Source organism: Miniopterus natalensis, chromosome 14 (assembly GCF_054644295.1).
Source record: "Miniopterus natalensis isolate mMinNat1 chromosome 14, mMinNat1.hap1, whole genome shotgun sequence".
Taxonomy (NCBI): Eukaryota; Metazoa; Chordata; class Mammalia; order Chiroptera; family Miniopteridae; genus Miniopterus; species Miniopterus natalensis.
The window spans coordinates 22,672,411-22,743,790 of record NC_142094.1 but is presented as its reverse complement, the minus strand read 5'-3'; the positions used below and the strand labels follow the sequence as shown (position 1 = coordinate 22,743,790).

The 71,380-nt window shown below is 51.1% G+C and overlaps 1 pseudogene; it reads right to left on the bottom strand.

Moving 5' to 3' along the window:
* Positions 1-52,202: 52,202 nt before the first annotated feature.
* Positions 52,203-52,798, bottom strand: LOC107526056 (large ribosomal subunit protein eL15 pseudogene; annotated as a pseudogene).
* Between the last annotated feature and the right edge of the window lie 18,582 nt (positions 52,799-71,380).

Genomic DNA, 71,380 nt, shown 5'->3' with positions numbered 1-71,380 from the left:
AGAAGAACTGCAGGTCAAAGACCCAGGTGGGGTGGTTGGCTTTGAACAGAAAGACACCTCATCTTCTGAGGCTGCAGCGAGGGAAGCAAGGTGAATGGCTGGCATGAGACCCGAGGGTGAGGGTGCGTGGGAATTGCGAACTCATACCCGATGGCCTCAGTTTTCTCAGAGAGAGTAGGAGGCAAGGCCACAGCGAGTGGCGAGCGAATGGACAGTGATGTCAATTACCGGGTGGCCGCTTGCACGCGGGTTGGGCAAAAGGAGGTTTACAGTTGTGAGTACGTGAAGCAGAGTTTATTCTTGTATTATTCGTTATTTATTAATTATTGTATTGTTTGTGCCTGTATGAAGGAAGGTTTGGAAACAGTCTGTTCTCTTGGGCAGGGCAAGCCCTTCCCTTGTGATATCATTTCACTTTCTATCTCTCAGCAAACTCATTTTCCATGGTTGGTGATGGCTTCAGACACACCTGTCTGAGCGACCACAAGGTGTGGATTAGTGGGATTGAGATGAAGGAGGGTGGGAGTCACCAGAACTCAGTGGGTGTGAACAGTCATGACACTCAGCTGGGGGGAACCCCTGAGGTCTCCTGGGACACTCCTTCCTCGGGCCTGTCTCAGCACCCAGGCTTCTTTCATCCTCTGCTCCACCCTCCTGCCCTCGGGAATTCACTCTCTCTAAGGAGAGCCTGTCCTTGTTTAGACAGAGCCTCAGGTCTTTCCTTCAGCAGGGCTGAAGTCTGAGTCCTTGTTTCCCCAGGTCTGCCTGGGGTCCTGCCTGACACCCCTTCAGGTTGTTTCTACTCTAGAAGAATTCCCCACGGTTTCACCCTCCTGAGGGCAAGGGAATCAGGGAGGCTCAGAGTGGGCAGGAGAGAAGCTCAGGCTCAGAGGTGGGGCGCTGGGGCGGAGGGAAGGGGGTGCGTGCGGGAGGGGCCAGGCCTCTTTTTATCTTCTGGCTTCTGCTTCTCCTGCAGCCACTTCCCGACCCAGGGTCATTTCTCCCAGGAGCAGTGGAGGCCATGGGCACCTGGAATGTTTTCGTGGAAGTGAGGGCCCCCCTCCTTCCCCCAGCACAGATGGCACTGCCCATCCCCTCCTACAGGGCCTTCCAGCCTGACCGACCAGTCTGGCCTCGCCCTGCTCTCATCCCCTGCAGTCTGCACAGTGCTCCTGGGGCCCAAGGGGGCAAGAAAGCACATGACATCTGCTCCTGTGAGCCCACTAGAGGCCCCTGGCCAGTGCTCTTTTTCATTTCCTGCCCTGGCTCCCCCTCCTCTACTTATGGGGGGGGCACAATGACTTCAGTGCCATATCCAGCTCCCTTCTCCTTTCCCTCTGCCTGGCAGAGAGACAACTCGGGACCTCTGTGCAGAGGCAAAGCCAGCCAGAGGGATGCCTGTGGCCCTTTCCGTTCATACCTCACACAACTTGTGATCTGCCATTTGTACACAGAGCCACTCGCTCAAGTAGTCCCTTTGGGGGTCTGAAAAAGAGGCCTCTCTGGACTGAGCAGCCTCATGACCCCGTGACTTGTTAAGTGGAGCAGGGTTGACTCAGGCTTTGCTTGCCCCTTGGGCCAGGCTCACGCATTCAGTGAACAACCTGCCTAACTGCATGTCGCAGCTGTGACTACAGACATGATCTTACTTGCATCTCACAGGCAACCTTGTGAGGCAGGTGGGCTGATATTATTGTCTCTGTTTTGATGAGAAGAAAACTGAGGCCCAGAGATGTGTCAAAGTCACATAGCCGGTAAATGGGAACACAGTGCTCACCAAGACCTTTGTATGTCCCACCTCATCTCTGTCAGTAGGAAAGACCCCATGGGACCAGTCCCCAAATTGCTGCTCTTTGGCTCCTAGCCAACCCTGTTCCCACCTGTAATGGGAAATGCTTTTTTTTCACATGTCTGAGCCCATTTTTCTGCCTTAATAAGCAAACTGTCATGAATTGGTTTTGACACTGGGGATTCATCATGGGGCCCTCAATCAGCCCTGTGGGTATAGCCATCCACTCAATGCGTCTGACCCCCGGAGTCTCAGGCCATCTGGGGTGTGAGCTAATTTTACCATACATTCATGACAACTCTGTTATTGTTTTATTTTTCTCTTCCTCCTAAAGAGAACTTGGAATAAAATGAGCTAATTGAAAGATACATTAGGGGGCATAAATGAGGTCTTTCTGTAGTTCAATGATGACCAGAGGCCTGCAGCACCCATCTGGTTTCAGTTCTCCCCGCTTCCCTCTCCTGGGGCACGTCAGCAGTCTGACTTTTCAGGCTCGTGCATGGAGGGTGAGCTCTTCTGCCCTACACGCACCGCGTGAATATAATCCCCTATCCTTTGCTCCCCACCCAACTCCAGATGCCTCCTGGCTCTTCAAGCTCCGTCATTAACTGAACTGTACGTGCAAAACAACACCCGAGGAGCCTTAGCCACACCCGGACTTGCTATAGATGATAAGATCCTGGACTTCGAGCTGATGTTGTAATGGAATAGACTTTTGGGGGCCTTGGGAAGGAATGAGTGTATTTTTGCATGTGGGAGGGTCTTGCATGACTGGGGTCCAGAGGGAGCACTGTGGTAGTTACTTAGCCTCTTGCCTCCTGATAGTTATGCCTTTGGTAGTGCCCTCCTACACGGAATCAGGACTGTGACAAAGGGAACATGGTAGAAGTGATAGTATGTGACTTCCAGGGGCAGCGCATATGAGGCATTGCAGCCTCCACCTTGGTCTGTTGAATCTCTTGTATTGGGGGAAGCCAGCAGCCATGTCAAGCAGATCCTCAAGCAGCCTTGTGGAGACACTCGCATGGAGAGAAACTGAGACCTGGCACCCAAAGCCATTGAGCCACTTTGGAAGTGGATCCTCAAGGCCTCAGATGAGCACAGCCCAATCAACATCTGACCCTCCCACATGCAAAAATACAGGAGACTCCAAGCTAGACCTGACTACCCAAGCTAATCCTAAATTCCTGAACCACAGAAACTGTGGGAGATAATAGATGGTTATTTTTGTGTTAAGCCACCAAGTTTTGCATGAGCTGTCATGCAGTATTTGATCACTAATCCATCATCACCCACTGTCAGAGGCTCCAATTTTTTCCTCTCTTAAATGAAGCACAGAGCAGTTGACTGGTGGTCCCAAGCCACACAGCAGAGCTACTAAGTTTTAAATAAATGTTCAATGTCTGTGCTCCCAGACAGCTCCTACATCTGCTCCACCCCTCTTACCTAGCTTTTGCCTTTCTGGACCATATCTTCATTTAGCAGATCCCCACCCATTCATCACCTCTTTTGGAAACAGACTCATTCCTCCCCTCTTTGTGCTCAAAAACCAAACCCCTACAATGTGGAAATGGTAACAACCACCGGCTCATGATCAAAAGTGGCCAATTTGTGGCAGATAAGTGTGTAGCTATAATATTTGCCTGTGGGTTCCCGTGTATTAGGCTGGTTTAGAACTATCATGATGCTACAAGACATACAATTCTTGGCATTGTTTTAAGCTTGTCGGATTGGCTAAACGAAAGGAGAGTCCTGGCCAAAAAAGCAAGAACTTAATTAAGGATAAAGGCCATAACATGAGTGTGAAGTCTCAGTTTCGACAGTTAACCCCTTGAGTGTGGTTTTCATAAGCCTCCTTTGAGCTTTAGATGCAGAAACACAGCCTAAGAAGATGGGAGGAAATATGAACATGAGGCCTTGTATCATTCTATGTCTCTGCTCCACTGTTCCCTTGGCCCAGAAAGTCTTCCCTCTCTCCCTGGAGTGAGGGTCCCCCACCACTGAAGGGGAAGTGCCAAGGCAGGCCTCGTGACACCCACCATGCCTGCTTCCCTGCACCCTCCTCCCCCACGTCCTCCAAACACAGGCCTGTGTAACAGCTTGTCTTTTTCACATCCTACCTCCCCCACCTCTGAGCTCGTTGAGAAGCAGGGGTTGCACCTAATTCACACCAGTGCTCACGAGGGTCTCACCGAACCTGGGCTTGGCGGGACAAGATGCTCAGAGACACCGGAGAAATTGGACACAATCCAAAGCTACACAGTGGGACAGTTGACATATGGTCCCAAGAGTTATGAGATTTCATTAACTTGAATTCCACAAGAAGAATGTCTCTATTGGGTTAAACTTGGCTGGCTGGGCCAGGAGGGCAGAGCAAATAGTATGCGGAATGAAAAATACGTAGCAAAGCTCTTCGGATTATTTAGCCATTTGAGGAAGGGCTTGGGTGGGAATTTGCAGCAAAGCCATGCGCGTTCTCTTGGGAAACATTCCCAGCAGCCAGAGTTAATTTCCCCAGGGATGACCCACTGCTCCCCCTGCGGTGCCTCTGTACGGGCTGGACCTTGCCTGCCTTTCTCTTATGCTCCCTTTGGAGCACCTCTTTCTCCATTTCACAGTAATGATCAAAGTGATGATGGCCTGACAGTGTGACTTTGAACCATTATAGACGACTGTTTTTTCTCAACAGGCCCGTGTTTTGACACTCCCAAGCAGAATCATTTGGCAGGGAAACAGTTTCTTCATTGAAAGCCTGGGCTCTGCACACGATGAATCAGAAGCTTTTAGTGCAGGGTGGGTGAGGGTGGGGGTAACTCAAACACAAGCTCTAACAGTAAGTACCCTTTGGGGTACCAGTGACAGGACACCCAACTCATCGGGCTTGAACAAAAAGAATTCTTAGAACATAGTCCTGAAAAATCCAAGATAGCTCTAGCTTCAGATGCCACTTGATTCAGGGTTTCAAATTGTCACTAGGAAGCACTCTTGGTCCATTTCTCAGTCCTCTCTTCTGGTTGTCTTCATTTTTAGGCTCCAGGTTGTGGTAAGATGGCTGTCAGCAGCTCCAAGCTACACCTTCCCACATTCACACTCAACAGAAAAAGGGGTGTTGCCTCCCCCAGTTATGGGAAACAAACCCCTGGCCCTGGCTGTCACTGGCCCAGATTGGCTCATGTGTATATCCCCAGACCAATCACTGCAGCCAAGAGAGTGGGACTGCGCTGGTTGGCTAATCCTAGGTCCCATGGTCCTATTCAAATCACATGGACAGTGAGTGGGGAGAACAGGCTGTTCCCCAAAGGAAATTTGGGGTTCTGGTCCCATGAGGAGGGTATAGAGTCCATGAGCTGTAATAAAAAACAAGCATCCACCAAACAACTACAGAGAGCACCAGGTTACCAGCAGCCCATAATCCATGCCACAAGGGTGAACAGAGTCCTGGAGGACTCACATCTTTATAGCACTTGTGAGGAATTACAATTTTTTTTATTCTATTAAAGTATTCAGGCTTGTTTTTACTGCTAAAGAGGTTGAGGGGTCCCATCACCATGGACCGTGAGGGCATTTGTTGGTTGCCACCCTGGCCCCAGGTGTTCCTCCTGGTAGCCTTGTTTTCTGCTTGGGGACAACAACTCAGGAAGGTGAACTCCAACTTCACTCTAACTGGGGTGAAGCCAGTTGGCACATTCCTTCCTTTGCCCGCCAGGATTGGTCCAGAGGTGAGCATGTGACCTGAGCCAGCCCAATCAGAATGAATCCCAGGACTTTTGCTGGTAATGCTAAGAGACTCTTTCTCTTTGGCAGGGTATGAATGAAGAAGCATGTGGCCTGGGAGCTGTGGGCGCCACCTTGGGACCACAGGGGAACTGAAGCTGACTTACCGCATTATGGAGGACAAAGAGTGGGCTGGATAGAGCTGGTGGCTTCTTCCAAATTCAGAGGTTTTTCTCACCACATTCCAGACCAACAGATTGATGTCAGAGCTTCTGGAGCATGTGCTTTGATGGGGCACAGTGGCAGGCGTGGAAGAAAGTTCCTAGGTCAAGAAACTGAACCCTTCCTCTGGTCCTGGTTGTGCCATTTACTTGCTGAGTCAACTTGGACAGGTATTTTCATCTATGAGGGCCTCAGTGTGTGGTGCCCAACAGGTCCTAGACTATAGGTAAATGACCAGCATGTTAGTGAGTGCAGTGGGGCTGCCTGCCTGCAAGGGTCACCACTAAAAAGAAAAAGCTAAAAGGAGGGGAGTGGGGCCCCCACTCCAAGGACCACATTCCCACTGCAGAGTCCTGTAGGCCTCCCAGGGGAACCCAGGGAGGGGGCTCCTGAGGCTGCAGGAGCCTCCAACAAAGCCAGAACCCTGTCAGGGTGGAGCCGAGAGCTGGAACCTCCTGCGCCTGTGTAAAAAGCTTCATTTATCTTTCTTGGTTCTCTTTGGCCAAGGGAGACGACAGGAGAATGCTTTACTTACTTACTTACTTTTTTTTTTTTTAAGAAAATTTTCCATTGTGGAAATGGCATGTGTTTACTTCTTAAAATCCAGCCACAAGGATCTATAACTTCTGGGGGAGAAGACTGCACAGGGGTCAGCACTGGCCCTCCTGTGTTTCTCTAGCCACTTGATTCTTGCCTCCTAGAGAGCAAGACTCTCCTTTTGGCGAGCAGAGTCCTGCTGGCCATTGGCTCTGGCCCAGACGCTGGGCTAAGCATGAACCTGGAGGCTGCAGGGTGCCTAGTAGGGAAGAGGCCTGGCTCTGCCAATAGTATGCTGTGTCCCCTTGGACCACATTTGACCTCGGGTGAGTTACAAGACCTTACTCTAGCCCTGGCCAGATGGCTCGGTTGGTTGGCGTGTCATCCTGTACACCAAAAGGTTGGGGTTCGATTCCCGGTCAGGGCACATACCTAGGTTGTGGGTTTGATGCCCCCTCCAGGCACATGCAGGAGGCAACTGGTTGATGTTTCTCTCTCACATCAATGTTTCTCTCTCCCCCCTCTTCCTCTCTCTCTAAAATCAATAAAAACATGTCCTCAGGTGAGGATTTAAAAAACAAAAAACACAGCCCTGACTGGTATGTCTCAGTGGTTAGAGTGTTGGCCTTCGGGTGAATAGTCGCGGGTTCGATTCCTGTCAAGAACACATACCTGGGTTTCAGGTTCCATCCCCAGCCTGGCCGGGGTGAGTGCGGGAGGTGACCAATCGACGTGTCTTTCTCACATCCATATCTCTCTCTCTCTCCCCACCCTCTCCCTCCCTTCCATTCTGTCTAAAAAAATTAATGAAAAAAATATCCTCAACTGAGGATTAAAAAAACATACAGAAAACACTTCGCTCTACCTCAGTTTCCTTATTTGTTAAATGGAGATTAGAAATACCTAGAGTTGTGAAGATTTCATTATGCGAGACAAACAGCCCCTGCACGTAGTAAGTACATTATTACACAGATGTGCTGCCTTATCCTCCAGAAGTAACTCATTTTCACCAACTGGACCATGATGTACACAGACATACACGAAGGAGAAATGATCAGACATGGGATGCAGCGCACTTTATGTTTGCTGCCCCACCCCTGGTGTTTGAATTCCTGGAGCCACCTGGGATTCTCCAAAGGATCCGGTGGGGTTGAGGTCCCTGGGTCTTTCTGTTTCAGAAAGTTCCAATGCTGTTATGAAGTTCTCTGGGGTACCATTTGTGACTCTCTTCTTCATGTCCAGATTTAGCTAGAATTTATCCAATTAAGAAAAAGAACAGCACCTGACATTCTTGAAAAATTTGTTTGTTCCCGCCCCGTTTGTTGTTGTTTTTTTATGGTCTTTTCCTGGGTGTTTTGCGCTTGTTTCCAAGATAAATACCCAGATGAGGCTGGTAAAGTCAGTATCTTCGTCGTAGTCAATTATGTGATCATCACCACCATCATCACCAAAATCATTCCCATCAATGTCACCATTTAATCTAAACCATGATCACCACCACCTCTATCCTTGGCAGCACCATTGCATCATCGCAACCATGTCTTTGGCACGCTCATTTTCATCTCTACTGTCATCATTGTTAGACTCCCGCTCACATAATCATCCTTACACCTCCATGATCACCTTCTGCTCAGGTCAGTCAGAACCCTTGGTAGAAAGAGACAGAAACCCAAGTAAACTAGCTTAAGGGGTTTATGGTTCACATACACAAATTGAAAAGACCAAGACCATCCTGGATCCCACTACTATGCCCAAAGGACTCAAACACCCAAACACCAAGGGGATGCTTTCTTTCTCTTCATCTCTTATCTCTGCTGTTCATTTCATTCTCTCCTTCTGTAGATAGATCCCAGTCCATGTGAGCTTCAGAGATTTACAGGCTGACTACATAGTGACCCAAAAGCAAAAGAATTCCATCTCCTAAATTCAGATTTAAAAATGCAAGGAAGGTCCCTGATTGGTTCCACTTGATCACCTTTGGGCCAATCACAATGGCTAAAAATGTGTGTTCTTGTGAGTGGCTCAGCTTGGTCAAGTGCCAACACAGACATGTGTTTGGGAGAAACTTGGTGAGCATGTGGGTACCCTAGTTTGTATCCACTGTCACCCACCTCATCCGCTACTAACACCACCACCACCACTATTTCTACCACCATCTCCACCACCACCACCACCATCACCACCACTATCTCCACCACCATCGCCACTACCATCACTCTTTTTCTGAGAATTTTAATGTGCCCAACCATGAGCTTCACATTTGGAACCTCAACAACTTTGAGTCTGATGAAGTCTCCAGCCCTTCAGGAATTTTCCATCTCTGGGAAACAAGAAAGTTGACCTGTTCAAGGAACTGGACTCCTAGTCCTTGGCCATGGGGTGGAGCAAAGAGGGAGGCCACAGGGACAGAATCCAGCATATTAAAGCACTGGCCCTACTCCCTGGGCAGGCCCAGTGCGACAGTTGCCTGTGCCCAGCCCAGAGGGGGAGCAGCCATTCCTTCAAAAATGCAAAGCTCCCACACTAGCTTACGGCCTGCAGTTTGCCCAAGCAGTCAGCACATCTCCCCCCTCCCACAGGGGGCTGTGGCTTGTTTTTGGCCCTATGCCTCTTGCTCCTGCTCCATCTTCGAGCTAACATCTGTTTCCAGATGTTGTCCCAGAGCCTTATAAAGCCAAGGGAAGATTCAAGTTAATATATCTACAACAGACCCGACTGTCGGTGGAGAGCTAATGTCAGGAACCAATCAATCAAGGAAAGCAAAACCCCTCATTTCCTGATGGGGGGGTGTATAGGAAAGACAAACAGGGCACTCCCTGCCCCGACTTTAGAAGTGACCTTGACAAAACAACAGGCTTTAGGAGAAAAAGAAATAAAAAAGCCTTGTAACGAGGTTCACAGGGATGTTCCAGGCAGCTCTGCTTTAGAAAGAACTAGAGGGAGCAAAGCTCTGTTGGGAGCACTAAGCCTCCCCTGGGTTTACTGGCCATTGGCTACAGTCTAGACGTTGTGCTAAGCTTGAACTTGGGGGCTGTAGGGTACCTGGTAGGGAAGATACCTGGCCCAGACCTGGCTCTGCCACTAGTATGCTGTGTGATTTTGGACCACATTCTGACCTCTCTGTGCTCAGTTTCTGCAAATGAATGTAACAGTGGAGATTTGGAGATTTATAAAGGTTCTTCTGGGCAAGGGGTAGGGATTTTCTCTATTTCAAACCAGTAGAGCTACTCTTAAGATGGGGCTCGAAGACTGAGCTCCGTGATCAAGACAAAGAGCTCCACAGTGGTGGGGGTGGGCGGAGGGCTGCAGATAGGTGAGCACACAGAGACACCACACCATAACTTGTAGTGCCCACATGCTCATAAACAGGGATCAGCTTTAGTAAGCTAATTGTGCTCTTCATTACCCGTCTTTCATCAACCAAAACCATCTGTCTTACCCCGGTTGCCGGCCTTTCTGACAGCTCTTCCTGCCTGTCAGGAGAGCTCAAGCCCTGGGCTGCTTCTCCAAGCACATTCTTGGGGCGCCCTTCCACCCTCCCTGTGCTGAGCCCAGATTCCGAGCCCTGTTTCCACAGGCTGACAACTCGGAGGGTCTGCGTCTCACTCTCACTCCTGAGCTGATTGTTCTTCCTCCAAAAAGCCGCAAATGGGGCCCTAATGGATGCGTTTGCTCGAGCTTTCTGACGTCTGGCTGCATCAGGACCATCACCATCATCTCTTCTGGATTTTGTACTTTATTAGAGCCTCGCACACATGATCTCATTCAAACCTCTCAGCATTCCCCTTAGTAGGAATTAATATCCCCCTACCCCAGGCAGGAGGCTGAGATCCAGAGAGGTTAAGACACCTACTGAAAGGCACACAGTTTGCACATGGAGAGGCCAGAACTCAGAGTTTTGGTTTCAAAGATGATGCTTTATTTTAACTCAGCCTGAGTCAGCACAATGGTTTCATCCCAAGTATTAACCTCAATAGATTGATAATAGCCTCCTGCAAGAAGCCTAAGAAGTGTGGGGGGGGGGGGGGGGCGCGGGGTGTTCTGTAATTGATTAACGATGTCTGCCAATGATGTGGAAATGGGAATGTTAGTATGTATGCTAAACATGACCAAGCCATGCCATCTGAAAATAGAGGAATGAAAGGGACAGATGGTTGAGGCTGTTGGGGTTAAGGCTGTCACATGATGCATCCTTAACAAGGATAGACCACACAATTCATAACTTCTGCTCTATTCTCCCAGTCCTCTCCTCTGTCTGGATCTTGCCATGGTCCAGGCCTGGCTCAGGACTCACCTCTTCCAGAAAACCTCCCTGCATTTCACCACAACTCCAAGTTTCTGCCCACCTCTCCTCCTCCAAGTGCTAAGTTGCTACTCATCTGCCTGTGTGTTTGGCCCTCAGCTCATGCTGCCTGGCACCGCTCTTCTCTTTACTATGAATGTAAGTCCCTACAGAGACGCCATGGGACTGCAAGCTCTGTGAGGCCCTGACTCTGGGTTTTGCTCCTGCCAGGAATGCAATAATAGGTGTGGACTGATGGATGGATCAATGTCCTACACCGTTCCTCCTCTCAGCGGCAGGAACACAGGGCTTGAGAGGGGGCATGGACTGTTTGGTCTTTGTTATATGTCCCCAGTCTCTGCAGTTATTATAATGGCAATGGCAGCCTCATATTAAGCACTGACATGACACTAAGCATGCACCATCATATCCAGTCCTCACAGTGGTCCTAGGGCATAGGGATTGTTCTCCTCGTACTTCATATTTTAAAAACAGGTTCAGCCCAGCCGGGCGTGGCTCAGTGGTTGAGCATCGACCTAGGATCCAGGCGATCGGGGTTCGATTCCCAGTCAGGGCACATGCCCGTGTTGTGGGCTGCAGCCGATCAATGACTCTCTCATCATTGATGTTTCTATCTCTCTCTCTCCCTCTCCCTTCCTCTCTCTGAAATCAATAAAATATATATTTTTAATAAATAAATAAATAAATAAATAAATAAATAAATAAAAATAAAAACAGGTTCAGAGATGCTACGTAATTTTTCCAAGATCACACAGCCAGTAAACAGTGGTGGCACCCATGAAACCACTCAGAAGAACCTCTAAGGGAGCAAAAACTGGGTCCCAGAGCTTTCCAGTGCTTGACCTTAGAATAAGGCTAAGATTGAGACTTCTGCTGAATTATTCCTGAACCACCCGAGACCAGAGTGCTATGGGCAATTTGGGGCCTCCAGCTGCTCCTGCAGAGGTCATCAAGAGAGAGCTGGTCTGGGAAGGATCTGAACACTGGGCATGGGCTTTGCTAACCATAACATTCCCAAAATGTTACTTTTCAGTGTCAAGTGATTCTGTACACAGGTCCACTAGCCCACCCTACCAGGCATTCTTCCCAGTCTGGGGTAGACAGTTACATCTGTGGCTTCCAGTGGGGCACACATCCTGAAATCAAGTTCTTGGATAGTTTTCTGCCCTTGAATCTGATCTTGGCCATGTGATTTGTTTTGGTCAATGGGACATTAATAAGTGTCACAGAAGCAAACATGTCATAAGCATTTGCCCAATGAGACTTGTCCTCTTGGAACTCTCCCTTTGAAAGCCAGTCATTATGCAGTAAAAAAAGCTCAGAATAGGCTATGGGGTGATGAAAGGCTGCCTAGAGTGGCCCCTGAATGATGAGAGGCTAGGCTATTTGAATGTCCCAAACTCAGTCAAGCTCTCATAATGCAGCCACATGAATGACCTCAGCCATACTACTCGGAACAGAAGAACCATTCTGCTGAACCCTGTCAACTCACAGAATTGTGAGAAGTAATAAGTCATTCTCTTTAAGTCACTAAGTTTTGGAGCAGCTATAAATGACTGAAATACTGTCCCTAGTTATTGCCACTATCACTCATAGACATGATTGGGGTTCTCACCACTCAGAAGCATGTACATGTTGTTGTATACACATTTAGACCAAAGTAGATGACATACATTGAGGTCAGCACACACCCCTTTCTGGGCACATGAATGGGTACACACACACACACACACACACACACTCACTGAGTGGCTTGGAGCCAGCCCTGCTGTGGAGCAGTCCTGGTCGACCACAGCATTTGCCTTCCCCTGCATGTGCCTACTTGTATGTGTGTGCAGAAATGTGCATGATCTCATGTGTACCAAAACACAAGACCAGATAAAGGCAAGTACACACAGTGAGACACTACCTAGATGGCAGCTGGTATCACACCCACACACACATGCACACAATCACTCATGGCCCGAAACCATAGCACCCAAATTCCTCCAAATCCTCGGCCTGCTGAAGAAGGTCCCCAGCATTTTCATCAGCGCAGCCTCCACACTTGGCTCTGCTCTCTACTTAATGAGAGAGTTTGTTTTGGCCCCAGTTAATAAGGCTCCCAGGGCCTCCTGGGCAGGCTGTCCCTCCCACGCACATCTGCAGCCCCTGCCCCTCGACCCCCGTCTCCTGCTCTGCAGAGTCACAGCCAGTGGACTGATTGGCATGGCTGAGTGGGAAGGAAGTGGAGACTCAGGGAAAAGCATTTCCAAATGTCTGATCTGCTGCTCCCAGCAGGAGCTTCGGGCTGGCCCCCAACACCCTAAAGAACTCTCCCCAGAGACACTGCATGCTACTGTCCTCGACCTGGGGCAAATGAATTGAATTTTAGAGCCTGAACCAAGGCAAGATTGAGAGCTTGAGCCCAAGAGAATACCTGCCTTGCTCATTTTATCTCTCCTCCAAGCCTGGCCTCAGCTCATACTCTCTGGGATCTCCATCTGGTGCAGGTCAATAGCTTCCAATACCTAGCATAGGAGCACAGCCCCTCAAATGGCTCCCCTTTGCCTTCAGGACAAAATCCAAACCCCAAATCCTGCCTGGCCCCTGCCCACCACCTCAGCATAAGCCCCATCCCTTTTCCTTTGCAATCCATATTTCAGCCATGGTGAACCACTCACAGTTTCCCCAAAGCTCATGCCCTTCTTCACCTCCAGGCTTTTGCCTAAGCAGGTTTCTCTGCTTGACATGCCCTCCCTGTACCCCCTCCTCTAACTAACTCTGCTCATCCTTCAGGTCTCACCCTCAAGCTTATAGGGGCTCCTCTTCTGTACTCCCCAAGCACCCTCTATGAGCTGCATTGCAGCACTTAACCCCCGTCGGCCCTGCCACTGGCCTGCCTTGTTCACCGATGTGTCTCCAAAACCAGCGCAGGGCCTGGCACTAGAAAGTGCTCCATAAAGATTTGCTGAATGGATGCATTTTTGTGCTGGAAAGGCCGTTACACATTCCAGTTCTCCTTTCCCTTCCTTGCCCATCAATCTCGAAATCTTACATAAGTGGAAGTAGATGCACATGAGTTGTTATAAAAATCATAAAATAACAGATCTTTCAAACAGATGTTTGATTTTAAAACAGCAAACATTGCAGTCTTTCTAGAGCTGTCGATGGTTTGAAGGACCAATCCCATCTCTTCCCTTGGGCTCTCACACTGCTTGGTAATGAGCGCTGTTGGTCATGTACTAGCAGTGCAATGGGAAGTGCACCAGCTCATGAAAAAGAATTTTTTGAAAACAGATACATTTTGCAATTTATTCATGGTGCCAGGTGTTCCTTAGCTGTGCACTTTGGGGCTTAAGTGCCTGCAAGTTTTCCTTTTTCGTGGGAAACTATAAAATGGGAGATCTGCTGCTGTGCCATGCTTGGTGAAGGCAGTTCCTCCTTCAGTGTCTGCAGGCATGTTTGATTTCAAGTTCAGATGTGATCTCCCAGAGACCTTTTCTTGCCTTGATAGTTCAGTGTGGGTCTTGGTAGTACGGGCTGTCCATGGAGCAGGTGCAAATTGTAGTCTGATTTCCAAGCTAAGTAATATGTTTGGGAAACAGCCAGAACTAGACTCCATCCAACCATTCATTCATTCATTCACTCATTCATTCAAACCACTGTTTCTTGGGCATCTACACTGTGCTGAGCACCAAGGATACAGAGATGAAGACAGTCATCCTGTTCTCTAGAAACTCACAGCTTAGGGGAGGGGACAGACACAGGTCATAGTTAGGGCATGGTTTAGGCTGCACAAGACAGACCAGAATAGCAGTGGATCAGATGAGATAGGTCATTTCTCATTTACATGAGAATCTAGGCTGGCCTGGCAACTCAGCTTCACCAAGCCACCAGCAGCGCAGGCCTCTTCCATCTTGTGCACTATATGCAGGAGTGAGGAGCAGAGCTGAGAGGCAGGGCTGTCATGCCAGTGATCATAAAGCCCAGGGGAGAGAAAAAAGCAGGGAGTCTGCAGTGAACTGGGGGGCATCCTGGCAGGTCCTGGGGCCAGGCTTCCTCAGGTTAGGTTTCCTGCTTGTGGCTACCATGTGGGAGATCTGGGCCTGTTTAAAGGCCATGCATGAGGCTGGCAGCAGGAGGCAGCAGGGAAAACCAAAAGGAGGGACAGACCTGAGAGAACTGAGGAGGTGGAATCCACAGGACTTGGTCCCAACTGAATGAAGGAGTTAAGGGTCAGGAGAAGGCAGACTGAGCCTCAGGCCAAGGGAAGGAAGGGGAGGCAGAGTAAGGGGAGGCTGACTGGGTGAGGTGGGGGTGGGAGCTCCAAACAGAGCTGCCAGGAAGCAGCTGGAGACATGGGCGAGAAGTGCCAGGGGTGGGGCTGTGGGCTGTGGGTTTGCACAGGAGAGTCCTCATCAGGGACACTGGAGCTCAAGAAGACAAGTTCCCCCAGGGGGCGGGGCACAGCGCAGTGACCTTCTACCTTGGATGTGCATTCCAGTCCCTCCGGAAGCTTCTACAAACAGGGTGGAACCTGGGCTTCCTTTTGCCAAAGACATTCTCACTCAGTGAAGTGGGGTGACTGCCTCTGACTGTGGGTTCTTTCCTTTTCCAGAGAAGAAACCCAACTCAACCTGACTTGAGCAAAAATGACTCCTGTAATTGAAAAGTGCAGGCGTGGATGAGCTTCAGGCACAGTTTGATCCAAGAGTTTAAATGAAGTCCTGAGGACTCAGTCTGTTTCCACCTCGGCTTGCCTCCTGTGTTGGTTTCATTCTCAAGCCGGATCTTTAAGATCAGTGGCAAGGCGCCCCCAGCAGCGGTTGCTATTCTTTTAGAAAGCCCTTCGCAAAGAGAGTTATCCTTACCCAATCATTCCGGCCTGGCTCTCCTGAGCCTGACCTGGGCCACACGCCCATCTCCGGCCTGATTACTGTAGGAAGGGGAGATAGTTAGATTAGTTCACATTCCTGAGAGCCAGGTATGCGGTCAACCCCATCAGAGCCACACAGACTGAAAGTAAGAGGGTTCCCCAAAAGAAACTGAGCCACAGTTATGGGGAGAAGGGAGAATAGGCTGAGGGAAGATTAAATGACAGGTGTTCACACTTATGTGGCCTCCACAAGTGATCCTGATATGCAGCCAGGTTAAAAGGCGTGGGTAGGAGATGTGGCCAACATTTTGACATGGGGAGAGAAAGAGGAGTCTTCAGGGAGGACCGAAAAGCAGGGCAGAGACAGGAGTAGATGGAGCATGTGGAAACAGAAAAACACAGAAAATGCTTGAGGAACAGTGCAGCCTGTGTATGCACTGGGACGTTGCTTCTTAGCATCCCGTTCCGGTACCAGAATATCTGTTTTTATCTAGGAGTGTAACCATGGCCACAGACTGAAGTCAAACTCTTTGGGTTAGCATCGGAAGCCTTCTGTCTTCTTGCTACAGACAAGAAACCCTATTTCCTAGGGACCTTTCCTAAGTCACAGGGTCCCTGCCCTTTTTCCTGGGAGCTGCAAAGCACCTTCTTGAGGCCTTTACTCTGTTCTGTGGATTTTCATTCTCTGTCTGTTGTGGCAGTTGTTTCTTAGTGTATATTATCTTCCCCACTGGATGTTGAGCTCCTGGAAAGAAGGGTCTTTTCATCCCATGTCTCTAAGTCCCAGGCTCCACCTCTGCAGAAAGAGGTTTCAAGATAAACCCAGTTACCCTGTAACAGTGCCTGGGGTGGGCAATGCTTAACCGGACAGGAGAAGTCCCCAGGGTAAGAATTTCATTCAGTGCATGAAGAAGGGAGGGGACATCTGGGGATAGGGCCCCCCACTCAGGTTAAGGCTTGTCTCCCACAGGCTGCTACCCCCAGGGATCAGTTGTGGGAGAAAGGAGTTGTGACTCATTTGCTTCCTCTTGGGGTTGAAATTTCTTCCTGTTTCACAGCTGGGAGCCAGAGGTGGCTGTATCTTAGCTGGCACTAGGAGCAATGAATTCCTAAAAAGTGAAGCAGATATCACTTATTGAGTGCCTACTATGTGCCAGGCACTATGTCCAGTGTTTTACACGATTACTTCAATAATTTCTCCCAAGCTTAAGTTCTTTCATTTGGTAAATCAGAAAACAGGCTCAGAGACGTTAGGTAACTCTGACATTGACAGAACTGTGGTTTATACCCGGGTCTCTCTGACTCCAGTCCCCTTGGAAGTCTCTGAGGCTCAGACATGTCATTTCTGATGCTGGCATCAGGTTAGCCCCATGCCCTCTTCCTTCAGCTCCCAATCACAAGAGGATGCCCCAAACCTTTTAGGTTTCACTGCCTTAGCATTCTTGAGGGCCCCTACATTCCAGAAAGGGGAAAAGATCAGCTTGTGGTATAAGCAAGGAGGAAACTAACCCCCCCTTTCAGTCCCTCCATTCCTACTACCTTTGAATCCCCAGGCAAGTACCTCTCAGTGAAGAAATTCTCTGGCGCCCCCTGGTGGTCCTCAACACTCCTGCGTGCTCGAGTTCTCAGGTATTACTCCATACAGGCCAATGGAGACACCCTGTCACCGGGTAGGGAAAAAAGACGCACTTACCCAATGTCCCGCATGGAGGAAATGCTAGCGCTGGGACTGACCCAGAGCTCCTGGCCGCCAGCCCATTCCACAGCATCACTTCCCATCCCTGTAGACCTCCATAGTGGCTGATGACCCAGCAGGCAACGTTATAACACTTATTATTTGTAAGTACTATGCCACACTATTAGGTGTGTCATGATGCTGTAATGTATATTAAGCTAGATCAGGTCAATATATAAAATGTAAAGGTGGCACACCCTGTTATTATAGAATGGAATCCCACCATTCCTGTCACCCCTGCCCCCATTTCACATTGGAAGGGCCAGCCTTTTATCTCCTGCCCACTGTCCCTGGGAAGCAGGCGTTCTGCATAAACTCTTTCCCACCACCTCATTTGCAGGAATGTCCAAGAGGCCCAAGGAGATAAAGTCTCTTGGGATACAAATGTTACATCAAGTGGAAGAGGTGACAAGAGAAGAGAAGAAATGAGGAAATGCCCTTCAGGCAGCGTTTCTCTTCTGTGGGATAGGAAATGACAGCAGGAGGGAGGACTCACAGGTATGGGTACAAGCGTGTGTGAGAATCGCTCACCTTTGACGGCTGGGATGGTGGGGGCAGGCGGGTCGGACAGCAGACGGGTGGAATGGGTCTCAGGTCAATGGCAGGAAATAATGGAGGGATCAAGGCGCAGGCGGCAGGACCTGCCTCTCAGACACCCTGGAACGAACCCTTCGGCTCAGTTTTCATTCCCGGTACTTGGTTACCTCTGGGTCCTGAAGGAGAGAAAAGGACACCAGGTCTGCTGCCCCCTGGAGGGTTGACTTGTCACCCCTGAGTAAAGGTGTGGTTGGTGGAATGAGCCCCACAGAAGACACTGGGGAAGCTGCAGGACTCAGGAAGCACAGAACCCAAGGTGGGGCGAGTTTGGGGAGTCAGGGAAGGGATGAGACACGGGAGGTGGGGCAGCGGGAGCAGTGGCAGCGAAAGGGATTCTGATCGCCCTGCTCGGGACGTGGAGATCCATCTAGATGCCCAACAGTAACTCAGACCGGCTCCTTGGAGGATGCCTAAGGCGGGTTTTACCGACTTGTCAGAAAGCAGAGCCATGCGCGGCCCCACCGACTCTGGCCGAAGGCCAGGAGGGCCCTGGGTGTGAATCCAGACAAAGGGAGAGAAGTGAAGCCCCAGCTCCACCGCGCACCCCCTTCCTGCCTATAAATAACCCTGTGTCACTTCAAAGGGGACTGGGATCGCGGGAGAGGCTGCTCCCGGGGCGGGTGGCTAGGGGCAGCGGCCCCTCCACACCACGCCCCCCACCCCGGGCGAGTTTGAATAAATAAACAAATCCTAGCCTCGGCCCCGCAGGAGGTGGAGGAGGCGCGGGGAGGAGGAGAGGGAGGGGGGCGGGAGAGATTAGTTTGGGAAGTAGCACGGATTGCTCATCCGATCCGTGCAGCCGCAGCTAGTGTGTCAAGTTACAGAGGCGCCGGAATCGGCCCCAGAGCTCCTCGGCGGCGGCCGCGACCCACCTCAGCCCATGGGGCCCTCTCCGCGCGCCCCTTCGCTCCGGGACTGAAACGGGCTCGCCCCAGACGCGAGACGCCGAGAAGCAGCGACAGTGCCGCCAGCTCGAGGACTCTGCAGACACTTGAAGGAAAGTCGGGGTGGAGAGGAATAGCGGCCGGATTCCCCTAACTTTCCTGGACTTGGAACGTTCTTCGAAGTAGCTTTTTCTCACCTGGGCGTACCCCGATTACCGCTGGTTGTGATTCCTGGACTTTCCCCCTCCTGCTGCTGCTTTTTCCAGCCTCTTTGCCGGGAGCAGAGGAAAGGGACGTTTTCCAGCGACACAAGCCCTTTACCCCCGCCCAGCAGCTTGGATCGAGCCTTTGGGCAGCGGCTCTCGCCTTTATTTATTCTATTTATTTATTTATTGGTTCTCAAGCCCCGAGGGGATGGTAGCGGAGCGCGCCCGCAGAGCGGCCGCCGCGGGTGCCCGCGGCCCCGGGGAGCCGGGCGCTCCCGGGACGGTGGCGCTGGCGGCGCCGGCGGAGCGCTGCGCGCGGCTGCCGAGCCCGGGTTCGTGCGGGCTGCTGGCGCTGGCCCTCTGCTCGCTGGCGCTCAGCCTGCTCGCCCACTTTCGGACGGCGGAGCTGCAGGCCCGGGTGCTGCGCCTGGAAGCGGAGTGTGGGGAGCAGCAAATGGAGACGGCTATTTTGGGACGAGTCAACCAACTGCTGGATGAGGTCTGTGCTCTTTGTTGCTGGCTTTCATCCCTCCCCGCGGCGCCCCCTCGCGCAGCCTCCAAACTCTCCACCAGCGGGTACCCGCGGGCGCTGGCTATCCGCGCAGCGCCGTGCGCCCCGGGGCTCCAAAGAGTTGTCTGAGGGAGGGGTCGGGGGCAGGAACGGATGCTGCCCTGCCAGGGACCCCGAGGACGCAAGCGGCTTGCGTGGGACCCCTCGATCCCGCTCCCGGCGGGCGCCCCGGGCTTCCGGGGCTGGGAGCGCCCTGGGCCCGCCGGGCAGGTGGAGGAAGGCACGGGGCGCAGAGGCGCTCAGGGGCGGCCAAGCTCTGATACACTCGGCACCCAGCCAGGGTGGTGGGAGAGCCGACCAGCGCCCACGCAGCGGGATGTGTGCCCGGTGGCCCCCTGCCTGAGGCGTGTTGGGTCCCCAGGGCCCTCCCCATCTATCCCTTGAGGATCAGTATTGCCTTTTATTGCCAACGTTTCTTTCAGAAAATTGAGTGAGGGAGTGAGTCATCCGAGGGGCTGAGGGGGCCCGAGGGGGCAGTTGTTGCAGCTGGTGATGTCCCTGTCCCTGCCCGCTGCCCCGGACCACTGGGGCCCAGGTGTGGGTCCCCCTGGCTCTGCATACCCTCTGGTTCCTAAGCTGGGTTTTTTTATTTCATGCCCTTGAAACATTTTCTGTCTGTGTGTTTTTCTGGGAAAAGGATGCTGAGCTTTTTCCCATTCCCAAAATGTTCATGAACGCAAGTGGATTAAAAGCCACTAGTGTCCCTTAGCCATGGCAATCTTGGGAGTACATAAAAAAAAAACACAAAAAACCCACCCTCCCCAGGAAGGAGGGATATGCAGTCTTATTGGTGCCATCGGAGAAAAGGCTGGGCCACCTGTGAAAGCATGAGGCCTGGTGACTTATGGGAATCTGGACAGCACAGGGTATCCAGGACCCAGATGAAGGGTGACGGCTGCAGCACCCTGGGAAGGGGTCCTGGAAGAGGCTGGCCATGGCTGGTTTCCATGGGAAAAACTAGGAGGGCCTTTCAGTAAAAAATGGTGTGGAATAGTGAAGAGCAGGGTAGTAGAGTCCAGCAGGCCTCGGTTTTATTCCTACTCTGTTGCTTAGAAGCTGTGCAACCTGGGACAAATACCTTAACCCCTCTGAACTCGCAAAATGGTGGTGACGATGGCAAGCATTAGAACCCAGCTCTAACTGTAGTGGTATTGTCACCATTCTGGAACAGTGCACCAGTTTCTTACAGCCAGGGCCCTCTCAGGTGCCCCTACCAGGCAGAGGTTGGTAGCTGCCAAAGCAGTTCTCCAGGGTGGTCAAGGAGAGGGAGGCCACATGGCGAGAGAGGGTGGCCACAGGGCAACTTTAGTATTGCTAGTGGCTCACGCGTGACTGCGGCTGTCAGCTCATTCCCGCACTCTGCCAGGCCCTCGGGAATCCAGGCAGGGGGTAAAAGGGTAGGGGGACTCTAGGCTCAGCAATGCAAGCAGGCAGCCTCTGTAGGCTGGCTGAGAGTGCACATGGGCCTGGCTGTGCTGTGGAGAGGGTATGAGGTCAGTTCGTTCTCTCCCAGGTATCTCTGGGTGCTGTTTGCTGAGGGACAGCATCAGACCCTGGGAGTTTTGCTTAGCTCCTCTCACCATCCTTTCCCCTTCCTGGCCCCTCCTATTGGCCGGGACATACCCCAGCGCTTTCCCAGAGCCTTGCTTCCTCTGTTTAAGACTTAGCCATGCCAAGTCTCATGCTTTTAAGGTCTTAGGGCTGACAGTGTTATCTTACATGCTGATTCCTCCTCTCAAAACTGCAGCTTCATGTTTACCCCACTGACTTCTAGACCCCTCATCTGCAGAGCATCTGAGCTGATCCCATTTCACAGGTGGGGAAACTAAGGCCCAGAGAGGGCCAGTAGGTTACTCAGGGTCACATGGTGAGATCCAGGACTAGAACCTAGACCTCCAGTGTTTTTTCCACTATGTCCTGCCACCTTCTCTGTCCATTCTCATTCAGTCATTCAGCAAATGTTTCCTGAGAGCCAGCTGTGGGTCAGGCAGTATGGACACACTTCTGCCTTCCTTAACGCAGAGGCAAATAGGACACAAAGAAGAAAATAGAGAGTGACTACGTTGTGTAAAAAGTGCTATGACAATGGAAGCAGAGGAGGCCTGGGGAATGTATTAACATGCAACATACCTGATGGTGGTGGCTTCCTGGGAAAGTGATTTTCAAGCAGTCTTAAAGGGCAAATAGGAGTTTTCCAGGCAAAGGGGATGAGTGTAGGGGCCTTGTTCTTAGGGGCAAAGGGAACAGCTTCTGGAGGCTGAAAGTCAGAGGGAGGGGTTTCCTTGGGAAACCAAAGAAAGTCTATGACTCTGGAGAGCTGGGAGGGTAGGATGATAGAGGACTTGGCTAGAAAGAGACAGATGGCGTAGGTCAAGAGGGGCCTTAGAGAAAGATCTATGTAAGAGCAGTGGGGAGCCAGGGAAGGCTCTAGAGGGGGCAGCAATGTCCTTAGAACGGGAACTTAAGGCAGAGCGGAGAGGTTAAACAAGAGGCTAGTACAGGCCAGAGGGGACTGAGACCCAGACTAGGGCTGCGTGCATGTGGGGTCAGAAAGGAGTGAATAGAAATAGTGGCTAGAGTGGTGGGACCTGAGGTCAGTAGAAAAAGGCATTGGAACCAGAGGGAGAGAGCTGTCTTGTGGGTGGAAGGGGTGGATGGCTTAGTCTGTGTGTAGATGGCTTTGGGTGGGCCTGCAGTCCAGGGGCTCATGAAAGACTCTAAGGGTCACACTGTCTAATATGGTAACCACTAGTCACATGTGACTTATTATATTTACATTAATTAAAAGGAAATAAAATTTAAAATTTTGTTCTTCAGTCACACTCGCCACATTTCAAGTAAGTGCTCAGTAGACACCTGTGGCTAGTGGCTACCAGCTTGGACAGCACAGATATATAACATATATGTCACCACAGGAAGTTTTATGTGAAAGCACTATGTCAGGAGCAAGCCACTTCTGGGCCAGCAGAGGTGTCTCTGGAGCAACTTGAGGCCCTTCCTCCACCCAAGACCTTCCGACGTATGTTCTCCCAGGTTGGAGTAAAGGGCAAAGGTGAGGAAAGGGTGAGCAGAGAAGAGAGAACTGGAAGTGGCGGGAACCCCTGGGAGAAAAGAAAACGTAGGGAAGAGAGGAGGACATGGTTTTGTTAAAATGTGATCCTATGAATGGACCTGTAGAGGGTTCTTGCTCTCAAAGGGCACACAGACACCCTGTGAATATTGGGTCTTAGACCCAGGAGTCCAGCTGCACTTTGCCACCCACTGAGCTTCAGCTTCCTCCTCTGTGAAGCCCAGGCCCTGCCTCCTTCTTGGGGATGCTGTGAGACTCTCAGGAGATGGCAGACAGAAAGATGCACTAAAAGGTGCCACTGCCAGAGACCATGCTCAGAATCACAGGAGTGCTCGCAGAGGGCTCCCAGGGACCTGGGGCTGGCAATCAGTCCTGGAGCAGGTGGGCCTGGGCACTCACTGAAGGATGGAAGAAGGGCACTGGGCAGGGCGCCTGGTGAGGCACACAGCCTGTGCAATGGCGTGGAGGCTGGAATCTAGGGGCACATTCACACCACCCTCCCCAGTGGGGGAAGCAGCCTGCTGGGCACAGACCGTATCTGTAGGCAGGAGGAAGAGGGAGCTGTCAGGCAAGGTTGAGGAGACCCAATAGGAGAGAAGCCTGAAATGAGGCAGCCAGAGGCAGATGCGAGCAGAAGGGCCAAGCCACTGGGAGGGGAGGGTCAGAGCTGAGAGAGGGAATGGGGCGGGGGGCGGGGGGGCCAGCTCATGGGGAGCTGGGAGTGTGGCTTCCAGACCTCAGGCCCCAACTCTTCCCCCATCAGCTCCTCTCTCCTGGTCTGGGACCCTTAATGAGCACTCCAGCTGCCGTTACTTGATGTGCTTGCTGTGCAGAGAGAAACTGGAATGTCCCAAATGGAGGAAATCAGATGTCACCTACGGCTGGGCAGAGGGTGTGCAGTGAAAGAAGAGGGAGTGGAATTTAAAATAGACACATCCATTTGTAGGCCAAGGGAGAATAAGGGGTGTCACAAGCCACCTTCAAGGTGAATGGTAGGGAACCCCAGGCAGACTCCCTCCTCTCTGAATATTATAAGAACAACCATTGTAATAGGAATGTCTCACATTTATAGGGTGTGTACAGGGGCCCTTTATTGGGTCCTTTCCAGAGGAACGTTTAGGGGAGAGATCAAAGCAGTGGCTGAGATGCTGGGATGAGGTCGGGAGCAGGCTCTTAAAGGGAAAGTATGCGTGTGACACAGTGAGGGGTGTGGCCTGTGCAGTGTTCTGTGGGGCTCACAGCTGCCTGCGCCTCAGTAAGTGATCAGACCTTAGACCCAGGTGCCTTCAGATGCAACAAGGACGCCACTGTGTCAGTCCTAAAACTACTACTCCTTTCATGGAGGGACAAATGACTAGTCCTGTTGGTGTTAACAGAGGGAAAGTCCTCAGAGCCCCTCTAGTCCAGTGCCCTCGCCCTACAGGTGAGAACACAGGTTTGAAGACTGCACAACAGGGTGTCAGAGAAGTGAGGGGTAGGACCCCCATCTCCGGCATACATCTCTTTTTTTCAGATGGTAGTTAATTGTCTGACCAAGTGATGGCAAAGACATGGCCCATGTGTGCTCCACTGCCCATTCCCTGGCCCTCAGCAGACATCGTTAATCAATTGTAGTACTCTGTCCCCGTGAACTGCCTCAGACTCCTTCCAACACTGTTCCAGGAAGCTACCACTAACCAGTGAGTTAGTATTTAGGATAAAGAGCTATTTGATGACTCTAATTAAGTTTTTTAAATACAGAGCAGTATTTATTATAGATAAAGCCAGGGAGAGTTTCTAAAGTTTTACAGCTTCTCCAGAGGCCTTAAAACTAGCTGGTAGCTCTGAGCCAGACTGAGGACCATTAAGTAGCCAAGCCTCACAGAAAAGTGGTGGGAGAAGTCAAAGTATCTGAGACAAAATGCTATCTGTGTTCAGCATAGTTTCACAGTTTGATATTCTCAAAAAGATGCCTTTTCCCTTGTTCTAGACTTGCCCCAATGCCCTCTGAAAAGCCTTCCCAAACCACTCCAATCCAGATGGGCTCTCTCCTTGCTTTGACTTCCTGCAGAACTTCCTGGCCACGTCAAATATCTAGCTCAGAGAAGGAAAGTAGATAAGACACAGCACATGCTGACCTCTCTCATCCCAGAACCACGGCAGCCATGACCAATCCCTCAGCACACTCCCCATGAACCTGGGGAGGCCTCAGAATCCTTCTCAACACCATGCACCAGGCTGCCACTCCTGGTCTACTAGAGTCAAAGGCCAAGATAAAATCTGTTTGCCATCCATGACTCAGCCTCAAACACATTGTGCAGTGTGCCCTTCTCTCTAATGCCTTTAAAGGTCTTATCTCTTCTTTTGATCACACACAACCCAATGGCAGGGATAGGGCTCACTAGTCTCAGGGTCCCTAACTGAGTCTAACCAGGGACTTTGCACATAACAGGCAGCCCTCTCCAATTAGTTGCTGGTTTCGGGTCCCCCTGCTGGATGCTAGTGAAACCATCTCAGTAGCTGTCTCCCAACACCCATACCCCCCAGTGGGGTGTGCTACATGCTCAGCATTTGCTGGGGGGGATGGTGCCCTGGAGGTGGGTGTTTCCCAGCCACCAGCAGAGGGTGAAGTGATTAACTCCTAAGTCAGAGCCACACCCCTTGTCCCTGTGGCTGGGAGAGTGGGGATGGCTCTGTGGGATGTGTTCCCACCTAGACAGAGCAGCTGGGAGCGCCCATCCCCTCCCATCTCCTTCTCTTGAGGGTCAATCGCTTCACCTCACCTGTCCAGGCTGCTTGGCATGTTTTGGTTGGGATAGAACAGGGAAGCAGGCAAAACCACAGCACTTGATGTCACATGGACCTCTCCCACTAACAAGTTGTATTACCTGAGCTTCAGTGTCTTGATCTGGAAAAAACAGGGGTGACACCCTCCTCCTAGGGTTATTGCTGGATTAAATGAAATCATCCAATTAATAGCATTTTACTACCTCCCTCATCATCGGAGGAGATAAGATGGGGCTGTGCCCTGTCCACAACTTCTATTAATAGCTAATATTTACTGAGCACTGTTTAAAAAGCTTTACATCTATTAATTCATTTCATTCTCACAATAATCCTATGAAGTGGTTATAGTTTTAAATATTCCCTTTTCACAGAAGAGAAAATGGAGGCCCAGAGAAGTTAAGTAACTTTCTCAAGGTCACACAGCAGAGCCAAGCCTTAAACTCAGGCAATCTGACCCCAGAGCTGGGGACCTGTTCGGTTCACTTTGGCTCCCACAGAGGTGGCATTTACTGAACTGACTTGGCATCAAGCCCACGATACCATCGTTGGTGTAAGAATGACACTGAGGATGCTATTTGTTGTATCCAGCCTTGGTTTCCAGAATGTTCGGGCTTCGCAGGAGGGATGAGTTGCTTCTTGTCTCTTGGACACTGGACCGTCCTCTAGGAAGCTTAGCACCAAACCTGCTTTCACTGCAGGGCAGAGCGCAGTCCTGCGGCAGCAGCTTTCGTAGACCCTTCCCCAGTTCTGTTCTGTCACCCTGCCCTGGCTTTTCTTTTTCCCTCTTACCTCCTGTTGCCTTACTATTCCGTCCTCCTTCTCATCATATTTGCACACCCTCAAAGGGCTGCTCTGAACCAGTGACAGACTGGCTACCTAGTGTCACCTGGGAGCTTTAAAGAACACCGAGCTGACCCACTTCCCCAAGCCCTGGTATGAATCCCCGTGGGGAGGGTCTGGGCATAGGTTGTCTAACAAGCTCCATGGCTGGCAGATCCTTACGCAGAGAGAGAGAAGGTCTCTGCGCCCCATGCCTGGAACATCCTGTGTAGTTTAACCCAGACCCTCACCTGGGTCCCAAGCAGTGCTTGAGGGGCTGATGGTGACAGTGATGAGGCTCACAATGAGACATCAGTCCAAGTCCTGCCACACTCTGTGCAGTTTGAGTCTGGCAGGTTTAAAGAATGGTAAACAACAGGTTCTTTTGGGGGGGGGGGGCTGGTTTTGAGTTTTTGGTTTATTGTTTTTGTTCTCAAAAAAATGAAAACAACTAAGACTTTGCTACCCACAAGAAAGGAAGTTTTAGGTGAAGCCTCAGAAATTCTTTTCCCACATCTTTTGGTTGGATTCTGCCCTCCCAGAAGCAGTTTGCTGAGTCCTCAGTAAGTCAAGGAAGCCAGCAGGCTCCCCCAAGGGAAACTGAGGCTGGGGTGGGAGGGGCTGAGAGACTGGGCAGGCTCAGCTCCTGGCTCTCCTGGGTGTCATCTGGGCTGCCAGCAGATCCCAGCAGCAGCTCCATGCTGACACTCACACTGTCCCAGCCACATGCCGCATGCCCTGGGTGGTGGCCTCCCTGAGGAAAACTCTCCGTGACCAAAGGGCAGGATGGGGCTGCTGGCAGCAGGGGCTCCTCTGGACCTTCAAAGAGCAAGGGCATGCCCAGCACAAAGGGGCGGAACTGACTGGCTGAGAAGCTGGGCACGGCCTTCAGGGGGACACTAGGGCCCTGTCTCCCTTCCTGGAGGCTGTGGATTTTCCAGAAAGCCTCGCCTGGCTAGAGTCCACACAGGCTGGGCCTCTGCCGCCCTTTCAGCGCGCTTTCCTCTCCTCACCACCCCCCTGCCCCCAGCCTCACTGGCCTTCTTGATGCCCAGAGTCCTCTCTTGGCTTTTCCTTTGTTCAGGCATTTCCCCTTGCTGTCCAGGAAGCTCACTCCTACCTGCAATCGGGAAGCCTCACTGTCCCAGGCTGGGATTCTGCCATCCAGGGAACTTCACACCTGCATTCCCCTGTTACCCTGTAGGTGCCATCACTCGAGGCTTTCTGCACTGGGTAGCTTGCAGGGCAGAACGTGAAGGGTGACCTCTGGTGACAAGGATGCAGAAAGGGGGCTGGTTAAAGGAGCATCAGTTGGGGCTTCTCCAGGAACAGCTTTAGTCCACTTCGCCATGCTGGCACTTGAGGTTTCCTGGGTGCAGGGAGAGACTCGGCAACATGGGAGGTTAGAGGGTGGTCCTGTTACCTCCAGCCTCTCCCCACTCCATAGAATCAGAGTGTTGGAAGGAAGGGAGCTATGCCCTATACTAGGAACCGCCCACACATTTCTGCTTCTCAGGGTTACACACCCGCAGTGATGGGGAGCTCACTACCTCATGCAGGTGACTGTTTCTTGGTTGGACAGCTCTGGCTGTAATGTCATGTGTGTTCTTCATCTCATCAGAACTCCAGACCCATCTCTACACCTACCATCCCAACCCTCCAGGATGTCTTGAAAGCACCTCAAACTCAATGTGCCTAAACTGAACAGGAATGCACTGGCCTCTAGCCGCACCCTCTCTAGGCTCCGCTGATCGCACCTTCTCAGCCTCCTGCAGATCTGTACTCTCTTCATCACTGCCTGCCCGTCGCCGCCTGAGCTACCCTGGGCTCTCCCAGCCGTGGCGGGAGCCTCTTAACCAACCTCACCCGTTCACTCCGCCCCGCCCTTTCATCATCTGCACGGCAACCAGGGTGATCCTTTAAAAGCTCTCGCCCTGGCTGGCATGGCTCAGTGGTTAGAGCATCAGCCCACTCACTGAAGGATGGCAGATTCTATTCCTGGTCAAGGGCGTGCACCTGGGTTGCAGGTTCGATCCCCAGCCCGGTCGGGGAGCGTGCCAGAGGCAATCAATCCATGTGTCTCTCTCACGTGGATATTTCTCTCTCTCTCTTTCCTCCCTCCTCATCCAGGGGGGCAGAGGCAATGGCATCCGGAAGACCCTTGGTCCCCTTCCAAAAATCAATGGAAAAAATACCTTGGGTGAGGATTACCAAAAAAAAAAAAAAAAAAGAACTCTCAGTACAATCACCACATTTCCCTGATTACAACTCTTCAATGATTTCCTGTTGCTCTTAATGTAGTCCATGAGGCCAGGCCTGGCTCTTGCCACCCTCTCCAGGCTCATGACTCACCTCCCCTCACTTTCCGAGTCGGGCCACATGGCCGTCACTATCATGGCTAAGAGCCCGGACTCTGGAGCCAGATTGCTGGGTTCAAGTCCAGCTCTGCTAATTACTGGCTGTGACATTGGGCAAAATTGTTGAACCTCTCAGTACTTTGGGTGGTACCTCTGTAAAATGGGAGTGATGATAAGAGGACCTTCTTCTTATGAGTGTTGTTTTTAGGATTAAACAAGTTAAAACAAGTGCTTTGAGCAATGCCTGGCATCCCAGTTAAAGGACTGTGATTATTGTGATATTTGGATCCCCTGAAAAGAGCCAAGCCTCCCCCCCCCCAGCTCCCAGGCATACACAGTGGAGGGACTTGGGCTCTGAGGTGGGCTTCCTGGTTCCAATCCTGTCTCTGACCTTTTTGGCTGTGTGCCATCTTGCAAGTTAATTCACCTCTCTGTCCCAGTTTCCTCATTCGTGACTGGGTTGTAGTGAGTGCTGAATGGATTAATGTACGTCAGCCACCTGCCTGATTCATGAGAAGCACAATGTTGTGTTGGGTCTTAGCCTTGTACCTGGGCCTCACCTGGCTTGTTGCTGTTCATGCTCCATCTCAGCCCAGCTCTCACATCCCCTGGACGAGCCAGCCTGGTCCATGCCACAGGACAGGCTCTCAGCACCTCACCCCGTCCAGCCATAACTCTGATGACATGTTGCTTCATATTTATTTAGAGACTCTTCTGGGCCCTCCCTAGAGGGTAAGCTCCATGCGGACAGCCTGAATGTCTGCTTTGCTCAGACGTGTGTTCCCAGCACTTTGCGTGGCTCTGGCACACACACATGCTTAATACCCATTTGTGGAAGAAAGGGAGGAAAGAAAAGGCACCTGACTTCCATCCTAGGACCCTCAGCCCCAGCCCCTCCCCACTTTGTTGTAGGGGACCCCTGCTTCATCCTGCATCCTGCCCAGTGATGACCCCAAAACTACCAAAGTCCTGGACCCCATGCTAACCCACCTCCCACCCACATCCACATAGTTCTAGAACCCAGTTCCTTGACTCCCCCGAGGTAGCAGCAGGGCTTTAGGTTAGTTGGAAGGAAGGACTTCCTCTATGAAGTCTGAAAAACTCACTCAGGGGCAGTCACCTCCTTCCCCTGACTTTTTCTGATCCGCAGAGCCTGAGGCCACATCTGTCTGTGGTCTGGTAAAGCAGGGAGGCAGAGGTAAGGGCATCCGGAGGCCCCTCAGGCCCTTGATTTTTGGGAGCCTGTGATCAGGCTCCAAGTCCATTGCACAAAGAGAGCTGTGGAGGGAGGGAGAAGACAGTTCCTAAGGCATCCAGCCCCATGACACCCCCTCCAGGGCCCTAGCACACAGGCCCCTCCAAGCAGACCAGGCCAGTCCAGTTCTGGTGGGTGTGGGTTGAATGTCTAAATTTCCTCCTCTTTGATTTCACCCTGCTGAGCTGCCTGCGCCCCGGGGCATGCAGCCGCACAGGGGCCTGCTGCCTTAACAAGCCCAGTCTGTGGGCCACCGCCTCCTGCAGTCCCTGGGATGAGGCCCATGGAGCCAGCACCACACAGCCAGGGTCCTGCCTCTGCGCCTCTGCTCCCCTTGGAATGCCCTCCCACCCCCATATCTTCCTATCCAAATCCTGCCAAAGCCCAGCCCAAAGCTCACGTCCTCCTGGGACCATGAGGATAGGTCCTAGGGGATATACCTCAAAGTAAGTGTGGATCAGGGACACCAGACCAGGCCCTGCCCTCAAAGGCTGGCTCAGTCTCCAACGGGGTGCTGGCCTAGTAACAGTTCTGGCACAGGGTGTTGAAAAGGGCTCTAGCAGATAGATCAAGCACCTACTCTATGCCAGGCATTGTAATCAGACACTTGGCCAGAGCTTTGCCCAGTGTGGTCATTTGAATGGGCGACTCCCCCTTTCAACTTCTAGTTCTCAGGATCAAAAGGCAAGCCTGCAGGTAGGACCAGCACTCACTTTCCCTTTTGCAGGCAGAGGGGAGGGGCACAGCTGCTAACTACCATATGCCCACAGCCTCACTGGGACAGTTGGGCAGGCCTGGCACCAGCTCAAGAGGGAAGTGGCCTTCTCCTGGCTATGGAGAAAAACAACTGGCACAGCAGGGGCTCACCCTTCTTCACACCTGGACACCTCTTTCTTTTCTGGTCTCATTTCCTTTCATCCCTCTACCTGCCCTGGGTAGGCCAGTGGTAACTAGTATCCCCAGTTTGTGGATAAGGAAACTGGGGTCCACAGAGGTTATCTCTTTTGCTTATACACAGTTAGTGGGGGAGCTGAGGCTGGACCCTGAGGTCCTGGCACTCCCAAACGTAGCTCAGGCCATGTCAACACTGCCAGCCACGCAAGATGTGGATGTGCTGTGTTCGCGGGACGCGAAGAAAACTCGAGACACGGAGAATGTAGAAGTTAGGTGGAGATGTGGAGGGTTGAGGCTCTGGAGGCGCTGCAACGACCCTCCTCACCATCCAGCGGTTTTTATTGTGAGTTACAGAAAGGCAGGTGTGAAAGATAGTGATCAGTAGAAACTATAAAATGCGCATGAACAAATGGCTTTGTTTTGTGCTAATGCTTCACATTTTTCCTTAAGGCCTTAACTCTCCTGGGGGCAGGCTTCCCAGATCGATAAGGATCTGTTTTCCGTTCCTGTCAGAAATGTCTCCCTCGTTTTCGAGGGGATTTCTGCGATTCTGGGGAAGCTTGCTACCCAAGTCCTTCAGAGTTTGTTTGTTGTTTGCTGGCCTTTTCCTACATTTCCCCTTTGTTTTTGCTGAATTTGATGAAGCAGGATAGAGAAGGCAGCTGTTTTCTGCTGTCCTTTGGTGATTAAGTTTTGCGATCGGCCAGCTCCTCTCCAGACTATGTATACGAGACAAAAAGCAATACAACAGCAAATGAAAATTCCAGCCATACCTCCTCCCAGTGCTTTAAGACTATTAAGAGGATTTAATTTTTGTAAGCCTTCCTGCACCCCTTGTATTAAATCAGTCCTAGAAACTAGCTGTAGTTGATTTTGAAAAGTAGTAGAAATATGTTTTTGTAATTCCCCAATTTCTTCAGTCATGTTATGTGAGTGGTACATCAAATGTTTTTGTACTATAGACCAAGGAAAGTGTGTTTGAGTCCAGGGAATAGGAGTGACAGAAAAAGTAGACGTGTTCCAATCACATTTAAGGTGCATCTGACATTGTAAACTAACTATTTGATCTCCTAACATAACTACAGCTTGTTCTAAGTCTCTTAGTCTAGCATTAATTCCTGAGCCAATCCGCCTCTGAGACGTCCATAACTGCTCAGAGTTAGTGTGCCACTGTTGTATATAATGTACAGTTTGCACGCTTTGGTGCAAGGCTACTCCGGCCGTAGCCGCCGTGGCAGTGACAGCTATAAGCCCCATGATAAGGGCAGTGATCATGCCAATCAGTCTTTTGCCTCTTTTCATATATTCTACCAATTGTTGAAACAACATCATGGTTGGAGAATCTTGCCAAGGACGGGACAGTTGGACTGGTATCCATATCCCAGAAGGCGCTTTCAGCAGATAAATGTCCTGTAAAGAACTATTAAAAGGGGTGGAGAAATTCACACAAGTATAAAAAGAACAATTATGACAAGTTAGAGTATAATTAGTGGAATTCCATAATACCTGCCCAATCATTATAAGATATGGCAATCGGACACAAGCCTGTGTCCAACGCGTCAAGTTCCTTGTAAATTGTAACTGAGTTTGATTAGTCGTAATGTTTTGCCATATACACCCATTCCAAGCATACATAGGGTTTAATGCATTCATCAGTTTCCATAGGTGGGACTGAAAGGGCCCACCGATTAGATGTGGAGCACTTGCAGACATGCCTCCCCCATGCCATTGGATGGTGCCATTAGCACGTGTAGATGTATTACCCTGACCATCAGAACACCACCGTAAGTCTGAACTTTGACCCTTCGCTTGGGCAGAACCATGAGGGCTCCAATCAATGACACTCCCATAAGAAGTATTAATAAGAACCCGAGCTACTTCACCTCTACATTGTTCCCAATGTACCCAATCACTCAAAGATGTTGCCGTAGTAGTATGGCATGGTGGCCATTCAGGAGAGGGCAGGCTGCTGATGATGATGTTGCCACTAAAGGTTTTTCCCTGGAGTAAAAATAATTTCCTCGATTTTTCACCTTTCCAAGTAGAATTTCGGACTATAGACACCCAGGCAGCAGTCCGTACTTTTAAGCAATGCTCAGAAACTCCTATGCATATGGGTAGACCCTCTACTCCTACTTCATAAAAGGGAATAATCATCCCTTCTTCATGAGGAGCTATCGGACCTCGAGTATCAAAAGGTCCTGGCATCCACGATGTTTCATTAGTATAAATAGGAATAATAGAATCCCACCACCCTACTCCCCTGTTTAGGGGTGGATTAGGGACGTATGCCCAATAAGTGTGGTTTTCTGCTTGGATAGGCATTACCTGTGTGGAAATAACAGCAAGCATGGCAAGGAAAAGGGTAGTTGCATTTACTGGCTGTCCAGCCTCTTGCAACACTTGTTCAGCTTTCTGATTCATCTTCTTTAGTTGGCCCCAAGTAGAAACTGTAGCCCTTTGTGTTTGAGGCAAAGGGGCAGTGATGGTTTGTGCATGAAGATCTAACTTCTGCATGCTTCGAGTTAAGTTGTTAAGTTTACTCCTCCTTCGCTTGCTCATGTCCAATCTTGATTTCCCTTACGGGCGTCCGATACTTCTGCTGACCTGTGGAAACATAAGCATAACCACGGCCCCACCGCAAAACTTCAGCGGGGATCCAGGTATTTGTTAAAACATCTCTTATAAATACAGGTTGACGTACTTCCGGAGAACTCTCGCAAGTCCAATGTTTTTCAGCTGCGGTAGCACCCTGAGTGTCTTTATTCAAAAAATTCATAGTAAAGAGAGCTCTTGCAATTCTCTGTCCAGGTGACTGAGTCCCTATTCCCCCTTTTTGTTTTTGCAGCATCTCCTTGAGGGTTCTATTAGCTCATTCAATAATTGCTTGCCCCTGTGGATTATAAGGAATGCCTGTAACATGTTGTATATGATATTTAGAAAAGAAGTGTTGTGTTTTGCCTGCCAGGTATGCAGGCCTACTGTCTGTCTTAATGGCTTTAGGAAGTCCCATCACTGCAAAAGCCTCAAGAAGATGTGTTATAACAGCATCAGCTCTTTCATTAGGCAAGGGGGTCCCCCAAGTTAATCCAGAATAAGTATCTATAGTATGATGTATATATTGCAACTTTCCAAACTCAGACAAATGTATTACATCCATTTGCCACAAATCCTTACTTGCAACACCTCAAGGATTTACCCCTTCTGGCATTCGCGGCCCTTGGATTTGTGTACAGATAGGGCAGTGACGCAGAATATGACGAGCCTGCTTCCACGAGATATGATAATCATCTTTTAAGGCCCTTGCATTCTGGTGATGTAAGGCATGAGCCTTTGTGGCTTTTAAAACTGATCCAATCAATTTTTGATCTATTTCCTGACTACCTGCTGCCATGGGTCCAGAAAGTCGTGTGTGTGCCCTTATATGGGTGATATAGAGTGGGCATTTAAGTGCACGAATTAACTGCTGTAGCTGCAAAAATAACAAATTAATTGGTGAGGAATCCTCAATAACAGTGACTGTTTCTATATGTTTACCTGTGAGTTCAGCATACTGAGAGTCCGTAACTATATTAAGTGTTTGTTCTTGCTCTTGCAATAATAGGATAGTGGCTGATATTTCCACCTGCTGGACAGAGGTTAGAGAGGTTTTTACCACTCTGGAAATATTTTCCCCAGAATACCCAATCATTCCAGCCTTATTAGCATCAGTATAAAATGTAGGTCCCTTAATGGGTTCCTTTTGCATTACAGTAGATAATATCCATTGTGTTTTCTTTAGAAATTGAAATAATTTATCTTTGGGATATTGATTAGAAGTTTTTCCAAGAAAATCAGACAAGGCAATTTGCCAGTCTTCATTTAATTGCCACAACATTAGAATTTGCGGGTTATTAAATGGCACAATAATTACATCAGGGTCCCTCCCAGTTAAATTTCTTAAATGACTGCGACCCCGGATAATTATATAACATATTTTTGAAATATACTCTTCCATTTTCTTCTGACTATGATGTGGCAGAAATACCCATTCAATAATATTCATAGCTTGTACTAGCAATCCTGTAGGAGAATGTGGGGTGTGAAATATTAGCAACTGGAAATTTTTCATTGACTCTATATGATGTATCTGAGCCCTTTGAACACGCTGTTCGATCCAGTTTAATTACGTCTACTTCATGGGTTAATTCCCGTGGACTATCTAGTTCTGGTGGGCCTTCTAAAGTTCGAAAGAGATGAGTCAACGCATATGTAGGGATCCCTAAGGATGGTCATAGCCAATTGATATCTCCTAATAATTTTTGGTAATCATTGAGCGTTTTTAGACTATCTCTTCTAATGGTCACCTTTTGAGGTGTGATAGTAGTAGACTCAATTAATTGACCCAAATATTTAAAGGGTGTTGTAGTTTGAACTTTTTCAAGAGCTATAATTAACCCGTATTCTGTTAATTCCTGCTGAGCCATGTTAAAGATCTGTTGTAAAACAGGCATTTCTGGATGAGCAAACAAAATATCATACATATAATGATAGATTAAACTATCAGGATAAGCTTTTCTGATTTTTTGTAGGGCCCGTGCACAAATGTTGACACATAGTAGGGCTATTTAACATGCCTTGTGGCAAAACCCTCCACTGGTATCTCTCATTAGGCATCCCGTTATTAAATGTAGGGACGGTAAGGGCAAATTTTTCTATATCTTTGGGTTGCAAGGGAATTGTAAAGAAACAATCTTTAAGATCTACAATAATGATACTCCATTTTTGTGGAATTAAAGCTGGTGAAGGCGTTCCTGGCTGTAAAGGACCCATGGGTTGAATACACTCATTAACTTTTCTAAGATCAGCCAGCATTCTCCATTTTCCAGATTTCTTTTTTATCACAAACACAGGAGAATTCCAAGGACTAGAGGGAGGTTCGATATGTTCAGCTTGTAATTGTTCTTGTACTAAGTCATGCAGCGCTTATAATTTCTCTTGATGAAGGGGCCACTGTTCCACCCAGACAGGTTTTTCCGTTTTCCAGGTGAGTTGTAAATCGAAGTGCTGTACTGGGGCCCCTACTCTAAATTTGGAAATGCTATTCCGGCTGCAGAACTATGACAATTGAGTATGAACTGCCTTTCAGATTTAGATATAGTAGGAATCTCTAAAGTGGCTCCCCATTGAGCCAACATGGATGCTTCACCAGAGTTGGGGGGCTGTCTGTGCTAACTCCAAATAGAGTCCCACTGCAGCCTCCAGGGGCAAGTGGGTTCTAACAGGAGTCATACATTAATAATATAAAAATTTAATTCTTAAATGGCATTTCCACCGAAAGCACTTAGCACAGTGCCTAGTATATATCACTCAATATGTGTAGCTATTATTAACATTAATTCATTTAATAATTTTACATGCTAGTTGCTTTATGGTTTCCAAGATACTTCCCACAGCAACACTTACTAATGTCCCCATTTTGCAGATTTCCCCAGGAGGGAAGTTCCAGGCTCAAGGTCAAGACTATGGAGTACAGAGTTCACCTGGCCTCTGCCTTTGGGCTCCAAAACCCCACACCATGACCTGGACCCATCCACATGTTACAGAGGCCCAGGTTGAACCTGAGCCCTCTAAGAGCCCAGGGCTAAGCATGGGGAGGGAGTGGCCCTAAACCCAAAGCCAGGCTGGAGCTGCATTCTTTGGGGGGAGTGAGTAGCCGCTTGGCATTTTCCCTTTGATACTGATACAGGCATTTTAATAGCTGCGATGATCTGGCGGGTGATGTTTCAGCTGTGGCCACGTGGGGCATTCCAGGAGGCCCTGGCTGCTGTAGGGGCAAAGCAGGAAGGCTTCTCTGTCCAGGATGGCTGGGGGTCCACCCCAGGGCCTCAGAAAGTTTTCCACCTGCCCCTGGGCCTCAGCCTGGGGATTTCTCTTCAGGGGTCTAAACTCAAACTCAGGTGCCCAAGGGAGCCAGGGTGGTGACTTAAGAAGGTGAAGCTGGCAAGGGCAAGGGTACTGTGATGACCTGGGCAGCACATGTCCACTTGAAAGGGGTAGCTGTCACTCAGTACCATCCGATTGTTACCATGGCCCAGTGTTGCTAGATCCTCCTATTGTACAAGAGTTTGGAAATCTAGACCTTTACATGAAATCTCCTGTTTTGTAAGCAGCCAGTATTTACTGAGCATCTTCCAGGCTGTATTCTAGGCACTTGGAGATATGGCAGTGACTAAAACAGACCAAGATGTTCATCTTCTTGTGGTACTTACTTTCCAGTGGGGAGGGAGGCATTAAGTAAAATAACTAAGGCAACAAGAAAACTCTAAGAAGAAAATAAAATGGGAGGAAAGATAGTAAGTATATTGCACTAGGGACAAGGAAGGCCTCGTTGAGAGTGAACCAGGTGGTTACCTAGAGAGAGAACATGCCAGGCAGAGAGGGCAGCAAGTGCAAAGGCCCTGAGGTAGGAGGTAGCTTAGCATGTGCAGGCACATCAAGGGGACCTGTGTCACCTTGGCTGCCACATTGAGTGGTCTGTGGGGCAAGGGCAGAGGCAGGGGATTCATCAGAAGGTTATGGCAGCCATCAGGCCAGAGCTGATGAAGCTTGGAGCAGGAGGTAGTGGCAGGAGTGATGAGAAGAGGTCAGATCCTGGACTTGTCTGGAAGGTAGAGAACAGGAGTTGCTGACAGAATGAGTGTGGAGTGAAAGAGAAAGAGGCATCACCGATGATGTCAAGGTTTTGAAAGACTGGCAGATGCTGTGATCAGGGAGGGGCAGGCCCGGGGAGAGGGGACAGAATATGAGGAGCTCAGTTTTGCCGGGCTAATTTTGGGATGCCTATCAGTGGAGATGTCAAGTGGGCAGCTGGATAAATGCATCTGGAGTTCCGGAGGAAGGTCCAGGTTAGAGGTGCAAAGAGCAGGGCATCGCCACGCACATATTGTGTTGAAGCCATAAGACCAGCCAGAGCCCCAGGGAGCCCGTGCTGAGGATCTAGAGGCGAGACTGGGCCCTGCGGCTCTCCATCCCTGCGAGGTGAAGCAGGTAAGAAGGAACCAGCAAAGGGCACTGAGAGGAGCACAGAGTGGGAGCCGAGGGAACAGAGTGTGTCCAGGAGAAGCAGTAAATGCTGTGACAGGCTGACAAGAGGTGGAGGACCGCCCACTGGGTTTAGCTGCGCGGAGGTCACCGGTGGCCACATGCAAGTCATCAGTGACCACAAGGAGATTCTCCTGGGGACGGGGGGAGGTGAGAGCCCATAGGAGTGCTCCAGGAGAGAGTAGGAGGGTACACTGTCCATCCGGGAGTTATTCTAGAAAACTAGCTTGGTCAAGAGAGGATTTTTCTTATCTTTTTTTTATGATGGGAGGAACAGCATAATGATTTACATCAGGAGTCCTTTACAAAGAACAGCTTAATCCCACTCAAAGCCTATTTCCGTAAATACATTTTTTATGGGAACACAACCATGTTGTTTTGTTTTCGAGCTGTCTGTAGCTGCCTTTCGCCTACACAGGGAGTTGAGTGGTTGTGACAGAAATTGTATGGCTCCCAGGGCCTGATATTTACTAGCTGGCCCTCTACAGAAACGGTTGCTGAAAACTCGTACAAGTGATCCAGTCCGAGGGAGGCAGCAGATGATGCCGGTGGGAGGGAGGCTTGCTGCGAGATGTCCTGGAGCAGGCAGGAGGGAGAAGACCTGGCGAGCAGGTAGAGGGCTGACCTTATCTGGGAGCACAGACAGGGCACGCGAGAGGAGAGGAGGGAGAGTGTGCGGGCACAGATGCAGATGGGTGGGTGTGTGTGGTGGCCAAACCTCTGGAAGGCCTCTTCTGCCTGCTTCTGTTTTCTCAAGGTCATCAGGTGACAGTGACGTTGAGGAGAGCATGTTGGGGTTGGAGAGAGAAGGTGTGAGAATTACTAGGACAGGAAGATGAAGGAAGTGGGAAATCACAACACATTTGCTGTGCTTTCATCTGAGATGATGACCACATATTAAAGTGGAGCCAGTCAACAAGGTCACTGCTGTCTCCAGTTTCATTCTGCCACGTGGGTGCTGGCGTGGGGTCAGTGGAAACGTCCAATCTACTAGGTTTGGGGACTAGCCAGGAGAATGTGCTGAAGGGAAAGGGCATCATGGCAGCTCAGGTTGTAGCCAGGAGAGTGATTATAATCACTGACCACAGAATTTGAGCTGGGCAAGGAGGGACGTGAAACATGGTGGGCAGGGGACAGTGAAAGGGTGGAACCGCCCGCAGATCTTAGGTCCTGCGGGCTGGAAGGAGCCCTGGGGTGGAGGTGTTAGGAGGAGTGAGCTGCAGAAGAGGGTCAGTGGGCAGGGTTGAAGCCCAGACTTTGGAAGGGGTGCGGTGATGTTGGGATTTAATACTTTTCAAAAATAAACACTGGGCAGGCCAAGAAAACACCCACACCCAGAGTTTAGCCAGTTTCCCATCTGTGTCAGGTGTCTCCTTCCCCTCTTGATGGGTGCCCTTAGCTCCCAGATCCTTTCAATCCCAGGCCTCTTTCTTGAGCTCCAGGACAACACGTGCCCACCCACCCGGACTCCTCCACAAAGACAGTCCTCAAATTTAGCTTGTCATCTTTCCACAAGCCTGTTTTTGCCCTGCCTTGTCCCCACGGGGGCATGTTGGCTGCCCACAGCAGAGCCTGGTCCCTACCCTCTCCCCCACTGAGTCCATCCTGTGTCCCGGTCATTCTTCCCCTTCCTCCTCTCCATCCTGCTGCTGTGCCATAATGCAGACCACCAGTGTCCCTCAGTTGCACTGATGACTGTGATAGCCTCCGGAGAGGAACCTCAGCCTCCAACCTTCTGCCCCGGCCTTCATCTCCAGGGCCCAACCTGAGCTTGGCATCTTGCTGTTGTTAAATGAGTGACAACCCTAATGGTTGCAGCCTGTAGCCAGAATGCTGCAAACTCAGCTGGCCATGGTTTGTCAGTCACTGGCTTTGTCACTTAGCAGACTTCTGTCACATACCTACTGTGTGCCAGGAACAGCCACAAATAAGTCTCGTAAGAGCCCAAGATTATTGGTGGGAAGGGAAGTAGACAGGTACAGTCCCCAATGAAAGTGGCATTGGTGAGCTGGACTCAGAGATAGACTTTGTCCTGGGAGGTCACTTGTTTGCCCAGTGGCCACTCTGTATCCACCTGTGGCCTAGCCTTGACATCCATGCACAACACCTGTGTGCCAGCCTCCCTCTCTGAGTGAGGGGCTCCCCTTTGGGACTTCCTCCCTTCCTCCCCTTCCTGTCTGCTTTGACCCTCTGCCTCCTTCTGCTCTCAGAGTCCCCACCCTGTCTGTCGCTGTGCTCCCTCTCCCAGGAGCATTTGTACACACCTTTCTCCAGCAGAATGAAGTGGACTTTGCATCAAAAAGCCTGAGTTCTTGTCCCAGATCCACCACATACTGGCTGTGTGACCTTCGACAAGTCACTCAGCCTCTTTAAGTCTCCATTTCCTTAAGTAAAACATGAGTTTACTGTTAGGTTTACCTTGGAGTTAGACTGTGAAAAATAGATGTGATTCTCTGTATAAAAGTACCCAGCTCAGTGCCAATACAGATCGGGGCTCAGCAGACATTAGTTTGATGCGAATCATCATGAAGCTATCCTGACCATCCCTCTCCACCACCAAACCAGAGGTGACACCACATCCTACCACACCTCCCAAGCGACTTTTTTTTACCTCTCTTATGGCCCACCCTGAGTGGCAGAACTACACAGTAGTTAAATGCTGGAGAAATGCGGATGGGAGCCAGCTGGCATCCTCACTGGTCCACATGTTAAGGACTACTGGACGTTGTCAGTCAGGGTCGGCCACTGTACCGGCCCCCTGTGGCCAGATCTTCCAGTTTTTCCAGAGAAATGAGAAATGCAGATGTGCGTGTGAAATCAACCTCTTCAAAATATTGGCAACAAATTCAATGAAAAAAATATCTGTGGGAACCAATTAAAACACATCTAAGGGCCAGTTTGGCCCCGAGGCTACCAGCTTCTAACTGCTGCACTAGTTTCGGAGAGTGTGGGCTCAATCCCAGCCTCTGCACCCCTGACCTTGGCCCGGTTACAGCCTCCTGTTTGTGCTTCAGCTTCCTCACCTGTAACATGAGTGCAGCAATAGCTAACACGTATTGGGCACCCTTTCTCCCGAGGCACTCAATGCACTACGCTTGACAGTAGTGCTCCAGGCACTGGTGCTTCTGGGCACGTACTTGTCCATTTCCCACCAGGGGAATGGCAGCTGCTTGAGGTCAGGAGGTTCCCCAGTCTACTTGCTGCCACCTCTTCGGGGCCTCCCAAATTGGCTCAATGATTCGCAGTCTGGTGAGGAAGAGGTTTGATGGAAGGCAGAGGACCTGCCCAGCCCTCAACCCCCCACTCCTGCCCAGGCCTGCCTGGGCCTGCTCTGTGAGGGACACTAGAAGAACAGAAGTCATTGTCCCATGAGTGCAGTGCAGGAAGGCCACGACTGGTTTCCAGGGTCCTGTGATTGGGGTTCATTTCTTTAAGAGCACTCTGAAGACATCAGACACTGGGATTACCTAGATGGGACTTCTCCGTCTGTTTCTTATTACTCAGACGTCCGGGGGCCAGTCTTTGATACAGGAACAGTCTTCCTGCGTCCCCTCCAAGCGTCCCCTCTCCCATACCTCCCACCTCTGCCAGCCCACAGATCAGTCCCAGGCCTTGGCCGTTAGGACTCCCAGTGACTCCTCTCCTCTGTCTCCTTGTGCAGAAATGGAAGCTCCATTCTCGGAGACGCCGGGAGGCCATGAAGACATCTCCAGGGTGTTACTGCCCGCCAGGTAAGGAGCCGTACGAATGGGTGACGACAGGGACACACAACAGAGGCCCTCTCAGTGGTTGTGCTCTGGCCACACCCTGCTCAGCTTCCACTGAAAGCTTTTCATTTGAAAGATGGGAATGACAATATCTGTGATGTCGCCTTTCATCTACTCATTGATTGGCCCACCCATTCCTTATCCATCATGACTCATTCAAGCATTCATTCATTCCTAAACTCTTCTATGGGCTTTCACTATATGCACCAGGTTGTGAAATTAGACAAGATAATGGGTGTGGCTGTGTTTTGCAAATTCTGAAGTGTTATGCAACATTGAGAGAAGATAAGCCCAAGAGGGCAGGGACCAGGTTCATCATGGTCACTACTGTGCCTCCAGCTCCTGACACACAGTAGGTGTACAAGAGTGTTTGTTACCGGAGTGAATGAAATATCCCATAATTGTAAAACTCCCTGCCCTCACTAGGTGGCTTAAGGTGCTTTGTGCTGCATGGTGTCTAGACTACCTGCACAAATGCACCCTGGCACACAGCTCCAGGTCGAAAGGTGACACGGTGTAACTGAGTTAACTGGTCCAGTCTGCCATTTACTGGCCCTGTGTGCACAGCTCACCTCCAAGGGCGCCTCATCTAGCGCTCTTCCCTCTGTATCGCACGACCTGCTCCTCACCGGCTCTGTCCACCTGGTCACCGCTATGTCCTGAGACCTGCTCTGTGCTGGGCACCGTGCTGCGTGTTGGGTTCAGTTTCATTGTCCACAGTTAATAATAGTGATAAGTAATTTCCAGGTTGCTGACCATTAGTATTAAGCCATGAGAATGACAGGTGCACAAGTTTCATTGTTCCCTTGGTAACTGGTATGGGCTGTACTTCTGGGGGAATGAGGAAGGAAGCTTCGAAAAAGAGCTGGGGCAGAAAATAATCGAGTAATCGCAGAGGATTTTGCTCTGCTCTGGACCTCTGCCAGTTCAAAGCGTAGCCCCTCGATGCCCGCTGTGGACAGGTGGCATTGGCAGGACACTAACTGGGCTCTCTGGCAGGCCCTCCATGGACATAGGATCTGAGGGGCCCTAGTAGCCCTCACCCATGGTCCCCAAGCCAGGGAAGAGAGGCCAACAGATGTTGAGCATATGGGAAATGGAGGGACTGCATTTGCTGGAGCATGAGTGGGCTGAGGTCGGAGTCACAGTTCAGGGGAACTGCCACAGGAGATGGTGACATCATGATGGGATTCAGCTGGTCCCAGTTGGAAGAGGGTCATCTGGGTTAATTAAAGGGTGCCCAGAAGCCCTGGGAAGCTCGCTCCCTCCCTCCCTCGGGGCCCAGGAGATTGAGCCCTGGGATCTGGGAAAGCTTTTGGGAGAAAAATGCCAAGATTAATGAGATGAAATGAAGGCAAAGGTGGGGTGATGGGGCCTGGGCAGAGCCACTGTAGGTAGCATCGGGGTTTCTAAGGCAGCTGTGTTTCAAATAATCATGTCTGTTGTCTCCATAACTCGGTCAGTTGCAGTTGTAGGGGGGGGTTTGCTCAAAGTATAGAGTGCTAGTGAAAGGCAGGAGATTTGGAGCCATGGAAGACAGGGGTTTGAATTTCAGCTCTGACATTTACCAGCTGTGTGACCTTCAGAGAATTATTTAACCTCGCGCTGCCTTAGTTGCCTCATGTGAAAAATGGGGATAAAGCCCATTTCGCAGGTATATGATGCAGTGAGATAATTGTGGGAAGTACTTAGCACCTTTCCTGATTCCTAGTAAACAATTACTCTCCTCCCTCAATTCCTCTTTCATTTTAAAGATGCTCAGAAATCCTTATCAAGCACCATGTCCTGATGTTGGGGGCAGTGTGGGCAAGGTAGAGGCTTACCTTTCTCTCCTCCCTGCCTGACTGGGCATCACATGTCCCGCCCGCTGTCCGAGTGGGTGCCTAGCCTATAGGTGTCAGTTTTGTGCTTGGGAGAGTCTGGCTCTGGTGGCCCTGGGAGGCTGGGAGCTGGGGAGGCTGTGGCAGGAGGGAGGAGGGATTTGGAAAAGTGCTTTCTCTCTCCTCACCTTCTGGGAGTCCGTGTGGGACCCAGGGCTCTGGGATAGGGGGGAGAAAGTTGTGAGGGAGCATGAGCAGCTCCCAGGTGGCGGGTACGAGGGCACATTGGAGTGAAGGGACACAGTGGGGAGAAGGAAGGGCTTGATGCAGGCCCTGTCTGGGAGGGGCCACCAGCAGGGACTAAGTTAGCCAGGAGACGGGAGGAGGGAGAGCAGTGGCTTCTGGAAGGGGTGGCCAGGGTGTTAGAGAATTCCCCAGAGGGCAGTTTGGCCTGAAGTATAGATCAGAGCCAGGTAGTTAGAGAATTTAAAGAGAAGACCCCAAATTGAAGCAAAATAGGCAGGAGACTAAGATGCTTTCCCAGCTTTTTGGAATTGGCAGAGGACTGGAAGGGCTGCACAGGGGCGGCACAGACAGTAGAAATGTGGGGTGAATGCATCTAGTAGGATGGGCTAGGTCCTGCTGCGTCCCTGGACCTGGCCCCTCTGCCCAACCTGAGGCTTCCTGTAGTAAAGTTACCTCCTTCACACTGAAGCCTGCAGGCCAAGTGGCTGCCAACCTGGTTTGAGTAATAGTAGTTATTGCTGCTGCCCCTAACTGAGGACCTACTATGTGCTAGGCACAGTACTGGGCACTTCACAATACTGAGCACTTCTCCAAACAGGCAGAGTGGAGTTCTCACATTCTGAGATGTTTGCAAATCTCCAAACTCATGAGTAAAACACCACGCTCACTCATGCGCCTAAATCATGCATCTTCGAGTAGTTCCTTAGGGTCAGCGTTTATGAACCACTGTCCATAAACTTGGACAGCTGTGAGTGCCACATACAGAGTCAAAGCATCATTCCATTTTCTCTTGCCAGCATCTCATCTTGTGCCCCATACACTGTAGATGCTCAAGGAATGTTCCATAACTGACCATCAAGAATCACCCCTGAATGATTGGATTCGTTCTTGTGCTCTCCATCTCCCCTCAGGTTGGTTTCTGATGTCTCCCCCACTTTGAGGCTGCTCTAAGTCTTGCCTGATGCTGAAGTCACAGCTGTTGGGACACAACAAATAAACACACACTCTTCCTGCCCACTGTGGCAGCTAAGATTGGAGCCTAGAGCCCCAACCCTGTGCCTGCCCCCAGTTTGCCTCTGCAGCCCCTGGGCTGAGGTGGGCATCCTGTGGTGGGTGTGTTCTTCCTTGTGGCAGCCTTGGGCCCTGGGCAGCATCCAAAGGGCTTGGGACACATAATCATGGGCAGAAAACCCACCTCCTTCCCTTCCTACTCTGACCTTGCCAGCATCCTCCCAGGATCCTCCCTGTCCCAAAATAGCCACGTACTGGCTGAAATCTGGCTGTATCCTGCTTCTGGGCTGCGTGTACTTCTCGCCTGGGGAGTGATGGGCCTGTGGGCCTGGGACGGGATGCCAAAGGTCAGGCCTTTTAGGAGAGACACGGCTGCCAGAAGTTCAGAGGAATAGGTGTGGACCCTTTGCAAAGCCTATGGCCTGGAGGGACAGGAGAAGGGCGCTGGGAACAGATATACAGACCGTGGGACTTCCTAGGCCACTTGAAAAGAACACAAAGATCAGGGAAACTCTCCCATTCTCTTTCCCTGTTCTTAGTAACAAATGAGGAGCACGACAATGTAGGCTCCAGGCAGCAAGGAAGCAGCTACTTCAGGCCCGCCACGCCGGGGCTGGGTGGGGCTGGGTGGGGCTGGCAGTGTGAGGGATGCCACAGGGTCCTACACATGGAGGGAGCCAGGACCAGCCGAGCTGCCGGAGCAAGCTCCTTCACTGTCTGGGCTTCGCCTTTAAGGGGAAGACTAGGTCAGAGTCACGCACTGACCCCCAGGCCAAAAGGCTGGACAACCGTAGTGGGGCAAGGGGTGACATAGTCAGGTCTGTGCATTAGCAGCGTCGCCAGCTCTGGCATAGAGGATGGATGAGGGGAGAGGAGGTGCCTCCAGCTAGGCTAGTGGAAGAGGCCTTGGCCATCCCCTGGTTTAGGGTGTGCTGATGAGATGTGCGTATGAAGTTCCAGGGATTCCAGAGCTTGAACCTCCCGGAAAACTTCCCGGAGGAGGTAGCACTGGAGGCTGGCGGTAAGGAACAGAGGAGCAGGTGGGGACACAGAGTTAGGGTATAGACACAGCTGCCGCCATAACAACAGACCCCAAATACAGGCATTCCTATAAGGAAAAAGGGGGGTCTCTTCCTTAGCAGGCTGGTCCAGGGCTGGAAGGGTGGCCCTGCCATCATCAAGTGGCTTTCATCTCGGGGCTCCTAGCAGCTGCTTCATTTTCACTATCCCCTGGCCGGCATGGAGAAAGAAGGGGCCCTGGAGAGTACGTGCCCCAACCCTAGAGCAACACTTGAAGAAAACACATCACTTCTGCTCATGTCCCATTGGCCAGCGCTTAGCCGCTGGTTCCCCCGATCCCAGGGAGGCCAAGCAGTGTTTTCTGCTGGGTGGCCGTTTGCCCGGACACAACTTTATTACTCTGGGACGTGGGAGACCAGCTTCCTAGGAACAACTAAGAGTCCGCATGGAGGGCACTCCAGGTGAGGCACCGGCGTGGGCGGAGGCTCTGAGCGTGAGAAAAGGCAGGCCTGTGTGGGAACGGCAGGCAGGTGGAGGAAGCCGGAGCGCAGGGCAGTGACGGGCAGCAAGGCCGGGAGAGGCAGCGAAGGCCCGGGCTGAGGAGCTCCCGCTCAGATCTCGCCCTCGAAGGGTTTCCCCCCGAGGGCGCCTGGTACGGCTGCCTGGAGCGCTGTGCTGAGTCCCATTCCGAGGCTGCATCCAAGGGCAGCTGAAGGTGCGGCAACCGCTTAACAATGTGCCGCGGGTGCCTGGGGTGGGCAGCGATGCCTGCGCCCTGGCTTCGTTACTCTACCCGAGATGATGTCGCGTCAGAGAAGGTTCGGGGAGTAGGGATGGGATCTGATCCACTTTGTATTGTAGAGCCTTAGCTAGCAGTGATGTGGACAATGGCTTAAAGAGGGGAAAGCCCCTTCCAGCAACAGAAGTCTGAGACTCTATGAACAGGGCTCTGCTTTCTCATGTGTTTCTATTTACGGTCACGTTGGCACTGCCTCTCAGGGCTTGGTTGTTTTCCATAGGTGGGGAGAGTTGGTGTCCACACATCCTGAAGCCCTGCCTTTGTCTAGCCTTGCCCTGTTTGCCCGGGCACCAGTTTTTGCCCCCGCAGCCTCATTGCATTTACACTGGCAGGGCCTATGGGCAGAGCTTCTGTCCCCAGCTGGGCCCCTCCTCCCCTGGGCTGCGGCGGAGAAGACCCACAGCCTCCCTTTCTTCGTGGCTCTCCTTGTTTGAGACTCAGCTAACCCAGAAGAGGGAGCATGCAGAACAGTGTCCCTGGTGTTATTCATAAAGGAAAAGACTGCAGAGCTAATGGTTGTTTTAGGGAGAATGTTTAAACCAAAGAAATACTGTTTCCAGGTACCTCAGAAACTACATGTAAATAACCATTGGGGTAATTCTGAGCCTTTCCTGGTTATCCTTAAAATGCATTCCCAAGGGCCAGCCTGGGAAGACACCCTCCTGTTCAATTCAGACTCCCCCTTGTTTTGCCTCAGCCGGAGGGATGGACTTTCACATGCTGTGTCAGCTTCACTCTCCCTCTCCCACCCCCTTCCTCCTGACTCATGGCCCATCTGACCTCCCAGACACCCAGGCACCAACCCATCAGTGCCTTCCTCTCCCTCACCCACTGCCCTACATCAGTTGCTGGGTCCTGTCAATTCCACTCCCCTGCTCAGAAACCATCCATGGCTCCCTAGTGCTCCTACACTCCCACTCCAATAATAAGCCCATTTTTTTCTCTCTAGTCTAGTCTCTGACCAGTCTCCCACTTTGTTGTACTCCTTTTCTTTCAGTAAAATTGGGCCACTCACCTGCCCTGCCCATACGCTGGTGTCTCACCTGTGCACGTTTGCTCTCTGTTTCTACCCGATGAACCTTTTGTCCCCATCCCAGGCCTACTCTAGGCCCTGCAGCTCCTTCCATCCTTCTGTTCTCCCATAGCCTTTTTCATTAGCTCTGCAGTTCACTTGCTATGTTAACATGATGCCTGGTGTGTGTTCAATGTATAATCCAGGCAAAACCACCTACTGGGACAAGTAATCAGTCTTCAAATGAGAAGTGAAAACAGACCAAAATGCATACACACCTGCGAAGGTTTCTTCCTGACCACAATCATAAACCATTTGATTTCAATTATATAGGCTCTTGACAGCAAAACTCAGGGTGAGGCTCTTACACAGAGAGGGGCTTTTGTGGGTTTCCAGCCAGGGAGACCCTTCCCCACCTACAAACCACATTGGGCAGCCTCCTTGATGTCTCCTCCTGGCCCTGTCACAGGCCACCCGTCCTCAAAGAGCACACCCTGGAGCCAGCATCTTTCTCCCACACCTGGCCCTTTTCCAACATTCCCAGTCCTGGGGAATGGCACCATCACCACATGGGCCCAGCACCTGGGCTGGAACCTGGGCAACAGCCTGGACACTGCCTTTGCTCTCATATCCCATCAATCACCGACTGATTAGGATAAAGGTTCCAGTCCCCAATGTGGCCCAGTGACCCTTCAGACCTCCCCCCAACCAGGTATTATCCCTTCTGTGTGCAAAGTGACACCTGTGCTGGCCTGGTGACACCCGTGTGCTGGTGACAGTATTTGGAGCAGAGAGGCTATAGGGGAAGGGAGCCATAGCCAGACCAGAGTGGGGATGGTGTGCTTTAGAAAGCAGACGGCAGTCAAAAGCTCGGATCCTGGGCTCCAAATGAAGACACGTCTTGTGGCCTTTTGTGGTCCTATTTCAGGCAACCTGCCTGCCCCAGAAGGGGGGCTGGCTGTCACATTGGAGGGGGCCCTGGACACAAGGAAGCACCCAGCCCTGTGGGGAGGAGGGTCAGGAGCCCCTGTGAGGAGGGCTGCAGAGACGCACAGCTGCCCCCAAACGTCCCCGCCTGCCCCGGGCAGCACCTCTTCCCTCGAGGCCCTGCGCTCTGCACTTCACAGCCTCCTGGGGAATTCTCTAAAGTTAATCATTTCTTCCCCATTTCCTCCCGTAAGCACTTCCAGATCCCCAGCCCTCCTGGGCGTTGCTGATAATGTGTTTCTCCTAGATCAGCTCTGATAACACCCGCCCGGGTGGTCACTGGGATTTGTAGAGAAATGAAAATAAGGAAACGGAGAGTTCCGGAAAGGCAGGGGCCGGGGCCAGAAGCCCTGGACTGGGATGGCTCCCGGACCCCAGGGGCTCTGAGCAGGTCACTGTCCTCTCTCTGGGCCTCTGATTTCTCACGTGTAAACAGAAGTGACTTTAAAGAACAATGCGGAAAGATCTGGTAAAGAGTGGGATGGCCCCAACGAAGCCACCCCTCCTGGGCACACCCTAGAGAAACACACGTGCGTGGGGAGGAAGCGTGCTCCCTGGGCTCTGTGTGCTACTGAAGAAAGGAAAAGAAAACCCAAAGGTTTGTCAGTAGAAGAGCGGAGACAGGTGGATATTAAATTGAGATATTTCCATCAATGAAATACTATACCCCCGTCAGCGCGTGAACTTGACCTGCGGACCAAGCTGTGCTTTGGGTGAATCTCATCCTAGAGAAAAAAAGCAAGTTACAAAGACTGTTCACAGTACAATTCATTTACACAAAGTTAGAAACATATAAAACAACATGATACATTGTTCAGGGAATATATGCATAAGCAATGAGTATATAAAGAAATGCATGGGAGTGATAAACACCAGATTCGGTGGGAGCAGGGATTGGGGTCCCTGAGGGTTTGGCTATATTGCTAACTATTAGGCTGGATGATGGGTATGCCGAATTCATTATATTTTTTTGTAACAACTTTATTGAGATATAATTTCATATACAATTCATCCACTTAAAGTATACAATTTGATGATTTCTAGTATATTCCAAGTTGTGCAACCATCATAGAAATCAGAGCATTTCACCACCCCCAAAAGCAATCCAGACCCTTTAGCAGTCATCCTCCATTTCCCCAACCCCCCCAGCCCAAGCAGCCACTGATCTTTCTATGGATTTATGTAATGTTTTTAGGTTCACCCATGTTGTAGCATGTGCCAGTACTTCATTCTTTTTTATTGCCAAATAATACATTATTTTATTATATATACACATTGTACCTCTTTGAATGTCTAAAATATTTCAAGATAAAACATTTTTTAATTGTGAAGTTAGTTAGAGGATGCTGTTGGATTAGAGAATGTTGAAACAGCCTGTCGGGCCTGACCCTATAGTACCTTATCAGCACTTCCGACCAACAAGGATGTGTCATCGCTTGGAGCTTAGATTCCATGTGTGGGGCCTTCAGCCACCTCTGGGCTGTCAGCAGTAGTGCCAGCCCTACCAGGACCCAGAAGGAGACCCACCCTGCTCAGCTAGACTCCAGCACCCAACCCCCTCCTGACTCTCTGTTGCCTCCTTTCCCCTCCTCTGCCCTGCTCAGTGTTGCCACCTCTGTAATGTCCTCCATGACTCTCGGGTATGGCTGGTGGCCCTTCCCAGGAATCCCATTCTACTCCTTATTAGTCATGGGACTGTGGATGGCTTACCCTCCTGACCTCATGTAAAATGAGGGACAATAACAGTACCCACCTTCTTGGACCTGACACATACTTGACTCAAAATGATTTGTTAGTTGCCATAAGGATGATGATTTTGGTGAGTGGAGAGGAGCTTCTGGTGAGGTGGAGTTGTGAGGAGAAGTTATAGCCTTTACTCAGTTGCATCCAGCCATGTGAGATCCTGAAGAGGTGCCATGTCCTGCCACCCAATGCCATGGGGAAATGTAGCTTGTGTTGTAGAGGGTGTTGGCTTACTCTCACCTCCCTCTCTGCCCTGTTGGAGGCTAAGTCATTCCAACTCCATGAAAAATTTGGGATGCCTCTACTTTCAGGACACTCTGCAATGCCCTGCAGGAGATGCAAAATGGATGAGATGCGTGCCTGCCCTCAAAGCCGGAATCCCAGCTCTCTATGTGTGGCTTTCAACACTGGAGAAGCCACTTAACCTCTCTTGAGTTTCCATGAGCTCAGCTCTTACGTATAAACAACTATCTTACAGGGTTATTGCAAAAGTTCTTGGTCAACTGTGAGGAGCTATACAATTGAAAGCTAGTAGAAAGAGAGGAATTGGACTTGCCCACAGTCCAGTTATATAATAGAGGGTAGGCTGTGTTGAGTGCTGTGCCATATAAGTACAGGGCCATGGACCGTGGAGAGGGGAGTGTTAATTACAAGTGAGGCAATGGCCGGGAGGTGGGATGTTTGAGATCACTACTGATGCTTAGCGTCAGAGGGCTTTGGAAGCTGCTTTATAAAGAAAGACTCTCCCTCCCTACACTCCACTCTCTCCAGCCACAACCTGGAGCAGGAACCACTGGGCAGTGGGGATTTTCTTAAAGGCTGTGTTTGTGCCCTTTGTCCATATGACAACAGGCAACCAGCCTTACTCTGTATCCTGAGAGGGGGAGGAGCCATGTTTGCAGCAGCTGTTGGTGGGGTTGGGGGCGACTCTGAATTTTGTAGGAACTGCAGTCAACAAGGGACAGCTGTCTGTCTGGGTGGACTCGCAGTAGACAGCAGCACTGGCTGTGCATTCATTTTTCCCTGTCAGTCCAGCTTCCAGCCTCAGAGAAGCCAGCAGAGGAGACCAGAGGAAAGCAGACTCCCTAGGTCCCGGGAGGATTGGCTACTCTTGCGATGGTTCCACACATTTGTATCATGCTTACCTGCCAGAGCCTTTTCCTTAGAACCTGCCCTGTGAGGGCAGAAACTATGGCCAAAGTGAACCCCCACCTCCCACCCCCTTTATCCCAACCCAGCAGAGGCAGGCCAGGGACCAGTGGCCAGACTCTGGGCTGGCTGTGTGCTCTTCAGGGCTCCAGGCTGCCTATAAGCTGTGTTGACATGTGACCTGGGCCCACCATGGGTTAACAGCAGCTCCAGGTCCAGGCTCAGTGCCATAGGGGTACAAGGTCAGTCAGACACAGTCCCTCCAATGCAGGGCTAAGTAAGAGCTAAGCAGAAGCAGAAGCACCATGTTTGGAAAATGTGTAAGAGAAGGAGTGATCACTTCAGAAGGGAGGGATCAGGAAAGCGTCATGGAAGAAGTGGCATTTGAAGCAGACCTTGAAAGACAAGTAAGAGGTCAGGAACTGAATACTTACACAAGGACATTGTAAGCAAGGGGAACAGTGTGATAAAAGTATAGAGACCTAAGGAATGTGCTTTCTTACTCCTTTCCACTCTGGGAAAGAAGAAATAATCTAGAATGGCTATAACAAGCTCACTGGAGGGATGCTGGCAGAGAGAAGTCTGGGACGAAAAGTTAGGGGTGGGGGAAACAGACCATGAAAAAGTTGAACACCACCCTGAAGATGCCATGGAAGGTTTCTCAGGACAGATGAGACGGCATCCAGCTGTGCGCACTGCAGTGCAGAAGACAAATTAAGGTCACTTAGAGGAGCCAGGAAGAGACAGCAGCAATGGTTCTACTGAGAGGAGACACAGAGCAGCATGTGGAAGGGGCTGAGGGAGTGGGATGATCGCAGAGGTAAAGCTGGCAAGTGTTGGCCACCTAGCAAGTGTGGACAAGGGAGGAGGCAAGGCAGTGGTGGGCCTGTGAGCCCAGGGGAGCAACCATGATAGTGGCATGTATTTTTTTTAAGCAGTCGTGTCTGCCCTAAATTGTTTATTAGGTAAGAATTTTACAAACATGATATTAGTGGTAATGGTGGGGCTGGAGAAGATTGCCCTTCTCCAAGCTGCATGGCAAGAACCACCAGTAGTGTGCTGGGACGTGTGGCCCTTTCCAGGCCACAGCTTTTATAACCTGCAGAAGTCATCCTTCCCATCTCCCTGTGCTTGTGGACTGGTTTGGTGATCCATTGTGTGTCGGGGTTCCGTCTGATGACTTTATGGAATGGACTGATGCGGAAAATCTCAGAGAATTTGTACATTGAATTTCACCAGCCCAGGAAGAATTCAGGACTCTCAGAGCCCCATCCAGCTCACTCCTCGGCAGCACACTGAAGGCTTCCAGCAAACTTTAGCTGGTTACCACCATGATGGACAGGCTTGCCGTAGGTCACAACCTTAAGAATTGGGGGTTTGCCACCACTGAGGTGACATGAATCTGATATATGACATAACCCTGCTTGGCTTTGTATCCCAGCCTGCACACTTTATCAGGCCAGGTGGGACAGAGGCCCTGTGGAGAGCAGAGAGCTGGTGTTACCTCCAGCAGCGCACCCTGAGAAGAAACTGCATTATATCAGACTGCTTCTTCCTCCGTAGCTCCTGGATATACTTGTAAGTGCCCAGCTTGGCTTACCTGAGGGCTGGGGCTGAACAGAAAGGGATGATCACAGTTCATATTTATATTAAGAGATGGCATCATCCTCATGCTTTACATACAGTATTGCTTATATATCAAGCATTCTGTGATCTAGGGCTGTGATTATCCCCATTTCAGAGATGAGGAAACTGAGACTTAAGATGTTCATGGATCTCCCACAGTCTATGGCTAAGAGCCAGAGCCAGGACGCAAGCCCAAGGCACTGAGTGCCAGCACCTTTGCCCTCAGGGACGGAGCAGATGAGAGTAGGGTGGAGAGGAAGGATGCAGGGCTCTACTTTGGAAAAGTTGGGGGTTGGGTGGGTGGGGTTACAGGATGTCCCTGTGGAAGTGCTGAGGGCCCTGAAAGGATGAGTGGGGAGAGGGAAACTCTGACACTGTGGCCTAGAGAAGAAAGGCCTTACCTGGAGCTGACTGGCTGCTGAGCTCACAGGCTCAGGGCAGAGAGAAGGCAGGGAGGCATCTTGCTGGAAAGCCTGCTGGAGGCACCCAGGTTGGAGGCTCTGCACCCACCTCTCCCAAGGTGAGATGTGGTCCCATATGCATTGTGGAGCTACGGGCTTGGCCCAGGTTGCTGAGGGTAGAGGGGCTCCCTGCTCCAGACTCAGTGGAGGATCCCCTGATCTAGTCTCTACCCACTCTACCCTGAAAGAAAGTCCCAAAAGAAAATTCTACCACCTTGATAAAAGAAATGCCAGGTGCTACTTGGAGGAAGGGGGCAGTAAATAGGAATGGCACATAACCCTTATAAGGGACTGGAAGGTGAAGCATACTGGGCACACAGACACAGCTCTCAGCTCCTCCTGGAGTCACCGCAGCCACCCACTCCCTCACTGGCTGCTCCACTCCTTGTCACAGCCCAGCCAGCCTCTCACCTCAGTTACTCCCTGGTAGATTCCTGTTCCACCATGCAGACAGCTGGGATGGTGTCTGACAGCAGCTGGCGTGATTGCCTACTTTGTACCTTGCAGACCTCATCTCATCCTCGCAACATCTCTCTGAGGTTAAGACTCACGCTACTGCATTTTCTAGGCGAGAATCCTGATTCTCAGAGTCCTTCACTCAGGACACAGGGTTAGGAAATGGCAGGGTTGGGACTGAAAACCAGCTCTGAGACATCAGCAGATGCATTAGGAAATCCGCCCTTCTGATGAGCATCCTACACTGTACAGTCCACATTAACGGGAGTGCCGGCCAGGAGCTCCGAGGGGAAGGACTTGGCAGTGGCCATAATGCTTGTCTGGGGAGGTGGTGTCAAAAAAGCCTGGAGGACCTTAATTAATAGTGATAATAACAACAACATATATTAAGGGCTTACTCTGTGCCAGGCACTGTGATAAGCACGTTAGTGCATTATGTCATTTAAGCCTTATAATTACCTTATGTCACAGGCACTATTATTATTATCTTCGTTTTACCTATGGGAAGAGAGGCCCAAAGAGGTTATGTAATGTGGCCAAGGTCACAGAGCCAGTGGGTGCTGGAGCCAGAATTATTTCAACCCAAGTAGTCTGACTCGGAGCAAACCAGAGCCATATCCGAATGTAGACTTGCTCTCCCTCCTTCTGCCTTCCTGTCTCTGTCTTTTTCACTAACTTACCGACCCAACAAACAGTTCTCGAATGCCACCTCTGTGCCATGCCCTGTCCTCAGGAAACTAGGAGGAGCTCATAGTCTGGTAAAGGGATCCATCGGTAAAGCAGTGGCTACAGCAGAGACCGAGGGCTCAGGTTGGGGCAAGACTGCAGGTGGTGGCAGGTGGGTGCCTTGCACAGGGCAGTCCAGGTACAGTCCTGGTCCCCCAAGCCCTGGGGTCCCAACTCCTGTGAGGTGGGCTACAGTCAAAGCGGGGACCAAGATGGGGACAGCAGCCGAGAACCATACTATTGATAGTGGCCTACACAGCTGGCATTTGTACTGAAGGCACCAGCTCTGGGGGTCAGAGAGGTGAAGAGGCCCCCAGCACAGAGGCAGTAGTTCTGCATGGGGGGGGGGGGGTTGGCAAAGATTGGTGGGGCAGGGCAGGGCAGGCAGAGGAGGGTGAGAGCACTACAGAAGTCAGACCCACCAGTAGCTGAGTGGCAGCAGGGCTATCCCAGGGCCTGCCTGTCATTCTTTTTGGCTCACTTCACAAATTCATTTCAGTATGACGCTTCCTCTCCCCGCATCCCCCCACCCTTCCATGCACACCCCGTCTTTGCCATCTGTCTGTGTGTGGCGGGTATGGCAGGCAAGGCGTTGCAGGAATGCCTCCGACAGGGCAGGAGTGTGACAGAAGGAGACAGAGATGGCTGGGCAAGCCAGCTCCTCCATCCAGTGGAAACCTGGGGAGGCTCCTAGGGGCTAGAATGAGGGTTGAGCCTGGGCAGAGCCCTCCAGCAGTGCTGCCTGCCACTTCCATCGGCCCCAGTGGGGAGGAAGTGCCATGAGCCAGCCTGGCATGGAGCAGCAGGACATGCCCCGCAGATGGCTGGTTTTAAGTGGATGCCAGCTCCCCACATAGTTATTCAGTCTGTCACAGGGGGCCTAGCACACAGTGACAGGCGAACGGGGAGGGGGTGCCGGTCCCAGACCAACTGAGGGCAGAGTGGACAGGTGCTCCCAGCCCTGCACACGTGCGGGCACAGAGGGCTCTTCAGTCTCCGCCTCCAGGCTCCAGAACACCCAGGGCCCAAGGGCTTTGGCAGCCTGAATGTCCTTTTCAGTTGCCTTTCAGCTTAGGACCTGGTGCCTTTGTCTCGTGGTGCTCCTGGGTCCCCACATAGTGGCCACATCCACATTCCACGGTGGCCTGACACACTGCTCACAGCCGTGTGGGTTCTGACTGGTGGGTCTGTGCATCCCTCTAGTTCCAAATACTTGACAACAGCACCCTGGCTGCATTCTTCACTCGTTGGCCCTCAGAGGCACTGACCTGTACCCGGTGTTCTGCTTCTACCCCAGAGAACAGGGATGACACAGGGATGCAAAGGGATGGACATGTCATTGGACTGAATGTGCACTGGCCCTGAGAAATGACAGTGGAAGATTTTAAAATCTCTGTTATGTTACTCTTTTGAAGTTATGGGCCTCTTTCTCCTAAAATGTGGTTCTGGATTAAAGAGGCTCCTTTTGCCTGATGGAAGTGTTATGATCTATGGTGCCCACCATGCCTAATTTTTTGCAGATACAGACCATTCATTTCTTGGCCCTTTGTTTCTTCTCCACCAAGCATGAGACAGAACTTGACTTTGGAAAGTCTCTCCAACTCTAGAAGAATCCAGCTCCCATTCCTGACAATTATAGTGCTGGTGTCTGCCAAAAGTTCCTTAGCTGAGGAAGGAGCGGGAGGAGCCAGCCAGGCACAGAGAGGACGAGTGAGGAGCCTGTAAGCTGAGGGGAGATGGTGGCCTAATCTGGTCCTGACCAGAAATGAGGGGGGAGCTTCTGCCTCCCCAGCCCGTCCTGCAGGGATGGGAGGGGGCATAAAGCCCCTCCTTTCAGCTGCCAAATCCAGAGTGCAACACGGAAGGGATGGCAGAGGTCATCTTGAACAACGTGGGGCAGCCGCAAACCCTTTCTTTGAAGGGGATCTTCCATGCAGCCCAACACATGCCTCATGCAAAAGTAAGAGCTGAGCGCTCATGTGGGATTGGAGAGGGAGATACACCCAGGGTGTATCCCATTGGTGTCCCCCTCTAGGTGCCTCAGAACTCTAGGAGCAAGACGTAAAATCCTCTGGTGTTACCCAATCTGTTCGTTTTGCTGTTGGGGAAAATGAGGCCCTAAGAGGAAAAAAGGAACATGCTCCAAGCTGCACAGCCAGATGGGGAATGGCAGGGCTCTTTCCACTATGTCTTGTCCCCAGAATGGGCCCCAGAGTCACTACTGTGGTCACAGGGAGGCAGGAGTTTTATGGAAACTGGGGCAAGACAGAGGGGTGTGAAACAGCCCAGTGGCCAGTGGTGGCCAACGCCACAGCCCTGATGCCTCTGCAAGGCCAAGAGCTTGGACCAGGCTGGGCGAGTGGTTCTAGGGTCATCTGCCCCTGAGACAGCCGGTTCTTCCTGAGAACAAAGATACTGCCACATCCTTGAAGCTGACTGGACCCTGCAGCTACCACCCACCACACAGTTACATCCAGGAATGAAGTCAGACCTGGTCTTCTCTGCTTCTCACTCTCCCTCTCCCTCCCCTTACTCCCTGGGGGGGGGGGGTCCCCTGGGAGTTAGAAGTTGGCCTTGACTCTCACTTCTCCTCCATCCTCTGTGCCCATCCCCCTTGTGGAATGGACACCTACACAGTAGGATCATGTTTCTGTAGAACAACAGCCTCAAAGATTCTGCTAAAAAGAAAAAGAAATGGGCATACAGAGAAAGAACCAGATTCTATTACCCAAAGGAAACTCAGGCTGGAAACCCATTTCTGATGTTCATTTTAGTAGCTCTGCAGTGGGGATGGATGTTACTCATAACACTTGCCCACCTTAAAGTCCCCTGTGGATGTGAGTCATTTTCCTGGCCTTGGGAAACTCCAGCCTTTCCTTATTCCCATGCAACCCTGTTTTTGGTCATCCAGCCAGCGCAGGAGGCCAGGGCCCTGTGGTTTGAGTACCCCTGGATTGGTTACACTCCATCCATGGTGCCCGGAGCAGTAGGGGGTCTGCCTTTGCTCCAAGGCATCCAGGCAGCCCCTTCCTCATGTTGCAAGGGGCCACAGGAGAGAGCAGCGGCCACACATCTGCTCTCTTCCCTCCCCTCCTTGTGTCAGAGCCAGACAGGCCTAGCCAGGATCTAGTGAGAACCTGGGCTTTACAGACGGAGTCTAAGATGCAGGGACGGCAAGCGGCTCTTTCAGGGTTACCTAGCCATTTCTGGAAGTGTCTCTACTAACGAGTGGCAGGATTGTCTGCTGGCTGAGTCTCAGGATCCAACTGTGTTACAATGGGCAAGTGGCTTATTAACCTCTCTGAACCTCAGCTGGTTTCGTAATACATCATTTCACCGAAGTTCCAAGAACCTATCAATTAAGTGATGTTGTTGCACAGAGCACCGGCACTCGGTTGGATATAGGCCTTTGTAAAGGCTTCACAACTGCCCTGGAAGGTGATGGTGAGCCCTTGCTCTTATGCACACTTTGTGGCCCTGACTTTCTGGGCCTCAGCTCCCACATCGGCAAAATGAGGCTATGGCAGCCTCACTGAGTGAGCCAACCATGTGAAGAGTTAAATTATTTAGAACTTGAAAAGTTAAGCCTGGCATACAATAAAGCTCTGTAAAGTGTCTATTAAGTAAATTAATTAAATAATTAAAACAGAGGATGGAGAATGAGCATTCCAGTGAGAGGGTGCAAAGGCCCCGAGGTGGAAATGAGCTTGGGGGGTCTGAAGAAGAGAAAGGAGGTCTGAGTGGCCTGATGGAATGAGGGGAAGGGAGAGAAGAAAGAGGTCGTGGGGCCAGCCCTGTGGTGCCTCGCAGGACTCTGGCCTGTGGGGTTTGTAAATTTTGCCCTCAGTGAACCAGGAAGCTACTGAAAGGTTTTAAGAGGGAGTCACATGCTCAGATTACATTTTACATTTCTCTTGGTGCTGGCTGAGGATGGATTATCCAGCTAGGGCCTGGTGGGGCAGAGGTGCAGGGTGAAAAGAGCCTGTGGTGGGTGTCCAGGTGAGGGGCGATGGTGACAGGCTTGGAGTGTGTTTTGGAAGTGAAGTTGGCGGACATTGCTGATGAACTGCTTGTGGGGGCGAGAGACGGACAGAAGCCAAGTAGGACTTAGAGCGTTTTAACTGGAGCCCTGGCCTGGTCTGGGCTCTGAAGGGGCTGGAGCTAGAGAATGGCTCCAACCCAAGGTGTTGGCTGGGGCAGGTTTCCTGGTGGGATGGAGGCAAGACTGAAAGAAGAGCCTGGAGGGACAGTCAGTGGCACTGAAGGAGCCTGGTTACTTAGGGGGTCCTGTAACTTACATGTAATTTACACACACCCCAGCTGTGGCATCTGTTTGCTAGAGTGAGCAGTCAATTGTTCACTCTAGTTTCACTTCTCGCTCATCAGCTCATGCCTATCCTAGTCAGGCACAGAGAGGGACCTGGGTTTGGGGGGAGGAAGGGACAGCCTATCTGTGCTGCTGTGGTGGGAATACAAATGGTGAGCTGATGAGATGCAGCAGCCCCAGAGTCAAGGATGTCCTGAGTTCCCCTGCCCGCTTCGGCAGCTCCTAGTGCATTCCCTCCCTTCTCGCTCCCGAAATACCAAGACGATGCCCCCTCTCTGAAACTTGAGCAAGGTAAGTTTAGGACAAATTCAAGGAAGTCCTGCTTCTTACAGCACCTCTGGGGCTCAGAGGACTGGTACCCACAAGGTGGTCCAGCCTAGGAATGTCATTGGATCCCAAAGGGATCTGAGTAAGAGCATAAAATGCGGAGCCCTAAATGGCTCCTGAGAGCAAACCTGGGATCGGTGTGACCTTTAAGTTGACGTCAGGAAGGAAAATAGTCCCTTGAGGCTTCTGCTGGCAAGAGTCTGGGACCTTCCTAACTACCCCATGTTCCTCTGTCCCATGGGTTCCATACTCCCAGGCGCCTGAGCTGGAGGGGTCCCAGACTCTCCTTTTACCCAGAGGGACATGCCTCTGTCGCTCCTCTGTCTGAAACCCCATAGTGGCGCCTTCACAATAAAGTCCAACTGGGCCCATCTGGCCGCCTCTTCCCGCTCCCCCGGGGCGCAGCTCCTGGCCTCACTACAGCACAGCCTTCCTAGGACTCCCTCCCTGCTGCACCTGCCCTGCCCTGCCCTCTGCCAGGACACCCTATCTCCACCTCTGCCTGTTAACTCTCACTTACCCTTTGGATGGGGCTTTAGTTGCACTCTCAGAGAACTCCTCCCAGCCCCAGCCCCAGCCCCAGTCCCAACCCACCAAATGCCTCTGCTGGCAGCTCCCTTATAGCCGGCTTGTCCTCCAAGCTTCACCTTATCCTGCTGTGCTATCCTGGCTTCTTCACATGCCTGCCCCCCTCTAGTCAGCCAGCTCTGTGCCATCTCCAGCACCTGGCGTGGAGGAGACACTCTGCAAAGCATCATTTAAGGTGTCAGGCCCAGAGGACAGAATTGCCTAGCACAAAATCACAATAGCGTCCTTTTACTCATTCATTTATGCCTGCATTCAACGTGTGTTGTTGAGCACCCATTCTAAGCGAGGGTGAGCAAGGCACAACCCTCTTCCTCGCAAAACTGACAGTTTAGCGAGGGAGAGGACCCCCACAGATCATGCGGGCAAATGTAACATTGCAGTGGGGACCAGCCCTACCAGAGGAAAATAAACACAGAGTCCCATGAAAAACTAGAAAAAAATCATGAGTGTCAGGGCGGTCCAGGAAGGGCTCCGCTGAGGAAGTGATCCTTAAGGAGTGGAAACTGACCAGGCAAAAAGGGAGGGAGAGCATTTCAGGCAAAGGGAACAGCATGTGCGAGGACTCTGAGGTGGGAAGGAGTGTGGCAAGAATGGGGGACGGAAGGAAGAGTAGTGTGGCCAGAGCGGGTAGCTTCGGGGAGAGAGTGGTACAGGACCAGGTTCAGAAGGTCAGCAGGAACTGGAACATGTGGGGCTTTGTAGACTATGTTAAGGTTTTCCTCTTTGTCTTGAAAACAATGGGAAACCACCAAAGGGTATCGAGCAGAGCCATGACCTGGTCAGACTGGTGTCGTGAAAAGCTCACTGGCTTCTGTCAGTATCAAGAACCAGAACCAGTCCTCACACTGAGTCACCGTGTGATGTCCATATTCTGTAGCTACCCCCTCAGGTTGCTGCATCTCTCTAAGGAACATGCTTCCGTTGTCCACTCCCCGCCTCAAGCACCCATCTGCTTATGCTTATTTGGGCACTAACATTATCCCTACTCCGAATGCTGGCTTTCCATAAGGCCACAGTCTTCTTTACACCCGTCTCCTGCAGCCAGGACAGGCTGTGGGTGCCCGGATACTGACCGCAGTGTGCTGCCAGGGGGCCAGTGTCTGCTTCACTCAGGGTTTAACCCTTTGGGGAGGAAAGAGCGCAGCTCCCTGACAAGCCTGCTGGGCCCTGCTGTGTGACAGGGGTGCAGCAGTGGCTAGGCAGGAGCATTTACAGCAGAGCAGTGGCCCTTATGTTCCTTGCACATATGTGAGCTGGACCAAGCAAGGTTAAATCTTCCCCATTGCTTGAGCTGCAGAAATGCAGCGAGAGTAAACTGTTTATGTTCTCCAGCTGCAGAGCCTGTGACCAAAGGCCTCCTGCAAAGAAATCGAGCTGATGGATCATCTCCTCCACTGCCCACTGTCACTGCAGGAGAGGGGGCCCCTGAGTCTCAGACAGATCAGTCATGCTGCACAAAATATCAGAGGACTCAACTGATGTTCACTGAGGTCATGGCCAACCAAGCCTTACCTACCTTATAGGATGTTTGAAACCACAAAGTACATATGCCGGTAAATACAAACTGGAGGGAGGGGTGCCCAGATTATCAATGACAGCAGTGCTGGGTGGGGGTAAATGGAATTAAGCTTTAGCTTCTGAGTTGACTGTCTATAGTAGTTTGGCTCTTGAGGGCCTGGGCTCCATTCTGGGAATTCCAAGGAAAGTGGATCTAGAGAGATGAGTAGGAGTTTACTGGAGAGGCCTACAAAAGAACTATATTATGTTACGGTCTTATGCCTAATTAGTTATATGATTCTCTGTCCTGTAGTTTCCTTATTTGCAAAATGGGACATTGCTTAGATGGCTCCCAAGGTCCTCTCTGAGAAGCATCTCTGGTTTGTTCCATGGAAGGCTTAGGATTTCTTTGGAGGTCCTTTCCTGGAAGGTGCCAGCCTGGAGCAGACCACAAGCTCTCCCCAGCTGTCCACAACTTTTGTACCCATTGGTGCATAGGCATTGAGGGGATAGAGAAGTACAGAAGGGGCACCCTCTAGGCCTGAGATGGGAAGGATGTGGCCTGTGCAAAAGGGACTGTTGCCCAGGTCTTTGGGGCTCTGGCAGCCTGTGAGCCACCAAGCACCTCCAGTATCCAGCTCCCCACACCTGTCCAACATTCAGAGCCCAGGACAATGACCCACTCAATCCCAGAGGATCTGTGGAAAGTGGGTGGTAAAACTGCTTCCCAGTCTCCTAACAGTCTCTGCTACACACTCTTCAGGTCTTAGTGGATACCTCCCATCCAAGGAGAACTGTCTCTAACCCCACCCCAGGCTAGGTTAGGAACCCCAAGGTTCTAGGCCCAGCATAGTGCCTGGTACATAGTAGGCCTTCAGCATATGATGACTCAGCTGAGGTAACAAAGACCCTTGATCCTTAGCACACATGTCCTACTCAGCTCCAAGCAGACCTCGAGCATGAGCGAGGGTGAGGAAACATCCCGAGAGGCCACGTGTGCTCTATGGAGATGGGGGTAACAAAAAGGTAGGCTAGCAGCCCCTCGCAGGCCAGGGGTGAGGGAGCTGAGATAGGAAGGAGAGTTTCAGGTCTCCTTGGGCAAGTCCCCAACCTTCTGCAGGACTCAGTTTCCCTACCTGTATTATGTCCCAGGGTACCTCTGAGGCCTCTTCTTGTGCTGACCTTCCCTAGTCTGATCCAGGGTCAGGGTGGTCCTTTGACCAGAGGGCCATGCCCTGCTGGGTCCTGGGTGCTCTTCAAACCTCATGTTACTTGACATTTCTCTGCTACCCTCCTTTCTTCTCCAAATGTTCTCCTCTCTTCAAGACACTGTCTCTTTTAGGTTTCTGGTTCCTTCCTTCACAGCTGTCTTAGCCTCTTTCTCATCTCCCATCAGTCCTTTCAGTGCTGGGGAACCTACATTTGCATCCTAAACCCTCTCCCCAGGAATCTCATTCACTCCAATGACTTCCGTTTCCATGGAGTCAGTGTTTTTCAAATTGCAGGTCACAACCTATCAGTGAAATCAATTTAGTGGGCTGTGACCAGCACTCGTTTTAAATTAAATGAAATCAAGTAAAGAAAAATGAAGTAGAAAATATCAAGTGTGTTGCACGTAGTAAGGGAACTATTGTTTCATGAAGCTTTTTGTTTCTGTGTGTTTCCAGTTGTGATTCTAATACTAGATCAGTCAAAAATTTGAAAGCAATAGACTTGGGTTGGGCCATCCCCCAAATCTGCATCTTCAGTCCATTTTTCTTCCTTGTGCCCCAGATCTTCAAGTTCAGCTGCCCACTGCCCATCTCTTCTAGGATGGCCCACAACTAGGAACTCCAGGTTACTAGGTCCAGAACTAAATGCCCACTTTCCTCTTGAACCAGCTCCTTTCTCTTGTGTCCCAGCCTGGGGAGAAGCAGCCCTCAGTGCACTACCAAGACTAGAAACCTGAGAATCATTAGCACTTCCTCCCCCTCCTTCGCTCCTCAGTCCACCAGGCACCATGTCCTGCAGACTCAGCCTGCTCAGCATATCCCATGTCTGTCCCCTCCTCCCCACCTCCCACCACTGTCTTACTCCCACTGTCAGCCCTCATCTTGCCACAGCCTCCTAATGACTGGCCCTTGCTCCAATCGGGTTCCCTCCACCCATTCTCTGCTTTGCAGCTAGAGGGTCTCTCAAAACTGCAAACCCAACCCAGACCTCTCTTGCTAAAGACATCAAACTCCCCCTGGATGCTTCCAAGATCTCATTTCTTGCTCACCCTGTTTTTTTCCTACGTTCCAGCAAAGGCAGTCCCCAACTTCACCCCTTCCTCTCCCTCCGCCTGCTTGCCCCCCCCAGCAGGAATCAGCTTCAGGTCACTCCCTCTGGAAACCTTCTGCCTCCTGCACCCATCCCTGTACCCCACTTGGCACTACCCCTGCTCCCTACACTTCCCTCAGCCTTCCTCCAAATCAGCTCTGACATCCACTAGCATCGGAACCATCGTCTCTGCTTAAAAATGCTAATTCCTGGTCCCCTCACCAGACCCACAGCACCAGAATCTCCAAGGCCGAGGCCTAGCAATCTGCATTTAAATAAGCCTCCCAAGTCATCCTTTCGCCCATTGCGTTCTGAAAGCCACAGCTACATGTCTTAGCTCGTCCTTTTGTTCCTTTCTCGTTCCCCAGCTGGACAGTGCATTTCCGAGGGCAGGTACTGGGGCAGGCACAGGAGCAGCCTTGCTGTGTTTCCGCAGTGCCCGGCACAGGGCCTGGCACAGAGCCGGTGCCCAGACAGTTCTGAATGAACCATTCCTGGACGTGGCGCAGTTCCCATGCCCCCCTCCCTCCAGCCCGTGCCGGAAATAACCTTTTATGAAGGCTTTTGCGAGTGGTTTGTGATCTCTCTGGGAGGCCATGAATGTTTCCCTTGGTTACAGGGGAAACCTAGATGAAGAGTGGCTCAGCCCTTGGTGACAAGGGGCAGGAGGTGGCCCCAGGACATGGGAGCCTGGCTGAGGTGGGGGTCTGGTTGGGCTGGAGGGGATTGAGGGAGAGTGTCCTGGTTCCTAATCAACAGGAAGGGCCTTCTTCCTCCAGGATCACTTTTCAGCCCAGCTGCTTGGACATAACCTGAGCTGGGGTTGGGGGAGTGGGGGAGGGGCGACACCAGACAGACAGGCTGATGTGGAGGCCAGAGTCAGGACAGACAGCCACAGGCCCTGCAAGCCTGCCTAACTCCCCCCCCCCCCCAACCCACACACACACTCACACCCCAGTGCCCAGGGAAGGCCTGTCCAGGGAGAAGGCTCAGCTGGGAAGCACATAACACCTCCTGCTCCCCTCCCCCAGCCCTCTCCTCCCCTCCTTCAGCTCTCTCCAAGCTCAGGGACATTCAATCCTTCCTTTGATGGACAGCCAAGAAAAGACTTCTTCCACATCCTAAATTTGTTAGCACCAGCTAATCATCTTAACCTTCCTCCCTCCTGGGCTCCCAACAGGCGCCTCCTTAAAGACACAGGGCATTTTTTTGATTCTCAGCAAGAAGCCCCAGAGGGTCCAAATGCCCTGGAGATCCCGCCTCTGTGCAGTGGCTGCTGGGAGAGCCAGTGTGCAGGCATTTGGGGCGCTGCACCAGCTGTAGTCTGCTGCTTGCAACCCTCTGGTTTTCTCTCCTTCGCTCTTAGCTGGGGCTTCCTTAGTGGGAGCAGAGGCCACTAGGTGCTCACCCTCAGGGTGCTGCTAGAAAAATAGAGTGGTCACACCCCAGGTAGAGACAAGCAGAGGAGTTCTCTTGCTCACTGCTCTTTATTCACTGCTCATTTTCTCATCTTTTCTATGCCCCCCCTTTTTAGTCTCCCCCTCCTGCCCTCCCTCTTCCTCTCCCTTCTCCCCGTAACAGCCACCATCTAGTGCATGCTTTACAGTGTGCCAGGCACCATGCTTGGTTCTTTATCCAGCTCCTCTAGAACCCCAGGAAGCAGAAATTCTTATCCCCATTTCACAGACGAAAAGCTAAAGCTCTGAGAAGTGGAGGAGCATGTCTGTGTATATAAGGTCATCCCATAAAAGTCAGGGCTGGAGTTTGGACCCAGCGCTGACTCTAGAGCCATGCTGTTGACCACTGTGCGGTCCTATCTCTGAAACATGCATGTCCACACTGCTCACACATGTATACACATTAGACACAGGTGACCTGCTGCAATCTGTCCAATGAAGTCGCTCCCGTAAACACATCATCCAAGACCAGGCACAGAGTAGGCCCTCAGCACAAGTGGCCCTCCCTCTGTCCCCTCCCCTCATCTCTCTCTCCCCTTTCTCCTTCCTCCCTGCTTACAGCCCAGGTGAGAAGAGCCAGGACAGAAGGGAATGTGGCCCAGACTCATCCTGGCCCTAAGCCTCCCAATAAATAATGGGTCTGTGTATAAACCTCTGGCTCTGCAGCATCTCAGCCGGTGAGGACAGGCGTTTGCAGGGATTAGGAGCCCTGGGAGAGAGGGACAGGAGCCTCCCGCCAAAGCAGGGGGGGCAGGCAGGGACTTAATCACTCTCTCTTTACCCTCCCCCATCTGTGACCCAAAAAAGCAATCAGGCAAGCCCCACAAAATCAGCCAAGAAACTTAAAGAAAGTTCAATAGGTTCTTTCCATCAAGGTCCTCAGAGGGCTGGCACTGGCCCACTGGGAGGGCAGGAGGGGGCCCTCTCCCTGCAGAGGGCTGGATCTTGCCCCCAAGGAATGAAAATGCCTTCTGACACCCAGGGTGCTTTGAAGGGGCATGAAGCACAGCCTTCTTGCCCCCTGGTTCCACTCTCCCTCCCCTTCCCAGCTTGCCTGGGTTCTAGATTGGGGATGTCTGGGCCCAAGGATTCTAAGGTCATTTTCTCAATTCTTCTAGGTCACAGAGGTGGGACCAGCTGAGACTCTCAAGGGGAGGGGGTAGGACAAACGAGGAAGTTGCCAAGAAGATGAATCAGATGGCCACATAAGTGTCATAAGGCCAGACAGCTGAGGTTGCTGACACAGTGTGAGCAAACTATGGCCTGAAATGAAAATTAAAGTCACCTGTAGCCAATATCCTAAACCTACATGATACCAGGCTTAGTAACAAAAAGCAAAACTACCACTTACTGAGTGCTTTTTCATGTGAGAGCCTTACATCCATATGTCCTACCCTCACAGCAATCTTGCCAGCTGGTACTATTGATTCTGTTATATAAATAAGGAGGGTGAGCCTCCAAGAAAGTAAAAGAGACTTGCTGGGGGCGCTGTAGATATTGAGAGTCACTGGGATTTGAACCCAGCTCTGTTTGGCTCCAAAGCTCATGTACAGTGTTACCTTTGAGAAAACCTCCAATTCAGAGTTGTAAGTGATGCTAGGAGTGTAAACCAGCCCCACTCAGAAAGACCCAGGGGTGTGGACAGAGTGTCTGTCTCTCTGGATGGCATCTGATTCACTGGTCTTCCCGCCCCAGACTTCTGTTGTGTCTTTCTGGAGACAGATGGACAGGGTCGTTTCATTGGGCCAGAAAAGGATCCTCCCCTTGTGAAAACAGAACGAAGCGTCTTGCAGAGAGGAAACACTGGCACTAGGGTGGGGATTTCGGATAAGCAATGCTATGCCATCACCCTGGTCATCCCCCTCTGACAGCTCACCTTCTCTGTACCCGTCACAGGCAGTATGGACATTTGTACAGCCAGGGGCTGCCACTTGCTCTTGTGCCACTGTCTCCATGGGATTTCCTGCGATTACCACTGTCACCCATAACTGATGGTCCCTTGACTCCCTTCTCTGCCTAAGCTGTTCATTTCATCTCCATGTTCCTGCCCCTCCAGATCAAATGGACTGGAACTGACTTAACAATTTTAGCAAAAACAAAGAAAACTACCAAAACCATTTTTAAGATGTCTTAAAGTTGTAAAACATTCTTAACTCACAGTGCTTACAAAGAACAAGCGTCGGATTCTAAACTGATGGAGAGGCACTTCCAGGTCTCAGCTCCATTCTCTGGTCTCACCAACCTCTCCGCAGATCCCTTCCCCACTTCCCCCGGAGGCAGCAGGGTCCCTGCCAGAGGCTTGCTCCTGAGGCCTCAGACAGCAATGCCACACCCCTTGTTTCCCTCCACCCCGCCACTGGGGCCCACAGTCAGACCCAGCGCAGCAGCCCTTCACTCTGCCACTGGGGAGGGTGGCAGGATTAGTCCCTCATGGTGGCAAGTTTCTATTCTCACTTATTTTTCATAAGAGGAGAGAATGTTGTTTCTCTTTTTTATTTTTTACATCTCCTTTTAATCTTGACCCCAGCCCTCTCCCAACCTCAATTCTGCAGGACTTTCTGATCTTAGTAGCCTATGGGAGCTGTGTCTTCAGAAGCCAACTGTGTAGCCTTAGGTTGTATTCAGGGGCTGGCTGCAAGAATGGTATCTCCTGGCATCTTCCCAGGCTGCCTCAACCTGTCCCCAGGGCAGGTCACCATTGTCATCCCCAAGTGACGCTTTTATGGGTGTTTTTTCCCATCTGCTGAGTCCACAATGTTCCTGGCCTCTTTCCAGGCCTTACCCACTGTGAGCTGCCCAGGGGATTTCAGATTCCTTGAATTGTCCCATAGCAGTGTCTGGGAGATGCAGTGGTCCCCCAGCCAGCTCCTGAGTGAGTGACGGGTCAGGAGAATAGCTTGGGTTGACCATCCTGGTCTCCATTAGGGTTGTTAGCACATTAAAGCAGTATTTGTAGAGCCTGGAAAAGGAGTGACTATGACAGACGTTAGATGGTGGCTGTAGCTACACCGTAAAGGCCCCATTGCGTGAGAGGGTGGGTAGAGGGCCGAGCATGTCACTTTGGTTCTTGACTACAGCAAAGGCAAGATGAGATCCAAATGTCCACAGTCCTTAAAATAAATTTGTGCATTGACTAGTGAAATTCTCTAGTGTGGAATTCTGTGAGTTTAGGCTGCACAGCACAGTACAGGCAAAAGGAATGGGTTCCAGAATCAATAAGAACTGGGTTCAGATCCCAGTTTCAGCTTCAGGGAGCTGTGAGAAATTGGGATCGTCATGGGCTTTCTCAAAAACTGGGCTTTGCGTCCAGTAGAATGAAGATTATAGTCTTGTTTTCAAAGACCTGGTGAGGGAACCTATGGCCACATGTACAAACTGAGTCAGAAGGGGCATGTTCAGTAACTATGATTTCTTACCCTATGGGGCATGTCCAATGTGAGGGCCCTTTGGGGACATTCCAGCGGCCACCCCCACTCAGAGGAGGCTGCCTGCTGGTCAGGGTGGTGCTTGACTTAATGCTATCATCATGGTGACTACTTTTTTTTTTAATTGGTTTGAGAGAGAGAGAGAGAGAAACACTGATTTGCTGTCCCACTTATTTATGCATTCATTGGTTGATTCTTTTATGTGTCTTGACTAAAGATCAAATCCCCAACCTTAGTGTACTGGGACAATGCTCTAACCAACTGAGCCACCAGGCCAGGACCATGGCTACTACTTTATCCCCAACTCCTATGAATGATCAAAAGGACAGGCTGTTCTGTGTTGCTGAGGGCCTGATGCAGACTGGGTGCCCTGGGAAGGTGACTTTGAAGTGTGGGACGGGAAGAAAGCAGGATTGGGCCAAGGGAGAAGTTGAGCTGTGATGCAGTTTCAAGGAAGGCCTCGGTTGACCGGCCATACAGGTGGCTCTGGAGCTGAAATGGCCCTTCAGACCTGTCCCAAGTTGGATGTGGGGGCCTGACCACTAAGAGGGCCCTTGGAGGAGGTGGTTCCCTTCAAGGCAATTCCTGATGAGAACGGACAGTGATGGCATTGTGTCAGCAGCACTTTCAGCATCTGGAGGATTAAGTCCTTCATCCTTTGAAAGGGGACTCTGGTGGGCAGAGCACAGCGCCCACCGCCAGGGTGCCAACTCATGGGCCAGCAGCGCCACCTCTGCGTTCACTGAGTGAACCATATGTCCCTCGGTAAAATGCTAGGTCCCTGGGAGTTTCTGTGGCATTTCTGTATACTCTTCCGACCTTGTAGGCTTGTCATACTCAGGACTTGCATCTGTTCTCCTTCAGCTCTGACAGCTGAGGATTCTTCAGGCCCAGAGAGTGGGCGAATCACAGAAGGAGTATTCTCCTACCTCTGAGCCAAATGATTTTGCCGAAGTCTGGACACTCCAAAGGTGTCCCAGTGCACTTAGGACAGATGCCAAGCTCCTGGCTCTGGCCTTCAAGATCCTTTGAGGTCTGGCCCCTGCCTGCCTTTCCTGTCTCATCTCGTGTCAATCCCTTCTTTTATCCCAAAGCTCTAGGGCACAGCTGCTTAAGAGAACTTTCTACAGTTACGAAAATATTTTATACCTGTGCTGTACAATTCAGAAGCCATGAGCCACATGTGGTTCTAGTAGGTTGAAATGTGGTTAGTGAGACTGAGGGATTGAATTTCTTATGTAGCTTACATTTAATTGTAAGTAGCCTAGTAGCTAGTGGCATTAGACATCACAGCTCCAGCCACATAGGCCTTTTTTCTGTTTCCCACACACCCAAGCTTGTTCCTACCACAGGGCCTTTGCGCTTGCTGTTGCTTATTAAGAATGATGGTGCCTGACCGGGCATGGCTCAGCGGTTGAGCGTCGACCTAGGATCCAGGTGATCGGGGTTCAATTCCCAGTCAGGGCACATGCTCGGTTGCAGGCTTGATCAATGACTCTCTCATCATTGATGTTTCTATCTCTCTTTCTCCCTCTCGTTTCCTCTCTCTGAAATCAATAAAGATATATTTAAAAAAAAAAAAGAAAAGAATGATGGTCCCTGGGATCCTCTCACACTGGCTCTTTCTCATGCCCTAAGTTCTGACTCCAACATCTCCTCAGAAAGACCTTCCTCTGCCACCTAAGCCAGAGCATTTTTGCATTTTCCCAAATTTCAGCCCCCCTTCTTTAGATTTTTACATTATATTTTAATTATATTTATCAATGCCTGAATTTTCCTCACTTATTTATTTCTGTTTATTGTTTATTGCCTACAACTAGGAAGAATAATAATAATGAAAAGCTAATATTTAAATAACACTATGTGTCAGGTACCAATTTAAGCACTTCACACTATTATCTCATTTAATTCTCACAACAGCCCTATGAGGGAAGTACTGTTTTATGCTCCCTTTACAGACGAGGGCACTGAAGCTCAGAGGTTTACTTGCCCAAGGTCACACATCAGCACTGACTCTGCCATTTTTACCTCTGTAGCCCCAGCTCCAACTTAGGACAGTGCCAGACACATAAAGCCAGGGCTCCCTAAGTAACCACTGACCACCCAGGACTTCGCTAGGTGTAGGCCCAGGTGCGGAAGCTGAGCTGGTGTGGGCCCAGGAAGGCCTCCAGTCCTGGGTTGAGAACTAGCCTTGCTGTTCTGTGGAACCCCAGGCTGGAATGGTGGGCTGGGGACAGGGCTGGTAGTGATTCAGTGTGGCCTGTAGTCATACCCACCTGATCCTGGGAGACCCCAGTGGGCTACGTGAGGGAGAGAAGTGGGCCTGACCGGGCTAAACTGACAAACCTTTCTCCTGGGCAGTGAAGTGGTGTTCTAGGCCAAGGTATGCGATCCACAGCCAAGGCTGGGGCTGGACTGGGGCTGGACTGGGAATGGACTAGGGCTGGGACTAAAGCTGGATTGGGGCTGGGACTAGGCTGGGACTGGGTTGGAGCTGGGGCTGAGGCTGGGGCTGGGGCTGGGGCTGAGGCTAAGGCTGGGCTGGGGTTGGGGCTGGAGCTGGAGCTGGCCTGGGAGGAGAGCTGGGCTAGGGCTGGAGCTGGACAGAAGCTGGGCTGGGACAGGGGCAGGGGCTGGCCTGGGGCTGGAGCTGGAGCTGGGCTAGGGCTGAGGCTGGGTCTGGGATGGGGCTGAATCAGGGACAGAGGCTGCTATGCTTATGTTTATTGTGCTTTCCTGGCGCTCCAGGCAGAAAGGGACCAGAGTTTTGGAGACCACCCAGCCTCTTCCTCTGTGGAGAGTTCTCACACCCCCTGCGCTGCCTTGGGCTGTCCAGCTGGAGGCAGTGGGTGGAGGGGCTCTGTGCTGAGTTGCAGTGGGATAGCTGTAGGCTCTTTCAGAATCAGCACCTGATAACACAGCCTGGTCTCCCCAGGGCGCCCGCCCCTCTAAACAGCATCTTCTCTTAATTAAAA